The 72,089-nt window shown below is 34.8% G+C and overlaps 5 protein-coding genes across 13 annotated transcripts; 2 read left to right on the plus strand and 3 right to left on the minus strand.

Annotated features, from left to right (window-relative positions):
- The first annotated feature begins 6,262 nt into the window (after window positions 1–6,262).
- On the plus strand, window positions 6,263–7,555 carry LOC104895436 (transcription factor HEC3). The gene has a single exon (XM_010681943.4). The coding sequence runs from the start codon at window positions 6,461–6,463 to the stop codon at window positions 7,331–7,333; it is 873 nt and encodes a 290-aa protein (XP_010680245.2). The 5' UTR covers window positions 6,263–6,460; the 3' UTR covers window positions 7,334–7,555.
- Window positions 7,556–19,742: 12,187 nt separating this feature from the next.
- LOC104895437 (zinc finger CCCH domain-containing protein 55) lies at window positions 19,743–34,315 on the minus strand. 5 transcript variants are annotated; one of them, XM_048646037.2, is made up of 7 exons: window positions 33,912–34,315; window positions 33,695–33,793; window positions 24,851–25,223; window positions 23,728–23,868; window positions 23,447–23,622; window positions 20,235–22,854; window positions 19,743–20,077 (listed from the first exon to the last, which is right to left on the minus strand). In XM_048646037.2, the coding sequence occupies exons 3-7, from the start codon at window positions 24,860–24,862 to the stop codon at window positions 20,048–20,050; spliced, it is 2,979 nt and encodes a 992-aa protein (XP_048501994.1). In that variant the 5' UTR covers window positions 24,863–25,223; window positions 33,695–33,793; window positions 33,912–34,315; the 3' UTR covers window positions 19,743–20,047. The 5 variants fall into 5 exon arrangements, with proteins under 5 accessions (XP_048501994.1, XP_048501995.1, XP_010680246.2 ...); XM_048646038.2 differs by lacking the exon at window positions 24,851–25,223 and adding an exon at window positions 26,938–28,279 and having other exon boundaries at window positions 33,912–34,312; XM_010681944.4 differs by lacking the exon at window positions 24,851–25,223 and adding an exon at window positions 31,293–31,723 and having other exon boundaries at window positions 33,912–34,312.
- Window positions 34,316–36,252: 1,937 nt separating this feature from the next.
- Window positions 36,253–45,083, minus strand: LOC104895439 (DNA repair protein RAD4). 2 transcript variants are annotated; one of them, XM_010681947.4, is made up of 11 exons: window positions 44,622–45,069; window positions 44,441–44,533; window positions 43,232–43,324; window positions 43,044–43,145; window positions 42,403–42,452; window positions 39,536–40,276; window positions 38,588–38,933; window positions 38,292–38,486; window positions 38,042–38,194; window positions 37,584–37,793; window positions 36,253–36,879 (listed from the first exon to the last, which is right to left on the minus strand). In XM_010681947.4, exons 1-11 carry the CDS (start codon window positions 44,931–44,933, stop codon window positions 36,505–36,507), a joined length of 2,670 nt encoding a protein of 889 aa, XP_010680249.2. In that variant the 5' UTR covers window positions 44,934–45,069; the 3' UTR covers window positions 36,253–36,504. The 2 variants fall into 2 exon arrangements, with proteins under 2 accessions (XP_010680249.2, XP_048501993.1); XM_048646036.2 differs by lacking the exon at window positions 36,253–36,879 and adding an exon at window positions 37,893–38,005 and having other exon boundaries at window positions 37,652–37,793; window positions 38,097–38,194; window positions 44,622–45,083.
- Window positions 45,084–53,219: 8,136 nt separating this feature from the next.
- On the plus strand, window positions 53,220–56,648 carry LOC104895441 (probable pectinesterase/pectinesterase inhibitor 51). Its single transcript, XM_010681951.4, has 2 exons — window positions 53,220–54,280; window positions 55,836–56,648. Exons 1-2 carry the CDS (start codon window positions 53,326–53,328, stop codon window positions 56,507–56,509), a joined length of 1,629 nt encoding a protein of 542 aa, XP_010680253.1. The 5' UTR covers window positions 53,220–53,325; the 3' UTR covers window positions 56,510–56,648.
- Window positions 56,649–57,495: 847 nt separating this feature from the next.
- Window positions 57,496–64,896, minus strand: LOC104895440 (UDP-glucuronate:xylan alpha-glucuronosyltransferase 1). Of its 4 annotated transcripts, none has more exons than XM_048646032.2 (4): window positions 64,508–64,896; window positions 61,430–61,520; window positions 59,495–60,123; window positions 57,496–58,913 (listed from the first exon to the last, which is right to left on the minus strand). In XM_048646032.2, the coding sequence occupies exons 2-4, from the start codon at window positions 61,474–61,476 to the stop codon at window positions 57,880–57,882; spliced, it is 1,710 nt and encodes a 569-aa protein (XP_048501989.1). In that variant the 5' UTR covers window positions 61,477–61,520; window positions 64,508–64,896; the 3' UTR covers window positions 57,496–57,879. The 4 variants fall into 4 exon arrangements, with proteins under 4 accessions (XP_048501989.1, XP_010680251.1, XP_048501991.1 ...); XM_010681949.4 differs by having other exon boundaries at window positions 61,302–61,520; window positions 64,508–64,895; XM_048646034.2 differs by lacking the exon at window positions 64,508–64,896 and adding an exon at window positions 63,444–63,484 and having other exon boundaries at window positions 61,302–61,520.
- Between the last annotated feature and the right edge of the window lie 7,193 nt (window positions 64,897–72,089).

The following is a 72,089-nucleotide window of genomic DNA, read 5'->3' on the forward strand; positions in this document are numbered from 1 at the left end:
CTTCTTCATTTTACTTTTTAAATAAATATATACACTTTTATCAAAGAACTACCTTTTATTTACCCAAATTTAATAAATTGCTACATGATAACACATTTGGTGGGGCCCACAAGCTGACCTAATTACCCTTCCATCTCTCTTGATCCTGTATTTCCCTTCCTCTCCTTTGTTTTTTTTCCCCTTCTCCTATTACTATCTCCTCTTCACTTAAGTCCAACGTCTATTACAAGATCTGACTTTTCTCCTCTTTCCTTATCTTTTTCTTTGCTTTTCTATGTCATCACTCGGTCCTGTTTTTCCAATTCTCCCACTTGAACAATTTTGTATTTATGAAAGGACCAACTCAACTAAAATCTTAAACTGATGGTTGAATTCGTATAAAAAATAAGTCCTCTTTACAGTTTACACGATACCCTATTGGGCTTGAAGTGTGAATGCGTTACATACCTTGAAGTGTGGATGCAGCACAAGTCTCCTCCATACCTGACACTAAATATTCAACTTAGAAAGGAAGGGTAGTGAGATTTGAACTTGTGATCTTTATGTCACGCTACCTCTTATAGCATGTCAAATGATCACCTCAACCAAAAGTTTAAACTGATTGTTATAGTTTTATAAATAATTTTATATTCTATCAATATTAGACATCTTATAAGTTTTTAAAGCAACTCTGATCACCCATTAGAATCGCAGATAAGTACATGCATCCAAGTGCATGTAGAGCATGTTGCGCCCCTTTTCTAAACTACATTGTTTCACCATTTTTAGAGTTTATAATTTTAAAAAATTATTGTTATTTACTTCCTTAAATTTTGCAACTAAAGATTCCTTTTTCGAATTTAAATTTAGAAGGTATATGTTCATTTACCTTAAGTGTAGATGTTCATTTACCATATGTTCTTTTCATTATAACCTTTTCTCTTTTATAAATATAAATTTACACGTTCTTTATTTTAAGTCGTGTGTTCTTTTTTAAAGTAGAAAAGTTGTTGAGAAAAGTTCATGTTCTTATATATAAATGGTATGTTCTTTTTGGGTATACAATGAGCATTGTGCACCCTAAGGGTGTCTGAAGTTTGACCCTTCACATCCATCACAGTGTTAATGAGTTGGTCGAAAAAATTCTTCTCAACATGCATGACATCTAAGTTGTGACGGATAATCAAATCTTTCCAATATGGAAGCTCCCACAAAATATTCTGTTTCAACCAACCTTTTTTATCCTTCTTCAATCGGTTCAGCGCCTCGGGACCATCAGTTGCTTTAGGTAAGTCCTTCACGCACTGCCACAGTTCCTCTCCAGACATTATGTGAGGAGCTACGCCATTCTCAACCTATTCTTACAAAAAGCAGTCTTATTCCTTCGAAATGGGTGGTCAGAATGAAGAAATTGTCGATGACAATCGAACCATGTCACTTTACCCCCATGTTCAAGCCAGAATGCCTTGCTTTTATCCATGCAATAAGGACATGCCTTCTTTCCAGCAGTAGACCATCCGGACAACATACCATACGCAGGAAAGTCACTAATTGTCCAAAGCAGCGATGCTCGAAGGTTGAAATTTTGCTTCCTTGAAACATCATAGGTCGTAGCCCCAATATGCCACAACTGCTTCAACTCTTCAACTAGACTGCATAAACACATCCAAGTTTCCTTTGGGATTTTTAGGTCCCGGAACGAGCAAAGAAAGAAACATGAATGGTTTCTTCATGCACATGGATGGAGGCAAATTGTATGGTGTGAGGATAACTGGCCAGCATGAATATTGCCCTCCAAACTTACCATATGGAGAAAATCCATCGGTGCACAGCCCGAGTCTAACATTTCGAGCCTCGCGGCGAAATCGGGAAAGGTTCTATCAAAGTGTTTCCATGCTTCACTGTCACTTGGATGTGCTAAGGTACCCTGCATTCGAGGATTGTCGGCATGCCATGTCATTTTCTCAGAATATTCTTAGTTGCAAACAACCTCTGCAACCTCGGTGTGATTGGAAAGTACATTAACACTTTTGCAGGAATAAGTTTGCCCTTAGAAGTTTTCTTGTACCGATCACTACCGCATACACTACATTTATCTAAGTGAGCATCGCCCTTCCAAAACAACATACAACCTTTAGGACATGCATGTATCCTCTCATGAGGAAGCTCCAAACCCTTTAGAACTTTCTTTGTGTCGTAGAAAGTTCTTCCCATGTTGTTGTTCTGGGGTATCACCTCATTCAATAAACTAAGAAAACCATCAACACACCTGTGTGGTAGGTTATACTCACACTTTAAACTTATGATTCTAGAAGCCATCTCCAGCACGGACATCTTGCTCCCTTCATACAAGGGATTCTCGGCCGCCTTAAGAAGGTCAAAAAACTTCTTTGCTTCACCATTTGTTCTTCTTCAACTGAGTTTGAACCGCAAGCATGGCATGATCTTCAGTATTCCCTAAAGCATCCACAACCATATCCACATATGGATTTGACTGAGCAGAAGATGAGGAGGACCCCGTAGCACGTTCACCATGACATAACCACGTCAAAGTAATTCGGTTTAAAACCCTTACTGTACAAATGTACTTTGACCGTGTCCACATCCAAATAACGCAAGTTATTACACCTCATGCATGGACATTTTATCTTATCACCGTCATTTAAATGAGGATGTTGTAAACAAAACTCAATGAACTTATCAACTCCTTTCACATACTCAGTTCTAAGGGCACGCCCATCAAGTCTTTATACATCCAGCTACGTTCCTTCCTTTTCATAATTTAAAACTCTACATACAACTACAAGTATCAATTCACTATATTCACTACTTGTTAATGAAGTACGTAAGATATGTATGGACAAATATTAGACAATTTATGAATAATTAAGAATTACTAAACAAATCCAAAAGATTAACAACACTATAAATAAATAAATTCACAAATATATAGAGCACATATACTAAATATACACTAAGTCTATTATACTAAACAATCAATTCAATTCGATACAACTAAATATAGTGTAATAAATTAATCACTCAATTTATCTAAAGCATGTAACATTAATAACATTACTTCACTAATTATTATGAATAAATTAAACAAGTTGATGAACAACACCAATACTAAACATGTTCTTTTATCAACAACACTTAACATATTCAATTATCAACAACAACACTTAACATATTTAATTATCAACAACAACAACACTTAACATGTTCAATTATCAACAACAAATTCACTAAACAACAACAACAATACAATTAAAAACAACAACAAATTCACTAAACAACAACAATACAATTAAAAACAACAACAAATTCATAAACAACAACAACAATACAATTAAAAACAACAAACAATCATCACACACAACAACATATGAACAACAACTATACATCAAAAATACCAAAACCCTAATTAACAACAAGAAATTCAAGCAAAAAATCAACAAAATTAAAGTATAAATCCATACCTTAAACAACTGTAGAAGGGAGAGAAAAGGAGGCGGCCTCGGCGGCAGCTCGGCGGCCTCGGCGGCGGCAAATCAACCTATAAGAGAGATGCGGCGCCACGTGAAGAGAGAGCCACGCGAAGAGAGAGAGAAATCAGCGGCAGGGTACGATTGTCCGGCGCAAAGTCGCGAGTCGCGGCAAAGTCGCGAGTCGCGCGAAGAGAGAGAGAAAGCGGTGGCCGGCGAAAATGAAAGAGAGAGAGAAAGCAGTTTTCGTAGATTTGAAAAGTGCGGTCGAAAATTTCTGGGGAGGGGTCGATGAGTGTTTGGTATATCCGCCCAAATAGCGTCCGCCTATGGCCTTTACCGTCCGCCTGACGGACGCTATTTTGCGTCTGGCATAAAATCAGACGCTGACTGCACGTGGCGGACGCTATTTTGCGTCTGCGGAAAATTCGGACGCTAGATCGGACGCTATTTACCGTCTGACTGTATTTCGGACGCTATTTTCGCGGATATCGTCTGTTTTGTTAGACGGACGCGAAGGTCAGACGCTAAAGACGCGGATTGTTGTTGTGTAATCCACGCTTTGCATTAGTATGACTGTCCATTTGGATACATTGATATTATACTAATTAGAATAATTGCATGCGCATTTGGATACAATGATACTATGCTCCATTTGCAAAGAGTTTAGATTTTCTTACATAATAAGCATATATCCTTCAAATAAGAGACGAATATTTAGGACCCTTTAGTCTTGGATTATTTGCAATTGTTGTCGTCTCCTTTAGTCATGATGAAGAAGGATATATATATCCTACTAAGAGCCAAACAATTACAACCATAGTGTGAATTAAATATATATTTTGAGAATTGACGAGATGGTGCAAAAAACAAAAAATAAAAAACGACAAAAACCTAACGTCAAGTGTTTACAAAATCTTATTTTGCTCGAAGAAATGATTCATCGTCGAAATATACTATTGATATGGACACATTTCGGGTCGTTAAATGTATCGAAGTTCCCAAAAGATGAACAAAGGAAGAAAGGGGGAAGAATTCTAGAAGTTAGTAAGTGGGGCCAAAGAAAACGGATTAATTGATGGTATTCTTTATTAGGAAGTGATGTATTAGGGTTTTGGTAAACAAATTAAAATATAGTGATTTTGATTTTTACTATATAAAAAGTAGTCATTTGTTCAAAAATATATACTTATGTAAGAAATAGTCCCCGGTAACTTTTTTTTTTATCATTGAAGGTCAAATAATATCAATAGGGGGGATATCTGTTATCCCCTCCTCTCCTCTTTCTCCTTTTTTCACAAAAAATCCTTTTGAGGAACTGACATAAATATTTTCCCCCATAGTAAGCCCCGTTTTCTCTCCTTTTCGCAGTTTCTAGTTTTTTTCTTGTTTCTTTTTTGTTTTTTCGCAGTTTCCAATAAGTCTCATTTGTGGAGGGGCTTTAGTCTCCTTTATAGGTTTTTTTTTGTTATTAGCAGGGTTTCTATGTGTGTTAGCAGGGTTTGAACCAGCCTGATTGAAAGTTGATTTGTTGATAGGATTTTGTATAGGATTCTAACTGCATGCAGTCAGTAATTCGCGTACAATCGGTTGAATTAACTACAATTCTATATCAAAACTACATCAGATCTTTAGACCCCCTCGTAAAAGGTTGCATCAGACAACGATGCGAAAGAGGGTATATAAAAGGGTTATTTCTACTTAACGGTCGTAGTTTTGCCATATTAGAATTATGTTCCTTTTAATTTGATATGTACTTTTTAGTTTATGACTTCTATTGTAAATTTCGTAAGACATCGTATTAATGAATGAGTTTTCACTCGAAAAAAGAAAAGAAAAAAATGAAGTATATATCTTCGATCTATTCGTTGCAGAAGTATATAACTTTCCCCTAGTTCTTCTATTATGGGAGCTAGGCTGCTAATTATAGCTTAAAAGTTACTTATATTAAAGGTGATGGCTCGTCTACCACTGTAAACTGACTATAACTTCCATTTCCATTCTTTTTGTACGACTGCTGCTAGATAGCCTCTCTTAATAGTTCCATCTTCTCTAGCCTAATCATTTCTTCTTAGTACCACTACTAGTATTACACTATTACTTTACCTTTTGCAAAGTTATTGCTCTCTCTTAATATTCATATATTGTTCTACCATTTTCTTCTATACCTCACCAATGGGTTGGGATATCATAGACTGTCATAATACTAACACAAAAAAGGGCATCATTGTCTTTTGATAGTGCCATATGCTATGTTTGGTTAACTTTGGGGGAAAGCCTATGAATCTTAATTATAATGGATGGTATTTATTTATACAAGTACTCGTATATTTCCTCCGTTACAAAATAAGTGACATACTGTATACCAAGAGCTAGTATACTGTATATATATATACCAAGAGCTCTCACTTGTTCAATTAAATTATTTCATGTGAACAACCAATATATATACATATATAAGGATGAGGAGCTAGCTCATGTGGTAGAGCACTCCCCTCTGATCTCTAAGGTCAGGGGTTCGATCCTTACCCCCAGCATTATGTTGGGGTATTTTCTTAGCATGCTTTGCATGCATTACCAGCCAATGTGCTGGTAGTTCCTACAAGGCTAGTAGCCTTGGTAGGGGTTAGCCCTTGGGCTGACTTAATTTCCCAATCAAAAAAAAAAATTATATATATATATATATATATATATATATATATATAATAATATTATATATATATATATATATTATATATATATATATACTTGTACGTTTAGAGGTGTGAATTATAGTGAAAAAGAATAAGGTTTGATGACCATAAAAGGTAATTGGAGTATACATACGTCAAACCCTAATCATATGTCCTTGAATAGAAATATCATAATTGGTTGAAATTTATGCATTGTGGGAGTAAAGTCACCTTTTTAAGTACTTCATTAAATAGGGTTTGCATTCTTCCTCTCTCTTTCTCCACAAAGATTCACCACACAAAAGCTTCATTACTCATGTCATGGACATGATCAACCACATAAATAATAATAATAATCACCATACTCCTAATACTAATAAGTTCCCTATAAGCAACTATAACTCCACCACCTTCAATTGTGAGAAAGATCATCTTAGCATTACCATGGACATGGAAGATCATCATCATCATCAACAACAACATCATCATCATCATCAACAACAAAACCACCATGTTCTTATGCCTTTAGTTGATCCAATATGGCCAACATACCATGATAACCTTCCTACACTACCACATGAGCCATCTCCACCATCCATTATTATCCAACATCCTAATAATACATCACCATCATCATCATCATATATGATGAAACCTTCATTACAAGAGCAAGTAATAGATGAAGATGATGAAGAAGTAGAGGAAGAAGAGGAGTTAGGAGCTATGAAAGAAATGATGTATCGGATCGCGGTTATGCAACCCGTGGATATTGACCCGGCAACCATCCGTAAGCCTAAAAGAAGGAATGTCCGGATCAGCAATGACCCGCAAAGCGTCGCGGCTCGTCATAGGAGGGAGAGAATATCCGAAAAAATTCGGATTCTCCAACTTTTAGTACCCGGGGGTACTAAAATGGATACTGCCTCTATGCTTGATGAGGCTATACGTTATGTTAAGTTTCTTAAGAGGCAAATCCGTAGACTTCAATATGGATCATCCTCTAATAATAATCATAGCCACCACAACAACCACCACCCGCCACCTTTACCGGCCTTACCGCAATCCGATTGGCCGCCTCCACCGCCCTCGGCCTCGCTTGTGAGCTCTAGGAATGACTCCAAAGATGTACAACATCATCATGAGGGGATGATATTTCAACATGGAGGTAATATATCTTATTATGAGACTAGCTAATTAATTAGTTATACTTCCTCCGTTCTGAATTACTTGCAATACTTGACAAAAGATGTGAGAGCTTTTCTGTCAAAGTGTTGTAATTAACATGAAACGGAGGAAGTATCTATATTCCTTAGGAAGTTAAGGTGGTTGTAATTTGTAAAATCATTAACATTATTGGAAGACAACTATAATGCTATAAGAGGACTAGCATTACAATTAAATCAGGGAACTGTTTTATTGCCATGAATGTGTATAATATATGTACTATTGCATCTGTGAATATATATATGTATGTACTAATTAATAATTAAGCTAAGCTTTACATAGATGCATGATCTTAATAATTGATTTAGTATTACGTTTGTACAATCCATGTGATATGAAAATTAACATAGATTAAGAAAGGTTGTTAGGATATGATTGACTAAGGTGTTCAAAAATATAAAATATTATAAATCATGATATATATAGTTAGTTTCAAGATAGGATACATGTATAAATTGGTCCGTCTACCTTTTTTTATGTCATTCTGTTGTATTATTTGTATATGATCAAATAAATATTATTATTACATGCATGCAAGCCGCAAAATCTTTGCAAGTTGCCGGAAAATTTGTAAAGTAAATGACTATATATTACATATATATACATATATATATGTATGTACCATAGTAGTATAATATTTGTTTCCATAGTATAAAATAAATAATGATGACAAGTATATATATATTTCATGAGCATGCAAAAATGCACGCATGCTCTGATCTGTGGAGTTGAAAGAGGGGAAGAGATGCATGTAAAAAAATAGAAAAATGGCTGGTTGTGAAAAGATTACGTGTGGGAGGATTGTAGTGCAACAATTTGTACATCAGCTTGAAATTATTACAAAAGGGTGCATGAATGATCACACCTTGTGTGGCCTACTTGTTTCAGTATTCTTCAACTATAAATTTTTTAGCAAATTAATATATACCTTGTTTTTTTTAATTAACAAAGGAACATTACAAATGATTTTCAGCACATTATAAACCCTTGCATAGCTCCTTAATTAATTCCATTCATGAGTAATATTTGTATGGATCATGAAGCAATGAGGAGGGTGGATTGGAATGATGGTACTATTTTGGACGTAGTTGGTACAAAGTTTTGTGATTGAGTTTGAAACCGTCCAAGCTTAGAGCCTTAGCTTTTTGAATGATGATTGAAGTTAAGAGAACTTTCCAATTTCTCAAATCTTGAGATTGGTGGGGGGGGATTCATTTGTAGTTTTGTGATGGTATGTTATATTGGGTATCATGATGATTCTATTATTCTAAAGATGTATTTGGTAGTTTTTTATTTATTTTTGTGATTATGATCGAGTTGTATGGGGTTTTTTTTGGGGAGAAGCTTTAGTAGATTAGTTAAAGGACAAAGTTTATGTTAAAAATGTAAGGAGACACTTTTGCGGGTAATGATATTTCCTACGTTGTTCAACTCTAAAGGGAATATATTTAGCTAGGTGATGAGCAACACAATGGTCATCCCTAAACACACGAAACCATCTAAGAGAATTGAAATCTTTACCTAGATCACATCATCTTCTAAAATGGTATCAAGTTAAGGTCAGAAACATAAATAGCTCCTCTCTAGACAAATGATTAACAATAGTCTGGTAGTTGGTCTCGAAAATATATAAAATCCTTCATCTTGTGGGCACTAGCTAGCTCCATAGCCTAACTGAGGGCTTTCCCTTCAGCAACTTCTACATGCCACCACATGTGCACTCTTCGGGTAGCAGCAAACAAGACAAAACCAAAGGTTGTCTTGAGCCACAACTCGAGCCCTACCCAACCATCGTATGCAACAGATGTATCATCATTGAGTTTAACACAACCTTCAACAGGCAAATTCCAACTCTTCAGACTCTTAAATCATGTTGTGCTCACACTTCCATGTATTCGTTTCGCGTACAGGCCATAATCAGTAGCTGCCCTGCTAGCATACTCCACAACCTAGATATTTAAAGGCGAATTAGCTGTCAAAGATGACCTCATTACGTTTGTACCACAAGTGACATGCCAGATAATTCATCCCAACTAGTGTTGAGTCATTCATTGACTCCCACTTGTCCCAAACATCTTACAGATTTCCCGCATTGATTGATGATACAAATTCAGAGAACCTAGATAAGTGCACGCCTAAGTCCCACGCTTCACGAACTAACACACATTGGAACAAGCATGATAAAGAGATTCGGGAGCAGACTAACATAACCGGCAAGTATCATCTTCAACGATGTGGCGAGACTCCAGTTGAAGCTAGCGCGTCTAGGGGATGTAAGCACGCCAGAGAAAAAGACGGAATTTGGGAGAAATATCAAAACTCCAAAGTTTAATCCAAGCCTTGTAAAACAAGTCCAAGTAACTTGACTTACCCACCATATACGATGTTTTAACAAAGTATAAATTATTTTCTGTAAAAGCCCGGCACATCGAGTCCTCTGGCAACATTTCACTCAACAAAAGAACAAGAATGATCCAAGCATCTCGTTCAATAAAAGATATAGTGACCAAATCCACATCCTACTCCATAGATCCAAATTCAATCAAATCACGCACACGCTCTAACCTTTGAATTTTGGCACCTATAATGAAACAACTACCCTCATTGCAAACCCACAAGTCCTCCTAAATGTCAATACTAAAGTCGTTATCCACTCTCCACATGATGCCTTCCTTCACCACAAGCTTCAAACCCCATATATATATATATATAGCCATTCTGTGGTTGCACCACATAATCATAAATGGGTGGTTTGATGGCATTCTGGGGTAATTCAGATGGTGTGAAGCACCTGGGATGTATTAGAAGTCGTGCCACACCCCATAGAAGGGTTTTTGGCGAAAATCATGACCGAGCCCGCAGGAGCCCTAAAACGGTAAAAATTAAAGACTATAAGTCACAGTTTTTGACGTCCCCAGGACCCGTGCACCGAATGTCGTGTGATGTCTCGAGGGGACATAGGATAGTATATTAAGGACTTCCACAACTTTGAAAGGACATAAAAACAACTTTTACCATCGTTTCGGGGTCATTCCGTGGCTACACCAAAAAATCATAAATGGGTGGTTTGATGGCATTCTAGGGAAATTCAAATGGTGTGAAGCGTCCGGGATGCATTATAAGTCGTGCCACACCCCATAGGAAGGTTTTTAGCGAAAAATAGGACCGGGCCCGGAGCAGCCCCAAAACAGTCAAAATTGAAGGCTATAATTCACTGTTTTAGACGTCCCCGAGACCCGTGCACCGAATGCCGCGGGATGCCTCGAGGGGACAAGGATGGTATATTAAGGACTTCTACGACTTTGAACGGGAATATGAACAGCTTTTACGACCGTTTCGGGGTTATTCCGTGGCTGCACGACAAAATAATAAATTGGTCGTTTGGTGGCATTCTAGGGAAATTCAGATGGTGCTAAGCACCCGAGATGTATTATAAGTTGTTTCATACACCATATGAAGGTTTTCGGCGATAAATATGATCGGTCCTGAAAGAGCTCTAAAACGGCCAAATTGAAGGCTAAGTCACGGTTTTAGACGTCCTCGGGACCCGTGCACCGAATGTTGTAGGATGCCTCGAGGGGACATGGATGGTATATTAAGGACTTTCACGACTTTGAACGGACATAGGAACAACTTTTACGACCGTTTCGGGGTCATTTGGTGGCTGCACCACAAAATTATAAATGGGTGGTTTGATGGCATTCTGAGGGAATTCACATGGTACGAATCACTCGTGATGTATCATAATTCGTGCCGCACCCCATATGAAGGTTTTTGGCGAAAATTATTATTGTGCCCGGAGGAGCCCTAAAACGGTCAAAATTGAAGGCTATAAGTCACAGTTTTAGACGTCCCCGAAATGCGTGCACCGAATGACGTGGGATGTCTTGAGAGGACATGGGATGGTATATTAAGGACTCCCACAACTTTGGACGGGAATAAGAACAACTTTCACGACCGTTTCAGGGGTATTCCTTGGCGCACCACAAAATCATAAATAGGTGGTTTGATGGCAATATGGGAAAATTCAGATGGTGTGAAGCACCCAAAATGCATTATAAGTCGTGCCACACCTCATACGAAGGTTTTCGGCGAAAAATATGACCGGTCCCGGCGGTGTCCTAAAACGGTCAAAATTGAATGCTATAAGTCACAGTTTTACACGTCCAGGGCACCTGTGCACCAAATGCTGTGGGATGCCTCGAGGGGACATGGAATGGTATATTAAGGTCTTCCACGACTTTTAACGGGAATAAGAATAACTTTTACAATCGTTTCGGGGTCATTTAGTGGTCACACCACAAAATCATAATTAGGTGGTTTGATGGCATTCTGGGTCAATTCAGATGGTGCAAAGCACCCGATATGCATTATAGGTCGTGCCACACCTCATATGAAGGTTTTCGGCAAAAAATATGACCGGGACCGGAGGAGCCCTAAAACAGTCAAAATTGATGGCTATAAGTCACGGTTTTAAACGTCACCAGGACCCGTGTACCGAATGTTGTGTGATTCCTCGAGGGGACATCGGATGGCATATTAAGGACTTGCCCGACTTTGAACGGGCATAGGAACAACTTTTACGATCGTTTCGAGGTCATTTGGTGGGTGCACCACAAAATCTTAAATGGGTGGTTTGATGACATTCTGAGGGAATTCAGATGGTGTGAAGCATCCAAATGTATCATAAGTTGTGCTGCACCCCATACGAAGATTTTGGGAGAAAAATATGATCGGGACCCGGAGGAGCCTAAAACGGTCAAAATTGAAGGCTATATAAGTCACAATTTTAGACGTCCCGGGGATCTGTGCACCAAACGCCGTGGGATGCCTCGAGGGGAAATGAGATGGTATATTAAGGACTTCTAGTCTTCCACGACTTTGAACGGGTATAAGAACAACTTTTACAATCTTTTCCAGATCATTTAGTGGTCGCACCACAAAACATAAATAGGTGGTTTGATGGCATTTAATTCGTCTCAATGCGGAATTTTAAAATACAATTTTTAAATTTTCTTACTATTACGTAGTCCCTCCGTCCCATAATATGGTGCTCACTTCTCATTTTTCACAAGAATTAAGGAAAATGGAAAGAGTTTTAGGATTTCACAAAAATATATATTTAAGTAAATGTTTATTGGTTATTTTTGTCTTGGAACTAGTTTTTTTCTTCTTTTTCTTTTAAAATAAAATTAAAGAGCAATAAATATACCTTGGAATGGTGTAAAACAATAAATAGGGGCACATATTTTAAAAGAAAGTAGGGGTATTTTGGAAAGTTTTATGTAGAAATGAAGGGTAATTTAGTCCAAACAAATTGATAAAAAAGAAATAGGCATAACGTTTTGGGACACCCAAAAAAGAATGCAAGCACTATATTATGGGACGAAGGAAGTAATTAAAAAATTTGATGGTCAAAATAGTACATTAAAGACAGTCAAAACTCCAAATTAAACCATAACATATTTTTTTTTCGAAATGGAGAAAAACTCATACCACAATTGTATTCTCCTTGTTTAATTCTTGCTGCGTTTCTTTTTACTTGCAACGTTTTGATTTTTACACTATTCACCAACTCTACTTAGTTTATAATTGGTGATTTATAGTTAAGGAAAAATATATTCATGTGGGATCTTGTTAGATTCGTCTGAATGAATATATTCTGAATATATACTTTTTATAATGTTTATTTATTGGTAATTAAACTTATTGATGGTTGGAATTATGCATTGGCAAGCGTAAAAGTCAAACTGTTGCAAGTAAAAAGAAACAGAGGAAGTAGTAAGTATTATATTTGTCCATGCAAATATTGCGACAGGAAAAAAAATAGTTCAAGCTCCATATGAATATTAAACTTGTATGCTTCATACCTTGTCTCATCCAAAAAATATACTACCTCCATTTTATATTATCTGTAACGATTAGACATTTTCTACTCGTACACTCTATATCAAATCGTTGCAAATAATATGAAACGGAGCCAGTAATTTGTTATTTTTGAGGAGAATCCAAGTTCCAGTGTTTACTTGTATCCAGGGCCGGTTTTGAGGGTAGGCAAGGAGTGCCACCGCCCAGGGCCCACGATCGTGTGGGGCCCAAAAAAAGAAATTAACTATGACCAGTTAAATAAAAATTGATTCACTTTTTGAATATTTAGTGAAATTTGTGCTATTTTTGTGCAATTTTTAATAATATTATGTGCTTATTTTTTATTGGTATCATTAACAAAATATAGATTATAGTTTTAGGTACGAAGGTTTTAATTATATGACTTATAAAATATTAGGATCGACTCATATAGGGGCCTTTATTTTTAGGTCCGCCTAGGGCCCAAAAATTATCAGGAACGGCCCTGCTTGTATCTTTGATATTCTTCTAATTAATCAATGTACCCGGGGCTCGAGTGCGCAATAGTTTCTTTCTAAAATTGTGTAAGAGAGCTAGTATGGAGTTGGAGTAGAATTAAATGGCAAAAATGCTAATATTAGCTTAAAAACTACATAGTCAACCAAGGAGGTGGCTCAGTAAGTTACATAATTTTTGACTTTATTCCTTTTCTCAAAATGATTGTCCATCTTTATAGTCAAAATCGTAGAGTAACTTTTTACGTACATCTCCATGAAAATAATACTCCTTCCCTTTCTAGTTATATGATACTAGCATTTTTGGCACACGATGCGTGCGTGTATAGGTTTTAGCATTTATTTTGAGCACACGTAGGTATTTAAAAAGATGATATCATTAACTTATGCTTAATTACAATTTTATGCGCAACATAATATGGAATGAAAATTATCATTTTTAAATTGACATGTTTTACATGTAAAACCGTAAATTTTGAACTACCGTGTTCTTTAAAACAAAATTTTAGTGAACTTAATATGTTTAAAGGGTAGAATGCTAATGTTTTATAACTATTATCACTCCCTTACCATTCCTTATATGATCGAAATTGTAAATAGTAGGCAATAAACAATATTTTATGAGTGTATAAGTTTGATATTCTGTAAAATAATGTGCGGTGCAATGATGTTATTATTATCAATATTTGGAAACCATTTTTTATTTGAAGATTCTCATTTTATCAATCATCTTGAAATTTTTTTTGTGTAAAGCTTTTCAATCAAATTCATTTTTTTTACTTGTGTCTTAATTAAGTAATTATTTGTTTTAATCTTAGCTTGTTTAATATGAAAATAGCTTATATCTTCTTTCTTTCCTAATATTTTCTTTTTTTAAGGGTATTTTTGTATTTTCAAAAAAGGACACCATGCCTCCTCCCTTCACTTATATAATAGAGATTTTAGCTAGAAAAAATTGTATCTCGACATAAAGCATTCTACAATATCAATGTACTGCCCCTCAAAAAAAAAAAATATCAATGTACTAAATGTCATTTTATCTGAAAATGAGGGATAGCTTGATTAATTAGAGCTTTCCTCTCGATTATAAGAGATTATTTAAATCATTTCAAGTAAAAGATATATTCAATTAGACTCTATAATAATTCCGTCTGAACGACTCATTTTTCACCTCTACTTATTTATATGCATATATTCAATGAGCTAGTAAGAATTAGGAAGTGGATGAAAAGGTAGTTATTCCAGATTAGTTACAGATATTGTTAAGAGGAAAATCCATATGTAAGTCCCACATTTATATATAAAGGAGGTGGGTGAGTCATAACATATAAGTATAAAAGGATGCTACTAAGAAATTATGTAAATACAACAAAAGGTGTAGTTATTCAAAAAAAATAACATTGATGTGCCTAAGCTTATCCTCCAAACACTCCTTAATTACTTTTATGTAAACATGTAAGGTAGGTTGGTCCTTATAACCTAAGCAAAATGATCTTACTTCCCCAATGTAGATATTGATAGTTGATATATACATACATCTTTTTTTTTTAATTAATTGCAACATATAAGTTCGACTCATTTCTTAAGAAAATTAAAAGATGACGAGGTAGGACAAAAGTACCAGTGAATTAACGGAAGTTTTCGTTAGATATAGGAAAGACAATTCAGACCATTTGACTAATTTTAGTTACCAAAAGCAGGGGCGGATCTACTAAGTAACAAGGGGTAGCATATGCTACCCCTAAAAAAAATTAAAGAAAAAAATTGGCTGGGAGAAAAAAAAAATTACAAACAGAATATATACAAAATCTAGTAAGGTTTTATTGATGTATTGTGCTTGGCGCGGTGGTAAGTGCATTATCTTGAAGACAAGGAAGTCTCATGTTTGAGTACAGGTATAATATTTTGTTGCTTTTAGTTTTCTCTTTTCTTTTTTTTTTTCTTTTTTCTCTTTCTTTCTTCCTCTTTCTTTTTTCCTTTTTCTTTTTTCCTTTTCTTTAATTTCTCCTATGTCCTAAATCTTTACATCTTCTACAATTATACTTGTAAATTTAAATAATATAATACTTCATATAATAACAAATTTTATTTTAATTATAGTTGTCTTTCATTATATTATAAATACATTACACTCCCCTAATTTCGAATAAAAAGGTTCAACCTTTTATAAATCCCATATTATAAAGAGAATCTTTTTTGATAAAGTATCTATGTATTTTTCCATTTTCTATGTTATGTTCTGAATATATTTTCATTTCAAATTGTAGCTTTGAGTTTTATTATTCTATATTGTACCCCTTTGTTAAATCAACGGTAAGTTTTTTATTAGTTTCTTATTTTTAGTTCTTCAGACTTACATTATACAGGAGAGAAAATTCTTCGGCTTTAAAAGGGTTGGATACGATAAAGTAGTAGGGTACGTAGAGTTTTTACGGGAAGAACTCTCTCATAATATAAGTCTAACGAATATAGTATTATGAACCATATAATAATATAGTGTCGTACAAAAGGGTAATAAGTGGAGTTGTAGGTTAACGTGAATTATATTCTACTATTATGAATTGTTATTTGGTTAGTTATATCATGCTACCCCTGATTGAAAATCTTGGCTCCGCCACTGACCAAAAGGAGAGTTATTGTAATCAATATGCAACTACTTAAAGTAGTACATGTTGCAATTAGGATATAAGAACATATATAAATGAGAGCATAGAACCAAAAGGCTCTAAGTAGATCATAAAAAATGGATGCTCAAGATGATTCTTATGTCATTAATGGCATTTTTGTAATTAACTTGAAACTCATAAAACTAGTTCCATCTTCTATTAAAATAAAGCAAAAATTGTTGAAAGTAGATGAAATGGATCGAAAAGCCAGTAAATGAAATCGTTGAAAAGTAAATGATCGTGAACCAGTTTGTGAAGTTGCAAAATTACAAAGAATGTCATTAATGACAAGGGAAGGACTTAGACAATTTAATTTTTTATGACCCAAGGGTCTAATTGGTTCTATATCCTCATTTTAGGCTTGGTTATATATATATATGGAGAAAAAGAATTAGTTTATTGCTACGATTGATTTAGGAAATATCTTTATTTATTGATAATTATAGCCTTAATATAGAAAAGATAATAATTAATATCAATAGTTTAGTACTATTGCTACTCAATATATAGTTTAGGAAATGTAAAAACTAGTATTAAAGGCCTTCTTTTGTTTGTATTTTTTTAATTTCTTTTAATGTTAGTGCTGCCTCTCCACTCTCTTTGTTGATTTAAAGATGAAATCACACTAAATATATATGTATCCTCAAGGAAATACTTGAGAAGTTGCACTAGTCTCATATGACGATTTTGTGATAAGAGAATGAGATCTACTAAGGATCTGTTCTCCCCATCTTATTTTCACTTCAGTTCAGCTCAGTTCAGTTCAGTTCAATTTAGTTCAGTTCAATGCAGTTCAGCTCTGGACAATACTTTTACTCTCACATATCACTATTCATTTCATTTCAGTTCAATTCAGTTTCAGTTCAATTTAGTTCAGTTTAGTTGTTTTTATGCCGAAGAGAACAAGCCTTAAGAGTACATGAAAACGTAAAAATCTAGTTTTAGACTTATCCAAACCCTATTTTCAAGTAATCTTAATAAATTACACTACAAAAAGAAATCAATTAACCTAACTTGAAAAGAAAGCAACCAATAACACAATCTCCAAGCAAAGTTAATTAAAAAAAAACCTCTACCACTGATATAAAAATGGTTATGAAACTAACTTATTTACCAAACAAAAAAAATTCCCTTTCAAAACACCAAAAGCCATATACATGTAGATGTAAGTGAGTAAAAATCCATGGAGTTGTTTTTTTTGGGAACTGAAGACATGTATTTGTCTCCCTTAAACTGGAAGTTTGTTTCTTGAAGTTTGCACATATTACATCATCCACGAATACAATGGGCCACTGTAATTATTTAACTTTTTTATTTCTATAAAAAACAAAAATTTAAAAAAAAAAAAACTTGAAAGAACAATTTGTTTGGGAAGTGGTTATACCCTACTAAAACATGTAGCATAACACTTTTGGAGGTAGGATGAGAAAAGTCGTTCTCATTTCACCGGACTCATATAAAGCCAGGGCCCAGGGGCCAGGGGCATGTATTATGTATACTATTTTTTCGATTTGTTTTAGTTGTATCATATTGACTTTTATATTTTTCGAAGCATTAGTTTGATTATTAAGGTGGTGATATATTTAAGTATTTTTTAGTTTTCGTTATACCTTTTTGTCTTTCTTTTTAATTTCACTTTTGTTACAATGTGTAATGTAGAAATATGCACCTAGATTAAGGAGTTGTATCATATATAGATAAGTAATTACGACTTCCTGTTTTTTTTGGTTGATATGCTTCTTTGAACGCTAATATATCTAATTGCATATGAGTAAAAATTATGAAGATTTGAAATTTGAAATCCTCGTGTTAAAACGAATCTAACAAGACTTCACACGTGACAATGATTATGTGTTGTAGTTTCAGTCGTTACATCTTAGTAAACTTATAGTTGTTAGTGTGCTAGCCTGCTACGAGTTGTCACTAACAAGGAAAAAGTCGATGTTGAAACCAAGACTTGTACAGGACTAAGACTCCATAATGGCAGCCATGGTCGGAGAAGAAATGACATGAATGAACATATCAAGCACAGGTTTTGGTTAGACATGTTGGTGCCATACCGTATCACATGAAAGGATTGGGAGGCATGCTTATGATTATGATTCATGACATAAAGGGTTGGGCCGGTAAGGCATGAATCATTTATTGATTGGGAGGATTTCTTCTAGGATTACTCGGGCTCTGCTAGGGATTATTCATCCCCACCTGACCACCTACATATGCCTATACTATGTTCCACTTACTCAATCCTTAACATCATAATGCTTTTCAATTTAACAGGATGTACAAGCATATATCCAATCTATTAATACATGTGTAGATATGAGTAGCTTTTGAAGCCTGAAAAAGGTGTCCAATGAAGCCCTAGAAGCTAAGGAAGCTCTGGAAGAAGTTCACTGACAACACCAAAGGGAATGAATATCGAATTAGAATCCAAGGTGCTAAATAATTTTTTGCTTTATGATTATTGGTCTAAATACCAATCCCTGCTAGACTACTAGCATGCAAAGCACACCAGTTCAAAGACTGGGTAAAAGACTAAACTGTCTAAAAGTAATGTCCCAACATATTGTTGAGATGAGGATTCGAATACAGGATGATGCCCTGGATTTGGAGGTGGTACTGTACTAAGCTACCACTTCTCCCTCAAGGTGCTACATAAATTGTTTCAATGGAAGTCTCTTCTAGCTTACGCCACCCCCGCGAAGTAGCTCGCTCAATGTTTCTTTTATTTTATACTGAAGGAACATCTTTATGAGATGAACGTAATCCATATATCTCCTTTCTTTGGTTAGGAAATTTCCTAGTAACGCCCTATAATTTTCTAGTAACGCCCTATATATTGTTACATTGGCCTCACACGTGTTTGCAAACCATATTCGCAAACCACGTAACAAGTGGTGCAACTTAAAAAAATGAGGACCTCACACATGTTCGCAAACCATTAATTCTTTTTCTTTAACATTTTCTAGGACACCAATGCAGTCATCCAGTGGACCATAGACCACTAAATTATCTAAGAAAAAATAACAAAAACATGCTATGTTATGAATTGGGTCTCGTAAAATAAAATGCCTGTTTTAATATAGATTAGAAATTAAATTAAATAAAAATGCCCAGACATCATTTGCTAAAAAAGTTCCAAAACTTCGTCTATACTGAACTGTAGGATAAAATTGCAAAGTCCTGGACTTTGTACAGCAGAGATACCCAGCTGAAATCTTAGGAGCTTCATCAAACCAAATCGTACACTACCTGCACCTGGAGTATATAACTTGACATGCAAAAAGCCGATCGTATTTAATCTTGACTTAACAGTATGGGAACCAAATTCAGAGACAATCTAGCATCTCAATGCAATAATCATGAACTCCATTGCTTGAAACACGTTTTGAATTAGCTTTCGGGCTTACAAAACATTCTTGAGCTGTTTGTGGGTCATAACCAGTACAAAATAGATAGAATGGTGCTAAGTTGATTCATTGAGCTATCTCGTAAATTACAAGCTAGCTAACTTATCTAAGAAGCAAAAATTACATGCAGAAAAAGGTTGCCTCTAATGCATAAAATGAATGTACAAAAATCTCAAAAGAACCAGCTACAACTAGTATGGTACAGGATAATCATATTCCAACACGATTTTCCGCTTTTGCAGTTTAGCCCTTTAGATGTTTTCCTACATATGCCTGCAAGAACAAAATAGATAAGTACACATGAATTTCTTTTGCTTTTGGGGAGCCATGAGAGAGATTATGCAAGTATCTACTGAGGCAACCATTTCGTACATGGAAAATTCAAACTTTTACAAGGTTTAGAGGTGTGAATTTGAAAGTTGGAACTCACCTGTACAAGTTTTTCGATTTTTGGCTTCGAACATGACAAGTACAGGTCAATTTTCTCCTTTGTTTGAGGAATCTGAGGCCCAAGCGTCTCTGTAACTTTGTCAACCACTTTTTTGACTATCGTCTTGTAGGCCTCTTTGCTTACTTGGCCATCTTTCCAATAGGGTTTCAAAAGCTCCTTAACAAACTCTGCTAAAGCAAATTTGAATGGACGAATTCCTTTTATATCTTTCAATTTTTTACCATCATGATCTCCATCATCTGCTCCCACGTCCTCGGAAGGCCCGTTTTCCGGCACCTTGATTCTTTCCTCAAATGCTTTTTTTCCATTTTCCTCATCCTTGAATGATACAAGAGGCTCTTGTTGATTCACATTGTCACCCTCGTGATGTATTTCACTATTACCAAGATGATGCAGTTCATTATTAATGCTTTTTTGTTCAGCAGTCGGCAACAAGTGGTTACCCAAGTTGGGAATCTTTGGCTCAATGCTGTTACATACAGGATCATATTGCTTCAAAACTTCAGGAGCTTGATTAGACTGGATCACAGCAGAAGGTACTGGAGGAACAGGAGCTGCCAAGTCAGGGAGGTTAGACATACCAAGGGAAGCAGCGGCAGAAGAAAACTGTGAAAGCTGCTGCCTGCTTTCAAGTAGCTGGGTCAGAGAAGCAGTGAGATGGGATAGTTGTGCCAGTTGCTCATTGCTTACTGTGCCATGGGAAGTAACAGATCCTGGAGCAAGTGTAGATGAAGCTAAACTGGCTTCATGAGACCCATCAGAAACTTTGTGATCGAGAAAAGATGATGGATTCTGTGATACTTGCATTGTCTCACCTCGAGAAGGATGTGGAGGGAGTGAAAGCTGAGTTTGTCCAAGAGAAGAATTTGTATTTGAGATAGGGTAAGCACTGACATTCAGATCAGGTTGGACAATGCCGCCTTGCCCTAAACTGGCCACGTAAGACCCCTCACCAACTTTGCTATCTAGAAAGGATGATGGATTATGTGACACTTGCATTGTCTCTCCTGGAGAAGGACGTGAAGAGAATGAAAGCTGACTATTTCCAGGAGGAAGATTTACATGTGATATAGGGTGAACACTGCCACTGGGATCAGACTGGAGAAGGCCATGCTCTGGTGGAACATTTACCGCTTGATTCTGGATGATAAATGCACCATCATGATCTCTGATCGTCTCTCTCTTTTCTCCAGAATATGATGTAGGTTTGCTATTATTAAAAATGGGATGCAGCTCAGCAGAAGTATCATGAAATGCTTTCTGTTCCTGCAATCCAGTATGGTAATTCTTCTCAAATGAAGCTTCACCAGCAGCATCTGGATGAACATCAGCAAAAGAAATGTTGGAAATAGATGGAGTTTGTGAAGTTAAAGATTTCACAGCTTGCTGTTTGGTAACCCTAGGAGAAATCTCCATATCACCAGATAAATTTTCTACCCCTCCCGATGCAAAATGACCCAAGCTAGGAACATTATCTTCCATCTTATACTGAAGCAACAACTGCTTTTTATCCTGGAATTGAGGTTTCTCAGTAGGTAATGTATCCCATGTTTGATTTATGTCAAGCCTAACATGGCTCGAAGAATCATCCTTATGTCCACCTCTAGTCATGTCTTCAGTCAATTCCGCACTCTCATTTTTATCCTCACCCCAACCATGGACTACAGTGACATTTGGCACTATAAGAGTGTCACTCCAACTTGGACCATCCCAAACTTGGTCACCCTCATATTTACGGTCTGCACGCTTCCCATCACTTTGAGCCCTCGCTGTATTCACTTCGTTATTCTCTTTTTTGTCCTCTTTCCAACCTTGTACTGCTGGAACAGTTGAGACAGTAGTTGCATCACTCCATCTTGGACCATCCCGAACCTGGCCACTCTCAAACTTACGGTCAGGACCGCGCCTATCCTCTCGAGACCTCCTCTCTGGACTAAAACTTTCTTGAACCTGATGAGAAAACCTGCAACGAGTTCCATTCCGACAATTTCCAGCAGCGAAAAACTTACATGGAGTTTCAAGTCTCTTGGGGGGCTCAGATTCATGATTCCGATCAGGATAAGTGTCCTTCCTTCTATGTTCATGATCAGAATATGTATCCCTGTTCCTACGATCATGATCATGATCATAATATGTATCCCTACTTCGGTGTTCGTGATCCCTGTTCCTGTAGACATCTTCAACAGATCCTTTCTCAAATACGTCACCAGCATTGTCGTGATGCATATACCTGCATGAATCACCTCTTCTACACCTGCCCTTTAAAAAATCATTACAGATATGAGCAGATTTGTCAGTCCTTATAGCATTGTCCTTAGCGTCATCAGAAGAATATCTTGAACCTCCACTCCTTCGACGTCTTTCCCAATCATCTGGCGGGTCACATTCTAGAGGACGCCTATTGTCATACAGTTGAGCATCTTGGTGAAGAAAATGACAACTACTCCCTCTTCTACATCTTCCACCAGCAAAATCCTTGCATATTTGTGGTGACATTCCAGATCTGCTTCTACTCCTATCGTTAACAGCAGGTTCCCTTCTAAAGTTATGAGCTGGACTCTGGCTCCTACTACGACTCCTGCTCCTGCTCTTACTAATCCTAAACATCATTTGGAAGTTAGGGAGAACAAGAAAAGGCAAAAGAAATCTGAAAGTAGCAAGTGCAAGAAGCTGAGCATAGTAGAGTATCATGATCAACGATGGCAAGTGTATACTCATGCCTAGAGTACATATTACAACTACTCTAAATTAAGTGTTAAACAAAAAGGAAGCTCGTCGTAGAAGTGTATTATGAATCAATGATGGTTAAGTATGTCCTACATGTCTGGACTCTAGAGTCCATAAATAAATCTTGTTTTGCTAGTGCAACTTTCAACAGTTATATTAACCAACTTAAAATGGAAAACCAACTCTACAATGAACTAAACTGTAAACACAAGAAAGATGCAAAAGCAGGGCCCTTTTAAATCAGAAGGGAATAGGGGGCTCAAGAGAAAATTCTACGTCCAAGAATACCCTACAAAAACCCATAATGGAAACTCGAGACCAAAGGAGACATATAAATAAAGAACTGTGTTTTGGCAAGCTGTTGTGCTGCCTCCTAATCAATCAATTTCTCATAATTAAGTCCAGAGGAAGCTAAAAAAATGCAGAGGGAAGTGGCAGTGTGGCACTGGTTTTACAAGTCATACCTGTGCGACCGGCTCCAACCATTCCTCGGGGATCGACTTGAATGCCGAGGTCTCCATTCATCTAGTCCTGGAGATATTCTTGGGCAGTTTCCTTCTCTGTCCCATGCCACTGGGCTTTCTCTGCTACGACTATCATGTCTACGTGAACCTCTGACAGGTGAAACAGGCTCTCTAGGCTGTCAATGGGAATCATCATCTATAAAAAGTCAAACCAATAATACCAAATATAACCAATGGACAAAGACCATTCAGCTACTTCATCAAAAAAATCAACTACCTACCCTCCGTGGCTGAGCCCTATCATAGAAGTTTTCAGGTAAGGCTTCAGAATCTTTATGATCCCACTTCGAATGCCGTCTCTTGCTACTTCCACTCATTTCTTCAGCTAAACTACCAGCACCTTCAAATACGAAATGTGAGATCTGCATAAAATATATATTAGTAAAAAGGGTAAGTCAAATGAGCACAAAAGAGTTTAAACGTTATAACCCTTTCTTTATAAAGGATCTGCCAGATTAAGATTACACATAATTTGGACAGCAGATCTTATCCTCATTCCTTTCTCTGTCTATAGATGTACTAATTGTGCTTTTCTAGTCATTGCTATTGGAAGCCAGCAAACCCGATTATGAGATGATGTAAAGTAGCCTCTGAGCTTAAAGTATGAATGCAATGAGTAATGAATATCATATACTCCCTCCGTCCCAAAATATAGTTCCCATTTCCATTTTGGGTGTCCCAAAATATAGTTCCCATTTCCATATTTAGTTCCACATTTTTCCGTAATTTGTCTAGAAAAACCGTGTCCCATCATTTATTTGCTTCTTGAATTTTGTTTTTTCCTTAGTTTATTCAACCAAAATGTTACAATTAATGCTCTTTCACCAATTATCTCCATTCTCTCTCCTAAAATCATCTTTTTCCATACAACTTTTATTTAAATAAACAAAAAATCTTTACTATCCCAACTTGCATAAATTACCGTGAAAAAAGGGAAATGGGAACTATATTTTGGGACGGAGGGAGTAAAACTCATGGAATTTCCTGAGCTACACAAAGCTGGGCTCAGAGACACATGGAGTTCAAGCATTATCACTAAAAATAATCTTCCCCATAGGAAGGCAGATTGCTTTACCCTCACGTGTAAAGCATTCAGAAAAGAATCTCAAATCGTAAGCAAGTTTTTGTCAAGCAATCAGCAGTAGTTCAAACAAAAATACGATTTTGAGTCGTACTCCACTTCCGTCTGTCACAGACACAACCCCCCCCCCCCCCCCCTCTTCCAAAAAAAAGAGGAAGCAAGAAAAAGTCACATGACAACATCATCCTTTGTTTGTGAAACTGCCTACACTACCTCTGGTGTGTAATTACAAACAGCAGGATTATTAGGTGGAATCCACTAACCTCGGCCGGCATCCCTCAAGGCCTCAAGGGGCACCTAAAAACAAGCTTTCCTCAACCATAAAGCAACTAATTTCTCCCGCCACCCCCCAAATCAAGAAAAGAAACTGAATCTCCAAAATTGCAGGCCCAACCCCTGGAGAAGCTAAACATGTAAAACCAAACGAGAGCGAAGTTGCATAGTGTTGTGGCTCCTTTAGAAATAAGAGACTTCCATGCTAACCATATTCAGGACAAAATCTCCCCATCAAGGCATTAACACTTATGCCAAAACATCTCCTTGGTCTAAACCCCTCATAAGTGCACTAAGAGCTCCACATGCATAAAGGGGTAAAGCTGCCAAATGGAGAAACTTGCTCCAACGTTATTGTGCCACCTAAGAATGAAGAAATTATGCAATCAAGATCCACTGTTGCCACCATAGAGCAAGCAGATATCCAATAGAACAGCCAATTGAAATATGTTAAGCACTAGATCATGGTGGCAAGGGTGAGGAACTAAGAAAAGCCCTACTTGACAATTGACAAAAATCCAACATAACAATTGACAACAATCCTAAAGAATCACCCATCGATACCCTTGAACCACTATCCTCACATGAATTGAACCCTCCCCCCCCCCCCACCCAAAAAGATCATACAGGGTCCCTAGAATCTTCCGCATAGAAATAAAAGCAAGAAAAAAAAAGTGAAAAAAAACACAAAAAGGCTCTTCCCTTTCCTATACATCCTCCAGAATCTAATACACTCACAACTTATTAGCTTAATACAGCGAGAGCAAGAAACATAAGTCCCCTAACAAAAAAATTTTTGCATACGTGCTTAGTAATCTTTGCACAATCAATGTCCCATCTATAGCACAGCCCATATTTGCTCTCAACAACACGATACCAGAAGTGGTTCCATATTACACCATCAGCCATTTACCCACTAAAACCACATTCTTGGACACCAACCTCCCAAGCCTAACACTTCCGACTCTTGACAGACAACATTATAGACATCAGCAACACTACACATAACAAAATCTCTTATCAACACTCCCTTCCGTTTGTATCAGAAGCAATGATTTCAACAAAGATTTTCTTCAACAATCCACAGGTAGTAGAATGAAGTACTTCATAAACATCACTGTAGAAGCATAATCCTGCAACCTGGGGAGAAATAGACTTTCTTCCAAGTTCCACCCATTCATTCTACAAAAAAACTATGATATCAGACTATCAGTATCTTCCATAAGACTACAACAAAGAGTTCTTTAAAAAAGGACCACAATATAGTCAAGAATCAAGAGCCTAACCGCGTCACTCTCAAACACCACAAAAAAGGAAAGAACACTGTACACAATGACTACTAGTTTAAATGCCAAAAATAGCATTGGAAGTAATACAATGTTAGAAAAAATACTCCGAAGAAAGGAGAGTTTATAATGAAAGAAAGGTAAAATAATTTATACAAAATAAGATCATTCAAAAAAAGAAAATTTCAATTACATGAAAAAGTATTATGCAAAAGTGACTAATATTACATCTATAATGAAACAACATCAATCTTTCAAAGTATACTCCCTTGGTTCTACAAAAACTTTCCCTCTCTCCATGATAGTATCTTTCATATAGATTTCTTTATTACGTTTTAGGTTAACTTTCCTCTCAAGTCACCTCCGTTATCCCATCAAAGACATATTTCGTTTACTAAATTATACCCATGTTTCTTGCAACATTCTCTCTCTTATACAAAAGTCAAATAAAAGACATCAATTTCCACTAGATCTTTACTCTTAGAGAATTTTGAATCTACAGTAACAAGAAAGGTCTTCTCGAAACAGCGGCGGTAATACGACAATTATAGAAAATTATTACTAAATGAAATACAACCACCAATATTAGACAGCCCCATGATCGTTAATTTATATAGGACATGGGATACCACACGTTATTGGAGAAAATAACTATGACAACTACATGTTGCAATATTGATGTTATCCCTATAAGTGTTTGACGCATACAAAAACTTTCTTCCAAGTGAAGCAACATTGCCTTGTTTCTTTCTTACAAAATCTGAATTTTCTTTCCAATAGAATATTAATACCTTGTATTGCTAGATATCCTTCTCCTTGACAATTTCACTAGCTCCCGCCTCCCATTTCGATAAACCTTTGCGACGGGTGGATGTTCCTGTTCAAGGATCGCCTCCCGCTTCGATAAACCTTTGCAACGGGTGGATGTTCCTATTTGAGGATCACCTCCCCTTATTTTGAGGAGCTTACACTTGTTTGGTTAATAATTTTGAAAGTGGATTTTCCTTGGTATGCTCAAAAACACTTCTCAAGTTCTCACCAAACATAAGTGTGCTTATAAACAATATAAGCCTAGTTCCCTATTCGGTTCATTCTTATTCACAATGGTGCTACATGCAAGCTAGCGAATTTCACGACCCATTCATGTCCCTAATTGGCAAGTCATGGTTCAAGAGGAACCTATTGCCAAAACAAGTGTGCTCAGCTTCGATAACATGGATCAAATCTTCATCGTTTAATCTCCTCCACCTCTTTGCAATTGTTGCCTCAGGACAATATAGTAGACTACCAATATAGTAGGCTACTTATCATACATTCTAGCTATCTTTGAAAAAATAGCTACCATCATACTCCTTCTACATGAAGGTAAGTGATGTGGCCTTGCAATTTCATAACACGTTGATATTTTGATTGGGATTATGATCCAATCACATGAAACTAGAACTTTGTAGTTGTTGCTTCCTCAATCACCATTCCAACTTTCATCATGTTAAGAGATTGTAATTAGTTTCACCATGCTTCTATAGCCATTGTGCACAATTATATTATAATTAGTCATTCTAGTTATATCCAAGCAATGCTTCATGTTACCACATAATTAGGGTGTCCCATGCTCATAAACATGACTCCTTTAATACACAAAAGTATTCATTGTTGCTTTAGGAGAATTAAACGAATTCATCCTGGATTTTAGGTACTTCTTTCAAAAAGTTATTCATCATACTCCCAATCCATGGAGGTTGGTGATGTGGCCTTCTTTCAATGCCATATCAATCAACACATCGATCATTTGATCCGAGTTACATTTTGTTCAACAATAAATAGAGCTTGTTTCTAATTACAGTTTTTTTTGCAATTAGTGCTTCTTACACTATGGGTCCCATCACAATTCACAACTAATGCACTTCATGGTGATTAAGAATTTCCATCAAGTTTACATTAGTTAGTACTTGACTTCACTCTGCTTCTCGAATCATTTCGTAGAACTCTATTCATCCTCTCGTCTGATTAATGACGTCATTGCCCACAATAATTTCCATGTCACACAAACTTAGGGGGTGTGTCCTTTGCTCACGGCCATGATTTCTTTGGCAAGAGAATTCTTCTTGCATTAGTGACGTCATCATCCTTCATCTTTAAGATATATAGCACGGACATTTAGAGATTTACATTTAAATTGTAATAACTTAAACGATTATCTTCCAAATATAGCACGAACATTTAGATATTTACTCTCTCTATTTCTTTTTAAGTGCTACATTGTTTGGGGCACAAATTTTAAGACTTTTTCCATCTTTTATTCCTTTAAGTAAAAATTATAAAATTTTGATATTATGAATCACAATACCACACATGACTATATTTTTACTTATAAGAAAATCAAAAAAATAGGTCAAAGTTGGTAGCTTGATTCTCGAAAATATGAAAATAGCAATTATAAAGAAACGAAGGGAATACATCACAAAATGCGTCAAATTCAGCACATGTACCTATTTCTTTGAACATTCCAATTCTTTGAAATAGTGGATTACTTTAGGGGGGAAGAAGGAAAATAATTAACCACGATTAGTACTAAATCACTTGTTCTGCTAAATAGAAAAGATAACTTTTATCCCGAAGAAAAAATACTTCAATTATCAAAAAAAAAGTATTATAATTATAAAATATAACTATGTCCCTAATTTATTTTTCTATAATTTTAAATTTAAAAAATACAGCAAAGGAGGATACAAATATTAAGTTGAAAGAATTTACTAAATATATAGATTAAATTTTTTTTAGAAATAACAGCAAGATCAAGAAAGTTAAGAAACTAGAAAATTTGAAAAAAAAAAGGTAGATAAAGATATGTGTGAAAGTATATCAAGTGGTTCATTTCTAGACTATAACCACAGGTGAAATTTCTTTCAAACACCTAAGCAATAAGCCATAACAATTATAAATCAAATTTATGGCTATTGACCAAATCATGATTCATGGCAACGACTTAACCACCAGTAATTTAAAACCTAAACATGTTTTAGCAAGCACACTTGGATTTAGAAAGGGTGCACTAGACACTATTTGTTGCGAGACTCGTCCTTGAGCTCCATTCATCCCATGCATGATCTTTATAGATCATGAGCTCGTGAATCAAGTATCTTGATCATGAAGATCACACATGTCCTTTCCTTAGTCTCTCCTTAATATAGGGAAACCCATTCAAGTGTCCTCCGATATCACCTTATATGCTTTTACCAGCAACAAGATCATAGATAAAAAAAATCCACCACAGTTGTGAACCTCCAGACATACTAACAAGTTTACATCCACCCTCACAGCAAATCTTATCCCAATTCCAACCAACCAAAAAGTCTTGTAACATGGAACTAATAGATTAGTCATCTTCTCCCTAAAATAACTAGCACAAGAATCAAAGACTTCCACCTTTATGTCTTGAAAAATAGCCATATTAAAAGAAGGTCTGATTCCCTCCTCCCGACAGACCTACTAAATCCCATTTGTCCTATTCCATAACCTATTCCCATTCACACTTGGAATCCTCATGAGCATCAATAAAGACATTGAATCTTAAATCTAGGATACTAGAATAAAGATTCTTTGTTTTGTCGCTCTGACATTACCATTTTAAGAGTGAACTTTTAAAAACACCCTCAAAAGAATGAAAAGACTAAAAAGTAACAAGCTGGATTCCTACTCCGTAGCTCATCCATACTCTCACTTAAAATCTTCATTAGCATCTATTAAACCCTCCGTCCTTAAATCTTCAACCCCTATCATCATAATCCAAAAATAAAGATTCTTTAATTCTTCTCCTCAAGCTTATTACTATTTGAGATTTAACCTTTAGAAACACCCTCATAAGACTAAAAGTAAAGATACGGATTCTTATCATCTTAAGCCACCAAAAGATGCAAGAGCCACAAGGGCACAAGGCTCACAAACCCTTTACGTCAACTTAAGCTCCCACAAACCGACGAAAAGATGAAAGAGGAGGACATTTTTGGCATTCATTCAAGCTCCCATTAGCCATTAAGGACCCATTAGACATGGATTTGCAGATTATGCCATGGAAAAATAGCATCAACCACATGCATATGGAGGTCCTTAATGTTCAAAAAAATGCATAATCACCTCCAAAGGAATGGCCTTCTTACTCTTGGAAGGATCCTACCACCTCAACTAATCATAATGTACTTCACATCATGGATCATTTCCAAGATAAACATGTCCTACCTCAGGACCATACAAACCCTCACCCCTTGCAATTATCAGACTCTTAGTTTTCTCTTTAGCCTACCAACGGTATATGATGTGTAGAATAAAATTGAATTGAATAGTGTGAACACTGACTAGTGAGAATTTTTGTGCATGCTGAAGTGTTAAATGATTAATTTCGGCAATTCGACATAGAAAATTCACGTTAAAGCCATCATGAAAAAAGAACATTAAACCAAGCATAAAAAATAGACATCTAACCAGCATGGAAAATGAATGAATGCACCGCAAGAGATGCTACAAAGATATTAACACAAAGAACAGGAATAAAATATTTGCACACTCAAGCAAGGACTGAATCATTGTGGTTCTAAGCGGTGGGAACCGAGTTTAAGAGTAATCAAATTGGATTTTTTGTAAGCATGAAGATGACAACATACTTTTGTTTGCAATTTATCTTGTATTGTCTATGATAGCATCATTCATTAGTTGAGGACATCACAAGGTGCTCCGTGAAACACCTTTTGCATATTAATCAAAAATATCTATATCCTTATGTTTGTGTCTACACTAACCAATTAATCAAATTGTCTTTATTGGATGACACCAAATTGTCTCCAAGATTTGGACGTCCTTCTCGTTCTCCTTTTAATCATCCTATTCTCTAAACTAATGTGTTGTTTGATCAGTGACAAAAGGAACTGCACCAAATCTCCATTAATCTTTTTGTTAGCTATGTTAGAAGGAACATTATAAGGCATTGATACTATAGGTTTCAGTCGTCTTTATTAATTACATCCCACTTAGTACAAGAATACAAGCCAATTTTACTGCAGCACATATAAAAAGCAAGTCAACCTCAAAACAAATAGAAAACATCATTTCCAAATAGTCCCAAGGTCCAATATAGCCTCAAATAATCGCTTACTTTCCACAACAACCCAAAAACGCTTTGATATAAGTCGCCAACATTTATCCTACACCTCTTTAATCAACCACCATACATCCTCAATCTTCAATCTACTGCTTGACACACCCAAAATTTCCAGATTTCAACTTCACCAAGTTTAGCAGCATTATCCTAAGGTTTTGAAGCTTAAAGCACAACGACAGCTGCAAACCATTTGCATTGCGGCGAAAGTGGTTGCGAAACCATTATTGGCTTATCCAGTAGCAACCGCATCCAAGATAGAAAGCCATGGGTTAGTCTTAACTTCTTAGACTCAATCATTCCCCATTACTTAGATAAACCCATATTATGAAGTTAAAACTTTGCAAAGCTTCTTGTCCCCAATCAAATTCTACCACTCAAGCTGAGCATAATCTTCTCTGACTCCTCTATGTTTAGCTCTTGACCACCTGCATAACACCAATAATTCTTTCCAAGTTAACACTCACTTAAATATGTAGCGATCCTCAAGAGTCTTTAGAGTCCTAATCCTAGATATAACACAAGTTTGCTTATGTGAGTGTTGAACAGCAAAAAAAGTTCCAACTAATCAATACCAAAGGTTATGGCATGGAATCTTGAAGTTCGCAAGCCAAGGTTACCACAATTTGGGTTAAAAAGGTCTTCCCTCCAACTTACTACTAGATTACTTCAGCATCTTAAAGAGGAGACAAATAAATCAATGCATAATATAATTAAGCATAGAAATTCTCACAAAAAAAAAAAATTAACAAGGAGCACTAAATCCTTAAAAGAAACTCGTTAGCAAACCTAAGAAGCTACATAGTTAATGTCACATATGCACACATTGTGAACCTCTAATTCCTCCAAGGTTATTTCAAAAAAAAGTGTCCACTAATAGCACAATTTTCAACATTACACAAATTTATACAAATTATAATGTGAGAAAGATTCATAGCGTGAGAAAGATTCATAGCACCAAGAAGTTAGTAGACAGGATTATTTTACAAAAAGAAATGAGTCTAAAGTGAAATCTATAAAAATTAGATTTCAAGATTTAAATTTCCGAAATCACATTTGGTTCTTGGTATACATGAAATGTAAAATCGCCACACAAGAACCTCATTTACCATGTAAAAGAGAAGAGCTTTTTTAAGATCAAGAAAAAAGTTCCACTAAAAAGCGAAAAGGTTACAAACTGGCATGCTAGAAGAGTTCCTAAATAGTTGAACGGAACAGAATAGCATTCAATCATGTACCACATCTAGAAAGACTCCCATAGAATAGTATCATAAATAAGCTAGCTAGAAAACTCTTTCCCACAAAATTCTTCAATTACATAGTAAACTTGGACCATGAGGGGAAAAAGAAGAAGATACCTAAGCTAGGTGGTTTAAGAAATGTCCAAAGTCACCTAAGGCAATGCGTATTAAAGGGAAAAAATTAGAAGTCCATTGTTTGTTTCAGTCAAATTGACCTAACCTACTACTTCAAGTGCAAGAAAAGAATCATGATATGATTAACTTATAGAATATACTCCACAAAAAAGAACTCTATACTTCTCCATTCTTTTACAATCATTGCAGTTCTCATTGAGGAGGTTTGGTATTAATCACTATGTATCCATTTTTAGTAACTTTTACCTCACATATCAACTATTTCACATGATATCAGGGACTAGTTGTCTCTACTTTTCCGTTGCTTAATAGTTATGCACTATCCATATCTAGTGATATTTATAAAAGAAAAAAAAAAGGAAGTATTTTTTTAGGTTATCCCTGCCTAGGCTACAACCTCCACATATTGGAGCCAGAAAACTAACTTATGCAAGTGCATCTCAACCATTTACATGCTCTTAATCACTCGAAGCAAGAGTATACTTCATGGGGCAACTCCTAAACACTTTTCTACCAAGGAGCTTTTCTTATTTCTTAGACAAGTAAAATCCTATAAAGCAAAACTCAGTCCTCCTTACCCACCCCAAAAAGATCTAAAGCGACGATATAAAAGTGCGCTTTGGCTACTTAACAATAAGAAAATACGAGTATTCTATGAAAACATTGACGCATAACTTCAGCCAAGCAAGGCCATTGATCCAAACTTTCACAAAAGCCCTTTCAAGGCAACTAAAATATCCATATTACATGATTGAAATCATACTCAGCTGTGCTAAACTACCATGTATGAAGCATAAATTGTTGCTCCACAGAGCTGCAAATTTTGTACCATATTAGCCACCTACGCATCGCATTGAACATGAAAATTCCAACAATTCCACACCTTTAACAAACTAATGAACTATCTCCCCTAAACTCAACACAGAAAAAGCCTAAATCTTCCGAATACTACAACTCGTTACGCTTAACAAGCCAGTATTAAAAAATGTAAAAGAGAAGAGTGATAATCACTTCAAAACTAACCTTCAAAATCCAGAAACTGCAGCAATTTCAGTAGCAACACCTCAAAATCGACCAATTACAGATGCAATTTGAATTCTTTCAGGAAGCACATTATGTTAACTGCATTAGTAAAAGTAACAAAACACTAAATCAATGAACTATAAATTCTTGCTCAAAACATTTTTAACATACAAAATTCAAATCTTAGAACTTATACTAAAAATACTCGTAAACAAACCTTTAAAATCTTCGAAGATCCGAGTTTTCGGTATCGTCGAAATGAATTAAATCTCCCCGCAATACTTTTCTCTCAAATTGTTTAATCTGTTCTTCAAATTAGCAGAAAATAATTCGATGGTGAATTTCTGAAATTGTGTGTGAAAATTCGCGAACTTTCTAGATGAAGGAGAATTAGATGAAGAGAGGTGTAAAGTGCAATTGAGGGTTAGGGTTTAAAGACTTTGTATTGTTTTTTTGTTTTTGTTTTTGTTTTTGTTTTTGGGAAGAAGCTTTTTTCTTTGTTTATGTATCTTGACTTTCTTACTTTCTTCTACTATCTTTTGTTAAATTTGGTATGGTGGAGGAAGATAATTAAAACTAGGGTAATATATAAATATAATACCACCCTCATTTGGAATTGGGGTTCGCTATTTGACTCAACGGATTAAGGGCCTGTTCTCCCCAGCTTATTTTCAGTTCAGTTCAATTCAATTCAGTTCAGTTCAATTCAGTTCAGTTCAGTTCAGCTCAATTCAATTCAGTTCAGATCAGTTCAGTTCAGACCAGTTCAGTTCAGTTCAGCTCTTGACAATACTTTTACTCTCACATATCACTATTCATTTCAGTTCAGTTCAATTCAGTTCAGTTCAATTCAATTCAGTTCAATTCAGTTCAATTCAGTTCAGTTCAGTTCAGCTGTTTTATGCCGAAGAGAACAGGCCCTAAATGGTGAGTTTTTCTATCTTTTTAAATAAAGTTTTTAGGATTTAATTTTTACTCTTGAGCATTTATTTGGGATTTAGGTTGGGTTTGGGTATTCGAATTACAATGGATCTTTGGATTGGGACTCTGTGTAAGGCAGTCTAAAATTCATTTTGTGATAGCACCTTCATTTTTTCTACGCTATATCACCGGATTTCTTTGGTTTCTAGTTTCTACGTTAGATCTTCATAGACCTAGAAATTTTAATGCATAATGCTCCTGCTGTTAACTAAACTAGTTTTTATATGCACGCGATGCGTGCGAACATACGTACAAAATTATTTTTTTAGGAGATGAAAAAAAATAAATTAATTATTAATTATTTCTAATAAATTAGGAATATTTGAATTCTTGATGGTTTTCTTTTTGTAATATTTTTTTTATTTTTAAATTAATTAGGTAGTTTTCTTTTTATTTTTCATTAAAGGAAGTAGTTATAATAGAGATGTTATGAGGGTAAAATGGGGTTTCTAATATTTTGGTGTCCTACCCCTCTTCCCATATAGAATAGAGATATTATTAACTTTATCAACTCTTTGTAATATAGTGAAACTAATTAAGTTATATATAGTTTTACTTACTCTAGCAAAAAATACAAGTTTATAGATCCACTAAATTACAAAAAGCTAAAGAAATTAATCACGCATATTTAACATCGAAATTGTACATTACAAAATGTAAATTTAAGGATACTATGTGAAATAATAAAAACGTCGGGACTACACAAAAATCAAGAAACACAATGTGATTACAATTTGCTAAATCTGTATTTTTTAGATCTTAAGTATCACTATATGTGATGGTTAGCTTATTGTCTTACTAGTCTTACATGCACGCAATGCGTGCGATAACGTGTGATAACAAATGAAGTAGAAAATAAAATTAATTAGGTAGAAAAACTGTCTCTATATTTTGTTTTCTCAAAAAACTAATGTTCAATTTAAATGTCCTACTTTCCCTTCTTTTTTTTCATTCAAATGAAACAGTTAGTTAGCCTCTATTTTTTTTCTTTTATTCCTTTTTCTATTTTTTGGTGTCCCCCATGTGTTGCCTTATATAATAGAGATTATTAATGATATATTTTCTTCATGTCAAAGAAAAAATTAATGAGTGCTGGATACAATTTTTTGTGAAAAATGCTAGATCAAGAAGTGACAATCTTGTCCCCTCGGAAAAAAAAAGTGACAAATTTGTGCTACTTTTGATACCTCAAAAGAAAGTTGGTCTACTTTTGAAATCATAAAATGTGACATATAATGAATGAATGAGATAACAAAGAAAATTCTCCATTAAGGATGAGGAGCTAGCTCATGTGGTAGAGCTCTCCCCTCTGATCCTTGAGGTCAGGGGTTCGATCCTTACCCCCAGCATTATATTGGGGATATTTCCTTAGCATGCTTGCATGCTTTACCAGCCAATGTGCTGGTATTCCTACAAGCTAGTAGCCTTGGTAGGGATTAGCCCTTGGCTGACTTAATTTCCTAATCAAAAAAAAAAAAAAAAAAAAAAAATTCTCCATTATATTATGTACACGCTTTGCATGAACTCATCAATCATCATTGACTCGTAAGTCGTAACTAGTAGTGCAGCAGTGTAGCTATCTCAATAGAATACATCCATCAAATTTATACGCTGGTTACAAATAAAACCATGATAGCTTCAAAATTCCCTAGGATCCTGACCATTTTGATAATTACAAAATTCCCATGGTCCTCTCCCCCATTAGAGAGAGAGAACACTGGCTTCAAAAGCTGTTATCCGACCGCCCAACCTGACTAACCATTGACCACGGCCACCAAGTGATCGGGCATATTTATAACAATAAGTTACTGCAAAGTGAAAACCTAGAGCTATAGCTCTTCTACCTGAATTGATACTCCACAACGACATCGTTTTGTTCGTGTCACACTGCCCTCATCATAACTCTCCTCATCCGTCAAAAAGATATGCTCGTGACTTTGCGTGTCGAACCTGTTAGTTGCGCTTACAGTTTCTTGGTGAGGTGCAGTACTTTGATTGACATTTTCGGTGCCAGTACATGAAACTTTATTCTGAGACTTCGAGGGTTCAGCAACAGTTTCTGATTCTAAATTGTTCATGTAAGTATTGTTCAACCTTTGCCGTATAACCATAGATGAAAGAAGTTGGTACCACCGAGAAAGTGCCTGCCTCTCCTCCCACTTCCTTTCTTCTTCCTCTCTTCTATGCTCCTCTTCTGCATATGCCTGGCAACCGTATATATTTCAATGATCAATGTGTTGAAAACAATCCGTGCTCCTAACTTTATATGCCAAAATGGCTGGCTAAAAACAAAATCTCAGAATGCGCTTTTTGATCAAACCTTCTAGAATGAAGTCAAAACATATTCCAATTTTCATGCTCTCCAATTACATATCACAAATCCTCTTCTGAACAACGGAGTAACTCAAAGGCAATTACACTTCTAGTAGGCACTAGGAAAGTAGATATAAATGTGATAACTTAGCAAAGAAAAATATTAAGGCCTAGGTACTTAAGCAGGCATGATCTTCATTTTACGAGATGCAAAAAGGTATGAAAAAGAAAAACGGTAGGGTGACTAACAAATATTAGTTTCCTTCTTCTCATCCTTTCCTAAGACATAATTATGTTTGCCACTCCTTCATGCTGCAGATAGTTAAACAAGACCATTCATACACAACTACTTCATGCCTTCCTCCCACTACATATTCAAAACTGTCCTGGGCAGGAACCCCCCCCCCCCTACCACAGAGATTTGGATGTCACTACATGCAGCAACAGGTGAATTTTTGAAGTAATTTGCAGGCAATTTGTATGTATTGCTACACGGTCTTATATATTTCAGAACTTTGGCAAAGCAGGGAGTTGACGCATGATATAGCAATTAACCAATCCCAACTGAGAAAATTGAGGGCAGTGTTACAGTTACCTCTAGAACTGCTTCTCGGAATTCAGTGCAGATCACAATGCCTTCATATACAGGAACTGAGCGTCCATTTCGAAATTCAAATCCAACCATAGCAGGAGCAAAATTGATCCCAAGTCTCTTTACAACAGGAACCAACCTCGGGAATCGCAGATGAACAGTGCCAGGAGGGAGGCACTTCTCAGACCAAACATCCACTTGACCACGCTCATTCTTGATGTAAAGGATAGCGTGTTAATGTTCCAATATCAAAATAGAAACAAGACTACGAGAAAGAAAAGGAACAACAAAACCGAAGACCTGGCCGCTTACATAACCAATGGAAGGGAAACCAGGTGACTAGTCAAGCCAACTCGTTAAATCAAGCAGCTTTGCAAACATCAGAAATCAAGGACTGGAAACTAAAATCTGAGCAATATAGTATCCTGCACAGCAAAATCTTTACTGTTAAGCAATCCTACCTTAGGCACAATTCCATCCACAGCAGGGGGTAAACACAAGGGTTCCGTTTGCCACCTTCCAAAAAGAGACACGACTCCATCTGATCCACCCTCACTTAAATCCTCCCCTTCGATAGCCTGTCCTCTACGATTCCTAGAGCTACTCTTTACCACCTTTGGAAAATGCAAATGCAGTTCCACTGAACAAGTCAGACATTAACACACCTTGGACACGTTTGAAATTGCAAACATAAAAAAAATGAGACCCTACCTTTGAGGGAAGCTCATTTTCCTTGACTTGCATCCCCTCACGAAGCCATCTTTCTTTTGTGTGGAGTGTTTGCACACAAGTTCGAGGATAAACTGCGTGACCAGAACAGAAACCAAGTATGGGACCTTTTGGATACAGAATCTGATACTTTGTGAGCCATTTTTCAATAGCATACAGTGGATGGTTTCTATAAGCCTGCAAATTGCACCTCACCAGTCAAATGTATCTTGCAAATTGCAATCTATTTCCCTTGTTAAAATTGAAAAGGCAAATGATATCATTCAAATCCCACGTACCTGTTGATTGGTAGGAAGAGGTTCAGTTAACGCCCTTGTTGCCAACTCCATGTCCTCGAGAGTGCTCCGACAATCAAAGGACGGACTTCGGGTAGAAGATTTTTGACGATCTTTACCGACATTTACACAACTCTCTGAAAAGCTACTCTTTCCCAATGTACGCCCCTGATTTAGCTCGTTAGATTTTCCTTCCTCAATCATATTTGTGGACTTAATATCCTGATTAAGTAAAGGGACCATTCCACCAGTTGCACGGGATTCCAACTCCTTCAATGGAGCTAAAACAGCATCCCACCATTCTGAATCAATTCTTTTTGGTGATATCTTGTACCACTTTGCACAGTACCTGCACTATGAAAATTTGTGTTAAAAATTCTAAGTGCAAATCGTAACTGCAATCAATTTTGAAGGAAATCTTCGCTTGAAACACCAATTTCACATGTTCTATATGTACTCAATAGTCAATATGTTTTAATGATAAAAATGTGCCACCGCTTGATTATCATGAGGAACAGAAACCAATAACTACATATCCTGTAAAAAAAAAAAAATGAGATCAAACAGAAAGCAAACAACTAGAATAGACAAAATGCATTGATTTCCATTCTAAATATCAGCCACTTTTAATGATCCACCAGCCACCGGTGCACTTCAACAAAATACTTTTCATTAACAAGCATAGGTAGCAACTAGTGATGGAATCTGCCCCCACTCCATCAAAACAAGCACTCAACTAAAGGTTGAAAACTCAGAAAGCATAAAAATCAATAACTATCTGCACTACTAAATATGCACTATTTGGTAAGCTTCATCCAGAAAAACTTGTATAAAGTTAAGGCACGGAAGCAAATATTATGAAGAATTGAAGACAAAAATCCCAGTTGCATATATCAGAAATCAGTCAAAACTCAATTCAAACCGGAAATTATTTTCATAGATATAGACAACCTGCGGGTGACATCTTTAACTCCAAGTCCAGCAAAGGCAACAACATATCTCAAAGACTTCTTACATGCAGCAGCTGCAGCCTCTACCTTCAGCTCACCGTCCACTATAGCATTAACAGCATCAACATGGACCCACTTCCCTGTCATGTTTTCACCACTGCAATAAACCTCTGCCCAGTATAATGGAGCTCCTACTTTTCTTGATCCAATTGCAGTGGATATAACATGAGAGGATGAAGGGGATTCTTCATTAATTCTCTTTATCTTTTTCAAGGGTGAAAGCGAATGCAAGGGACTACTAGGTGAGCCACTTGAAGATGCTTCAGGTTTCCTTTTAGGGGCTTCCAGAGCTGTGGCAGACATAGCGATTTGCAATTGCATCTCAAATTCCAAGTCTCCTTTCCTCCTCTGACACTTGTCATCATCAGAAGCATTTCGTGTCTCAGAAACTGGTTGATCTGACTTTTTCAACTGATTATAAGCAAGCGAATCTTTGTCTTCAGTTATCGCTGGCAATTGTCCCCGCTTGGTGCCAGAAACTGAGGTACCAGAAGTATCATAGATATTCTTTCCATTGGAAGCAGATAATTTCATAGAACTTATCCAATCTGTGTTTATTTTACTAACCATTAGTGTTGAAGAGTCAAAGATATCTTTCCTCTCCCTGCTGCTCTCAAAATGAGATGCTTCATCTCCATCAGCTTCTGGTTTCAAGGATGCTACATCCAAAACTGACACAAACCTGAAACAACAGAACTATTGTTGAGAAAGCATATCATATCTCCTGAGGTGCCATGATCCCTATGAGCTTATGTGCAAGCTGCATGACATCAAATGATTCAAATCTTAGCTTTCTTTCTTTGTCTTATTTCTTGGTTGAGGGGTTTGGTTGGACAACCAATACAATGATAACAAAGATACCTAAGGAGCATAGCCAACAAGAAGCACAGGTGCAGTTGATTTGTCTTAAACGATGAAATGTGCAAACCCGAAATCATAAGAAACCAGTGCCAAGATCTCCACAACTGAGCCATCTTTTTGTCAACTCTATTCCTTAGGGCTGAAGACGCACACTAACTCAAAATTATTATGAAAAAGTGTTATGACTTACAAAGGTCTATTATCTGCATCTAGTTAATTATGAGTTAAGCTCTATGTTCAGGCAAATAAAGTTGCAGTTTTTTATGCCACCGGTTATTAATGCTGCTCCTAAGACTTAAGAGCTTTTTTATAGAAGACCAGCTCTCAAGGACGTAATGATTCATACAGGCAGTGTTCATATATTTATATGAATTGCAATTTGGGCAATTGAGCATAAATTAAGGCTTCACTCTAAAGCTGATGCCCGGATACAGGTGTCATGATCCAATAGTTGGACACCCTTTTTTCTCAACTCTGAAGATACAGGGACCATAGTTTGCCAATACAGTTTCAGTCACAGCCGTGGAAACGGTTGCAGGTTGCAGTTTCTCAGGAATAGAACGGATACGTACAATGCAAATAGCATCAGGTTTCTCCCGCGAATTTGGTATTACATTCCTTTTTAGACGTTTTCCTAGTTTTTTGACATGCTTTTATGATTATACTCCAAAATCATGATTGTAATGTAAATTTGTAATAATTGGTAAAATCTTATACATTTCTTAGTTTATAATGTTCACAGTGGGGAGCAATAGGTAGTGGAAATCTCCGATTAAAAAACCGAAAAAACCTGAAAAGTAGAGTATCGATACGGGAAATGTGGGCGAAATTGCCTTGTCAAGGACTCGCGGCTGGTTCGGTCGAAATATTGGCTCACCACAATCGACCATGTTGAAGTGGTCAAATTTGGTAGCCATTGTTGAAAACTGTCCCAATCAGAGAGAATTGAATCAATTCTGGATGAAACCATGACAAGGACACACTTCGGAGGTGTCCAAGATAATGTATGAAAACTGGGAAACGACTTCAAAAAAATGTACATAATGTTAAGTTCTTGCTAATTTGTTTTACTATTTACAGAAGTTCTCAAGCAGAAGTGAATCATGTAATTGTTAATGACGCAAATATATGAAATACAAATATAAAGGAATTGAGAAAAAGTCCTAGATTTCAAATACAAAACACTCAAATAATTGAAATATAAAGCCCCCTTCTTTTTTGAATCTTTAAGTAGTCCAACTTCTTAAAGCTATTGCTCATCACTAACCATCATCCCGCACTTCCCTTCGCCTGTGAAAAACCCAACTCTTCTCTTTGCGACCACCCCCCACCCACCATCAGCAAGAATACTGCTGGCATCGTACTTCCTATGGGATTATAAGCCCTATAGCCTAAAGGTTTGCTCTTCCTTCTAGTCAATTGATGATTTTCAAATCTAGAATTGGCCAACTGTGCTCTCAGCCAACCATCATCGTACTACCGCAGACCACATGGCGCATCTGACCCGGAAACTTCATAATGGTAATTTTCACAAGTACGGCAGGCTATACTCCTAGTCTGAGCATCTCAGGTAAATAAAGCACAAACATGAAAAATGTTCCCCACCACACTCCCTAACCAAGGGTGTATGTCGTTAGTCTATTCCCTAATAGATATGATGTCATTAAGGCCTTACGGACAGTATAATGATATAATCATACCATTCAGTTCCATCATATTCAGAAATTTGTCAACAATAACAGAACTTTTTCCCAAAAACAAAAGGCTCAGCAAATATAATGGGACTAATTCTCCATTGTCTCTAAGGTGCAAAAAGTAATCGCATTGATTGCAAATGAGCAAGTAAGGGGTGGTAACTAAAGTGGTAGCGAGATGACCGCAAGCATAAACTAAACACTTGCAAAAATAAGCAAATTAATGCATTACACATAGCATATTGAACATCACCTTGTTGTAAAATTCAAAGCTCTGAATAGTGCAACAGACAGCGCAGCAACCTGTGATAGAAGTATAGAAACACAAGTTAAAAGATATGCAACAAGGTAAACGAAAAGAAGAAAATACAATACAACGAACATTATTCTTTCAACCAAACTTAAGACTAAAATACTAAACCGAGAGAGCATGAACTAAAATTACTATTTGAGATTTTTGTCAAATAAGACCAAATAAAAGAGTGTTTTGCAGCAGAAGACCTAATAAATTTTATATTTTGCATGGAAATCAAGTATGTTGTTGAAGTAAACAACAAAAAAGAAAAGTCAACACCACAGAGTTATATTGTGGTCTTAAGTAACAAACATTTATACTTATTTGGTCTTTCTATGCAATAAAAAAATGTCAGGTATTTAACTACAAAACATCCTTTCTATTTGGCCAATTCTGACAAATAATCCTCTACTATTATAACGCAATCTACAACCAAGAAGATTTGACTTATACTTGTAGGGTAAACAGCATGTATAAAAATTTTGAAATCTGAATGGAAAAGAGAAGGATTTGGCAAAGAAAATCTATGTCACTAACTAAAGCATAAACATAATAACCTAATTTAGTCAACCAAGGGTCATTAAATATGACTAAAGAACCTCTTCAGGACTCCCTCCTTGAACTTCAAGAGCAGATGCTAAAGCTGAATTAAACGGTTTGTCTGCACTGCTAGGGCTTCTTACATGGAAATGCTGATGGAACTGCAAAATGTTATCAAGACAATGAATAAAAGCAATCAACATGAGATGCGTGACGAATAGTTGAAAGGATAAAACTTAGCATATACCCAAGAGGCGAGAGGAGAAAGGGCATTAGCAGTAAGTTTGGTAGCTTCTGATATCTTCAGTAAATGTGGTGGTAAAAGTGAGAATAACGCAGCCTGCCACAATACTCCAGTTCAGACAACAAGTATAAAGGCCAAAAAAAACGCATTAAAGGAGACAAACAACAAAGAAACCAACAGACAACTCAAATAACTTTAAGATTAATGTATGGAAACTATTTTGATGCATATGGAACAAAAGAAAGCCTTTTCCACAAGATAGACTGCTCCTAGGAACTCATTGTGGACTTATTCTACTAATGGCGGACTCTAGTAGTAAATATGTGTCAACCAAAAACATCCATTCTAGTGTTTTTTCTCGTAGAGATGTAAGTGATTAGACAAAGTCCAAAAACTAGTTCAACCCAGTCCAAACTCCAAAGTAATTGCATTGGACTACATTTAAAAAGTTGGGCCAACTCAATTAACTCTCTCTCTGTCCCTCCCTCCCCCCCCCCCCAATTGAAGGGAAGCACCTCGGGTGCTTAGTGGCCTTTTTGGTGCATGTTTTTGCGCCTCTTTAAAATCACCTCGCCCATCACAGAAAAAGGTCTTGAACCCAATCATATCTACCTTTTCAATAAAACAACAATTGATGAACAAACAACAATCGATTAATAAATAACAACTTATTATCTAAAAGTGCATGCCCTAATAAGTGTAAGAAATAATGTGGGACAAATAGAGTATTCTCTTAACAAAATCCACTTCAAGAGAAATAAAATATTCTACATTTCTATCACATTTTGTTCTATAGATACAACATCCCTACTTTATCTGTTCCAATATCAATATGTTCTCAAAATAACAATTTTTTTAAAATTTCACTATTCATTGTTATTGTTGTTCGTGCTGAGGGCGTAGCATATACCTCTAAGTCTCTAAGACTCTAACCATAAACTAAGGTCCCGCTCGGCATTACTATCAATTGTCAGCTTTTGATTTTATGAATATAAAAGCATATGATGTAAGAACTATAACAAACTTAAAATTAGTCATACTCATACTTATACTAAAATATGTCAATCTTGAAAAATGACAACTACTTTTTCTAGTTTCCATATTTTTGTTCTTGGTTTTCAAAAAAACTGAAAACTCGAAACAGAAAACAATAACGAACGAGCCCCAAACTCTAGCTAAACTTTAGAAACAAACCACACTCAAAACACTAACCTGAATAAGAGGATCATCACACGCAGCATCAACTAACCGCCCTCTTGCAATCAAACAGAGCAAATGAGCTTTATGCACAATCTCCGCAAATTCCTGAAAATTTTCAAAAACATCACTCCACACAACCCCAAAAACAAAACCAAAAATACCATTTAATTCTAAAGGGGAGAATGATTTTAACCTTATCTTCTGCAGTAGCTCTTCGAATACGCTTCTTCTTAGATAAATCTGGCAATGTGTCAAATTCTATAGTAACCCCTTTATTTTGAGCAACGTTGTCAACATTAATGTTGTTGTTGTTGTTAGAAATGGAAGAAGATGGAATACAACCATCTTCCCAAATAACGTCATCGTCGTGATTTAAAGCGTCGTCTTCGTCGTTATTACTTGTAATTTGGCGGAATTTGAGAGGTTGATTGTCTCTTATGATATTTACACTTTGGAATTTGGTTTTGCCTTTGTTTTTCTTCCGATTTGTAGTCGAATTTTCCATTTCTGCTACAAAAATTGGAAAAAAAAAAGAAAGTTTTAAAAACCCTAGTTTTGTTCTTGTTGGTTGATGTCGGTTGGTTTGTGATTTAAGGGTTTGGCGCAATTTTTTCTGTTTGGGGAGTGGTGATTGGAGTCTGAACAGTTTATTAAAATGTACAAAATTTATATTTGCTCTTTTTTTTTTTACTTAGGGCTTGTTCTCCCCAGCTTATTTTCAGTTCAGTTCAGTTCAATTCAGTTCAGTTCAGTTCAATTCAGTTCAGTTCAGTTCAATTCAGTTCAGTTCAGATCAGTTCAGTTCAGAGCAGTTCAGTTCAGTTCAGTTCAGCTCTTGACAATACTTTTACTCTCACATATCACTATTCATTTCAGTTCAGTTCAATTCAGTTCAGTTCAGTTCAGTTCAGATCAGATCAGTTCAGTTCAGTTCAGTTCAATTCAGTTCAGTTCAATTCAGTTCAGTTCAGTTCAATTCAGTTCAGTTCAGTTCAGTTCAGCTGTTTTTTGCCGAAGAGAACAGGCCCTTACAATACTTTTTTTTTTAATAAATTAGTTATTAAGTCCGGGCAATACCTCGGATAAGAAAAAAAATCATTTATTAATATAATACTATATAATAATAATACTAAATACAACGTATATTATGCAATTTCTTAATTTTTTTTATTGTACATGGATTATATGAACTAAAACTCCCTAAGGAGAGCGTCGCACGTCTTTTAATATATTTGTATAGATATCATTGAAAGTCATATGAGTTTGATATCGGTCATATTTGGTAAATGGTTTTTTCATTAGCTTTTGGATTTTGACATTTTAATTTGGTCAAACAGTCAATAAAGTGTATGGTTATTGGCTTTTTGGTTGGCTGAAAAGCTGGCTTTTAAGCCAAAATGAAAAAGCTGTCTGGAGTAGCTTTTTGGATTAGCTTTTGGCTTGTTGGTCCACAAATTCTCTAATAAACAGCCAATAGTCACAATTAATTTTGCCAAGCACGTTTGCAAACAGCTGGCTTAAACAGCCAACTTAAAAAGTCAATACATATAGCTAATGCTTCCAACCAGTCAAACAAGCCAACTAAACCAGCTAATTCAACAGCTGATTGTCAAACAACCCTACGGAGTCATGATTTGATATTTAACCCGTACGACTTAATATTAGTAATATTTTGTTTATGAAAATGTAAGTTGATGTACAAAGTTTGTTCATCTCCATACAAATTGACAAATTCATTTTATATGAATCTGATTTACCTAATTCTATATCTAATCAATTCAAAATTGATTTTTCTAGAATTTTGGACAGGACAAATATAAGAGTTTGAGAAAACATTTCCTTGATTTTATAAGAATTCAGATTTAGGGTTTGTCTTATTTATCTTTCTTTTTTTCTTAACTTTTCTCTACTTTTCATATTTTCTTAGAGCTTTTCTTAGTTATTCTTAACTCTTCTAATTCATTCTTAACTTTCCTTATTTTTTTAAAAAAAAATCTTCATAATCTGAACTTTTCTTATTTTTTATTTTTTAAAAAAATTTTCAACTATTATTTTGGAGATAAGCAAAAATAAGATGAAGGAAACATGTCCTTAATCATCAAATTGTAATGAAGTTATAGTATCTCAGTTGATGAGTAAGATTTTTGGTCATTTTTTATTGAAGTCTAACTCCTACCAGACTCTGTTGGTTTATTATATAGTTTTATATCTGAATCTAGTATGACTTTAGCTAAAACTTGAAGTAAAGGTCATCCCTAATATTTTGTTAAATATTTTTCCTCTCATCGAGTAGTAATTGACTCTATGATAAAAGATGTCACTAATGACATTGAGGTAATAATGGGATTAAGACCCACTAAAGGACTATTCTATGATGTGAAACTCCTCATCTTTTCTTCATAGGTCTAAAGACCTGACTTGTTTGGCTACACTGGATTGATCTGAAAAAGTGTACAATAATTTAAATAACAAATTTGAAAAAACATAAAGGTACGTAACATAAAACAATTACTTAATTTTCCACACTCTATGAAAAAGCTCTCACACTACTGCCTCTATTTTGGAGGAAACTAAGACTTGAGTTAAGGAATAAAGAGTTACTCTCTTATAGATTTTTGTTATTATTTTTCCCATTTTTAATATTGACACTATTCACAATTAGAGAAAAGATTCTAAATTTTACTCAATATATAAGGAAAAGTATAGCCATGCGGAATATTGTTGGTTCGTGTCAATTAGTACTTTCTTAATTTCAATCATCGATTTTTACGAATATGTAATTAAATATATTTGAGGTCAAATAAGTGCATTATTATACGCATATAAAACGGGTAAAGTTCGAAAACTACAAAAGGAATACAAGTTATTATCCCCATATTTATTTTGTGGGAAGAGGAATAGGATATGCATTTGAGGTTGGAGTATCGAGTGAGTAGGTATCATATGGGGTAATTATTATAGCTCAGGATTCAAGTATGAAGTAAATTGACAACTTTGCCATTTGTCAAACAGGCTCGTTCCCGACATTTTGGAGGCCCTAAGGCGAACTAAAAAATATGGGTCCTCCCCGATCTCTACTACTATTTCCATATATATGGATTTAAAGAAACTAATGGTTAAAGTTATGCTAAATATGACTTCTTTTTTTTCTAATAGCTCATGAAATAATTACCTTACATTTTTTATAACATACCCACTGGATTGATGGTTATCTTTTTATGACATGTCTTCCTAAATTAAGTCATATCTGCTTCTTAAATTTATCACGTCATCCTCATCATCTAGTTGTCAGTTAGAGTCTGGGTGGGATTACAAAATTGTGTAAGTGCTTTGGCCTTTGGATTACTTCTTTAATATAAATCTGGGTTTGAATTGAAAAAAAGCAAAGGCAATAACATAACCCTTCCCTCTTTAACGGTTCCACTTTTACATTTACTTTAACAAATGCACTATTTTATTAACATCTAATATCTTTAACTATTTTACTTTATCGATTCATATAATTTATGTAACATAGAATATTTTGAAATTAATATACATATAGTCGAAGTGGGTAAAAATGAACAATGTAAACATAAAAAGTGAACAACTATATAAAGTCGAGGGGGTATGAAATATCAAAAGGGACATATATAATTTATATGAGAAGAAAAGAAAACCCATCTACTAAATATTAGGTAGCTATTTTAAAATCATTGAAAATAAAAGAAAACCAAAAAATAAAAATAGAAAATTGAAGCTATTTCAAAATTATTAAAAACAAAAGAAAACCCAAAAAGAAAAAGAAAAAAAAAGCTGAAAAAAAATTTAAAATGTCATAGGTGGGACCGTGGGAGTCGATCTTGGGATGGAGAGTTACAGTGGAGTAACTAATCATTATAACATTCAGTAAACCAAGGAGGCAACATTATGTAGATGTGACGCGTGCAAATTATTTTTATCCCTTAACAACCGAATGGAAATCAGCAATATGGGCCTTTTTCCCCTGGGCCCTGGGCGGGCGCCCCTCCTGCCCAGGCTCAAGGACGGGCCTGTTGTCAAAACAAAGAAAAGAAAGGTTAGCAAGAGTAGTTCTACAATTTGTTATAAGAAAAAACTTGTTTATTATTGAATAGATTATTTATCAATAATAAAAACTTGTTGAGGGTTTTAATAATGAAATCATACTCAATATAATATTTATTTTTTAAATATTTTTATTAGTAGTGGTTTGTCTACTAATTGGATAAATATAATAATGTCCTTCTCATCTTTCACTAGCATACCCTCCATTTTTAAAAGTTCACTCACTTATCTTCTCACAAGAACCAAAGAAATAAAAGGAGGAGATAGTGAGAAAATGGAAAAGTAGGGGTTAGAGAGAGAGAAAAAGTAAAGAAATGTAAGTAATTAATTAGAATGTAAACATGAAATAGTGGCATCATGTCTTAAAATATTGAAGAAATCAAAGAAATGTTTAAATTTGCAAAACGTACCAAATAAGAAAGTGTGATCGAGTAAATTTTTGTGAGATGTATGCAGGGTGTATAGAAATTTGTTAAAGTGTTGAAATTTGAAACGTAAGACCTAAAACCCGTAGTCCAATTCCAACTACCTTTGAAAAACCAACTAAGCTGAAGAGAAGAGTATCATAATTATCCTTGTAACTTTATTTACACCTCTAAAAAACCTTAAGCCGAAGAGGAAAGATAATTAGTCTACCTGCCGGGTAATATACCCACCACTAATAGAGAGTAACTAGTTATTAAGCCCGGGCTATGCCCCCAGTAAGAAACACATTCATTTATTAATATAATACTTTATGATAATAACACTAAATACAACTTAGCTTATTGGTTAGAACTTTATTATATATGTACTTGAGTTCTCGGGATCAAACCCTATACTATGCAATTTCTTAATTTTTTTTATTGTACATAGATTACATAAACTAAAACTCCTTAGAGCATCTACAATGGTCTAGTTTTATTTGGTCTAGCAAATAGTAAAACTAGTTTTAATTGGTTTTACCATTGGGGAAGTTGGTCCTTGTAGCTGGTTGGTCCAGAATTCCAAACCAACATCACCTCAGATGGCGTGCTTGGAGTGAGGCAGAAGATGACAAGTGGCAAAAAAACTGGGCCCAATTTGTTTTTTTTTAAAAAAGAAAACGCTGAGTTGGATTAAAGGGGAGGCGTGAGATGATGCCACGCGGTAGCTTCAGAAATCAAAGGCCGAGATGACGCCACGCGATGGGCAGGCCCAGTCCTGATCTTTTTGGGGCCCTAGGCAAAATGGTAGATTGGGGCCCCTTTGAAAAATACAAATCATAATAAAACAAAATATAAAATTTAGGCTCATTAGGAACATTTTCATTAGTGTTATTTATGTCATCATGTATATTTTCATTTGGTTGATTTAAATTTTCATGAACTACATTTCTAAGAACAAATCTGTCAATAGTACCTTGCTGTGATTTTATTAACTCTAGCAAAATTTTTTTTTCCTTTGTTCACTTCCTGATAAATGTTTTTTAGGCAACATTGTAATTTGCAAATAAAATAAATAAACCACAGAAATTAACAATCAGTTTGACAGAATTGAGAATACTAAAACCATACTACAGACAAGAGAAAGGAACAACACTACCATGAAACCACCAAAAGGCGGCAGCCGCGACACGGCAGGCCGGCAGCGGGGCAACAGCACGAACAGAGGCCAAAGCAGCCGCAGGACAGCAAGCAGGTGCCAGGACAATAGGCCGCAAGCGGCAGCAACAATCGAAGACTGCGATGGGATCCAGGCTCCGGCAGGCGACAAGCCGGCAACGCAGCAACCACCGACGACGAAGCGTCATTATCGAATCAGAAAATCAGAACTGAAACTCAGCCAAATCAGAATCGAAAAAATTCCCCAAAACCTTACTCATATTCTTAATTTCATAAAATCTTAATAATTTCACTTGATTGAGACTAAATTATATGAGTATTGCATTATAGAGATCCAATTCTTCCCTATTTAAATTGTAAAAAAAAATTCACGTTGCCATATTTAAGGGAAATTAACAGCTAATTTCTTGGAAAAAATGAAAAATTTCAATGAGTCTAATGGAGATTAGAGAAAATTTTGGAAATTAAAAGAAGAATTTAATAGATCTTGGAAAGAGAGAGAGAAGGAGTGAAGAAGTAGAACAGAAGAAAGTCGAAGAGTTTGTTTCAGAATGTTGAATGCCTGAAGAAACGTACGCGTGATTTGGGTCATTAATTATAGTTTTTTTTTTAATTTTTAGGATTGGGCCTCTCTTAGCCTTGGGCCCTTGTCCCTCCGGGCCTGGCGGTGGGATTGAAGGAGACAACAACTGCTTTGCTGTCTGTGGGTCTGATACGCGTCATACCCCACTGAGCAGCAAATCAGCTGCTGCCACGCGTGGTTTTGCTACCTGATTTATTTCTTCCTCTCTTTCAACGGTACTTTTATACAACGATTATTTTGTAACGTTAATAAAAAAAACAGCTTAAAATATAAAAAAAAAAATCACAATAATGGCTATAAAATATTTTTATCTATAAAATGAGCCCAAATTACCATATATTTGACCACACCTCTTCCTAATATAACTAGTGAGTGTCTTGGGCGATGCTCCGGGTTGTTTTTTTTCTTAAATTTTTGTCTTGTGAGGGAAAAATTGACCGCAATAGTCTATTATCATTACCATTCATGTGTTAAGTATCTAACTACTTGTATAGTCTTTTAATGATATATAATTACAAGACCTTGTTATATTTTATTTAGAAATATTAATCAATGATGTTATGTTGGATCAATGGTTAAGCTCTCGTTTTCCCTTTCAAAGGTCATGTGTTCGATACCTTCTAACCACACAATATTATTTTTTTATTTGAGAGGTCGTTTGACATGATAATAGAGCATATGCATTAGAGTCTTAGAGGAGAGTGCCACATGGCACATAGACGTTCTTATGAACGCCTTTTAATATATTAGTATAGATTAGCTAATTAGCTTGTAACGTAATTTAATTTATCGTAATTAATTTAACGTAAGCTAATTAGCTCGTAATTAATTTAACGTAATCTAATTAGCTTTTATTAATTTAAATCATCTATTTCATATAAAAAAAATTAAACATTGAATATGGTGAGGTTTGGTAAAAGTAGGAGAGAGAGTATATGGTGGGGTTTGGTAAAAGTAAGAAAGAGAAATAGAAAAACCAAGTAAGACCAACCAAGCTATTGTGACAAAAAAAAGATGAGTTGGTGGGAGTTTTAGTGGGATGTGAGGTGTAAGAAGGAGGGAAGGAGAGAGAATGACAAAACATAAAAACCAAGTAAGACCAACTCACCCCATTGTAGATGCTCTTAGGGAGAGCGTCACGTGACACTGTTGTTTTCGCATGCCTTTTAATATATTTGTATAGATAGTTTGTGATGATAATGGAATCCAACTCAAATAATTAATAATTTTAAATGTTTCTATTAGTAGTGACTAGATTACCCACCGAATAAGGGTGCGTTCTGTTCAACTTAAAAAATTAAGTTTCAGGTCCAATAAGTTCAGATAAGTTCTGAAAAGTTCAGATAAGTTGCAATAAGGTCTAATAAGGGCAATAAGTTCCAATAAGGTTTAATAAGGTCCAATAAGTTCCAATCAGGTGCAATAAGTTTCAATCAGGTGTAATAAGTTCCAATCAGGTCTAATAAGGTCCAATCAGGTCTAATAAGGTCCAAATAGTCAATGTTTAATAAACATCTGTATTGTTGTCCATTATTTTGTTATTCATAATTTCATATCACTATTAGCTGATTATGTTATTATTAGAATTTTAATTAAAGTACCACAATAATGATTATATAGTATTATACTTGTATTAGTGTCTATTATTTTATTATTTATTTGTATTATGTCTATTATTTTATAATTCATATTACTATTAGCTAATTATGTTATTATTAGAATTTTTTTATTAAAGTACCACAATGTATAGTGTTATACTTGTATTATTGTCTATTATTTGATTATTCATATTGCTATTAAATAATATTATAATCATGGTCAAATAATTAAGGTTAACAATAATAATAATAATAACTATAATTACAATATTTTCCAATTCGTCTTTAAATAACTAGAGATAACATGTTTTCGTTACTAATAACAATGAAAGATATAAATTTTTGATTTTCTACTAGTGTTTTATATAATCAAAACAAGACTAGTAGATATATTAGTGGTGAAAGTTATGTATAGGCAAATATATAAATAGTAAATTTTTTTCTTAAATCAATTATCATAAGAGATAATTAATAATCATTATTTTTTAAAGGACGAATTATAATAATTATTACTCCATAAAAAATTTTGAGGGGTAGTATTTACGTTAGTGGTAATATTTATGTTATTCATGGTCAATGTTTTTGTCTAATAAGGTCGAATAAGTTTCAATCAGGTTCAATAAGGTCTAATAAGTTTCAATCAGGGCCAATAAAGTCTAATAAGTTTCAATAAGGTCAATAAGTTCCAATAAGGTCCAATAAGTTCCAATCAGGTTCAATCAGGTCCAATAAGTTGAATCAGGTTCAATCAGGTTTAATAAGTTCCAATAAATTCAGTTCAGGTTCAATAAGTTCAGTTCAGATAAGGTCCAATAAATTCAGGATCAATAAGTTGAATAGAACGCACCCTAAATGTAGCCATGTCCGCCGAAAATAACACAAACATAATTACCCATGGTAGCCTGATCCAACACCAGCCCAAAACTCCATAACATCCCAACACTATTATACTATTACGAGTAACTCATTAGTTTATCTTTTATACACTCCTAATCCCCTACAATATGTTCTTCACTCCACTCTACTTGATCACTTCACTGCATGCACTGAAACTGTGAAAGTACCATAATGCCCTCCACACTCCTCTTCCTTCTTTCTCTCTCCACTTTCCTCCTCCCCACCCTCTCTTCCACTTCCACTTCCATCCTCCATAACATCTGCAAATCCACCCAATTCCCTCAAACATGCCATTCTTCCCTCCTCAACTCCAGCCCAAATCCAAGCCCAAGCCCAAGCCCAATCCCAAGCCCAACCCACTTCATCAAAACCACCCTCTATATCTCCTCCCACCAAATCCAAAAAGCCCAATCCATGGCCCACACCATCCTCCACACCTTCCCAAACCACCACAACCGTTCCATGGCTGCTCGCACGTGCCTCCACTACTTTTCTCTCTCCTCCTACCGTACACGAACTTCCATTAATGCCCTCAAATCACGTGACACCCTCCTGGACGCACGTGCATGGGCTAGCGCCTCGTTAACTTACCAATACGACTGCTGGTCTGAGCTCTCATACGTTAATGGCACGCGCGTGGTCGACACTACCATGATGTTCTTGAGCTCAACTCTCATGCAGACTACTAGCAACGCGCTTAGCATGATGCACGCGCTTGTTAACTATGGGGATGATACGACGTCGTGGCGTACGCCTTTAACGGAGCGAAACGGGTTCTGGGAGAATATGAGACGGTCCGGTTCAGATCTCCGGTTCGAACCGGGGAGAGTGAGGTTGAAGGAGAGTGTAAATGTGACGGTTTGTAAAAAAGGAAAGGCGCGTGGGTGTTACGCGACAGTGCAGGAGGCGGTAAATGAAGCACCAGCATGGTTGAAGGCGAAGGCAAAGGGGGTGAAGGAGAGATATGTAATTTACATAAAGGAAGGAGTGTATGAAGAGATTGTGAGGGTGCCTTTAGAAAAGAGGAATTTGGTGTTTTTGGGTGATGGTAAGGGTAAAACAGTCATTACAGGTTCTGTTAATACAGGTATTTTGGGGATCACTACTTATAATACTGCAACTGTTGGTAAGTCTACTTACTTTAGAAAATGAGTTGTTTATGTTACTCCTCTGTCTCAAAATATAAGACATTCACGTTTTACGAAAATTTGCTTTGATCACAATTATCTCTCTCAAATACGATAAGTAAAAATTATAAAAATTATACCGTTGGATTCGTCTTGAAAAATACTATAATACTATTATTTTTTAAAATTTTCTATCAACATAAATTGAGAGTAATTAACGGTCAAAGTTCGACCTCGAATATCGTGCGTGCCTTATATTGTGAAACGGAGGAAGTATTATGATAGTTTATACTCCCTCTGTTGCCTAATAAATTTTCAGTTTATGCTTTTTATGTTTGATAATACACGTTTTGTATTATTATATCTTTAATTACGTATTAATAAAAAGTATATAAATTTGATTTTTGTTATGTATTCAATGACACGAATCATACTATCATGAAAAAGTGGCCTTTGGTAATGGATTGTCTATTATTTACTTTCTCCGTTCTTTATCTATCGTAACAATGACTACTTATGGTAGCTTCATATCTATTGCAACAATGACTATTTATAATAGTTTCAAATCTATTGCAACAATGCTATTTTTGCTTAAGAAAGTAACTTTAGTTGACAATATTACCCTTGATTTACCTTACTAAAACTATCATTAATTACCCACCAACTAATTAGTTGACAATATTACCCTTATCTTACCTTGTTATTTTTTATTTCCTTAATAACCGCGTCTAACCCTATCGTTGCAATAGATAAAGAACGAAAGAAGTACATAGCAGGAATAGAAAGTAATTATAAACGTAAAATGAAGAGGATCCAAGAGTCAAAATGAGCTAGAAAAACCAAGCCTATAGTTATAGGTGGCAAATGCACATTTGGGAACATGAGCCCCAACAAAAGCCAAAAGGTAAGGTTAAAATGTTGTAACAAGTTAAAGTATAATACACTTTAAAGCAATTTGTTACCTCCTTTTTATGTCGGCCAAAACCTGCACTGCTTAGATTAGAACATTGGATTCTTAGGAATGAATTGACCTCACTTGTTTTTGCTCATCATATAACCTCTACAGGCAAAATATACTAGAATGACAATGGTTACAACAATACTAATTAATGATAACTTAACTACTACTAACTTGATAATATGTGGAGCGAGGATGATCATCATAATCATAATACTCCCTCTGTTCTTTAATAGTCGTTCGATTTTGACTTTTGCACTATTCACATACCATATATTATTGGATTTATCTCAATATTCAATTTCAGAATATGATTTTTCTTTTTATTAGTTTTAACTACTAGGACAAGGATATTAGCGATTGAAGTTGTGCATTGACGAATGTGATTGTCAAATTTGAAACACTATAAGAGAACATATAGAGAAATAATTTAGAGACTGTATGAACGAGTTTCTACTAGCATGTCCACTATTAACCATTGCTAGCATTTGACTAAACTAGTAAAATGTTGTTTTTGTGTTTTTGAGATATGGATATTGTTTTCAGCTGCTAGTAATATACTCCATGTGTTTTTGGAATATCTTACTTTCATCTAGGGGTTATAGGTGATGGGTTCATGGCTAGCGGCATAACATTCCAGAACACGGCAGGCCCAAACGCACACCAGGCAGTAGCCTTCCGATCAGACAGCGACTTCTCATTTGTCGAAAATTGTGAGTTCTTAGGCAACCAAGACACTCTTTACGCACACTCCCTCCGCCAGCTCTATAAATCATGCCAGATAGAGGGCAATGTAGACTTTATCTTTGGCAATGCAGCTGCCCTCTTTGAAGATTGCACCATCCTTGTCAAACCTCGCCAAGTGGACCCCATCAAGGGCGAGAACAATGCCATCACAGCCCAGGGGAGGACAGACCCTGCTGAGGCTACGGGGTTTGTCTTCCTTGGGTGCCTCATTAATGGAACCAACGAGTACATGAAGCTATGGCAAGGTAATCCTAAGGTCCATAAGAACTACCTTGGGAGACCATGGAAGATGTACTCAAGGACAATGTTCATAGAGTGTACGATGGAGGATCTTATTACGCCTGAGGGATGGATGCCTTTCCGAGAAGATTTTGCATTGTCTACTCTTTACTATGGAGAGTTTGGAAATAAGGGACCGGGAAGTGATGTGTCTAAGCGAGTTAAATGGAGTAGCAGGATTCCTGAAGTGCACCTAAGTGCTTATTCTGCTCAGAATTTCATACAAGCTGAGGAGTGGAAATGAACTAGTAATTAGTACTCCTATGAAACATGATGTATGACCAAGTGCTTGATGATGCTTATGTATCCAGTATCTATTACGCATGCCATGTACAAATCAGTTCATATGGAATCTATTACAGTGATTATTATTGATTTGCTAAGCTGAAATTTCATATTTGAGTGCTGCTTTCAGATTTCAAGATTATAGTCTTATAGTCTTGTGAATTGTGCAAAATGACTGCAAGAGCAGAGTTTCAATTCCTTGCTCGGCTTCTTTTTGAGGTATGCGAAGTCAGATGCATTTTATTTCTCATATTTGCGTGTTAATAGCAGATGATTTGAAACATTGTCATCATCAATTCGACTGAATTTCTAAGCAAGTGAAGCCTGAAGGCATGCATCACAAGGTTCATTCACTAAGAGCTTTTCTTAAAGGTACACCTCATCTTTTCTGACTCTCCTCTTCTCTTACTGTTTGTTGAACATTTTCATCCTTAGCTGAAAGTGAGACTTTTGTGAAATAGCAAAAATTCATCTAGGAATGTGGAATTGGTGTTAAATGAGATTAAGTATGTTGTTAGAGAGACCATAAGATCAATATCTTACTGGAATTTGATTTGTTGAGAATGACTGCTACACAGAATATAGAGCACTCAAGATTTGACAGCTTAAATCTGCCTCCATTTCCATGTGGTATAGGTAACCCATTCCCTCTGATCTTTCTTGGTCATGTTTTGGGTAAGGTTCTTACATATGTTAGGTCAAAACTCAAAGACATTCGTCACTTTCATCCAATTTGCATTTGGTGGTTGCCTTGAATTTTTTTTTTTTTTTTTTTGCTAAACATGGCATTTCATTCATTACCTAATAATGTTAAACATATTACAATCCGAAAGTAGTTGTTCCGAGCAATAACTAGGGGGGGTGGGGGTTGTCTTGAATTATTGACAATGAGACATGTATTTCGAAGAATATTCGCCAGAAGGGGGGGGGGGGACACGAAACCCGCCTACTAAATCTTCAATATATGCAAATGAGAGTCTAACTACATACATCCCAAACAGGGTTCTACCTAAAACAGTAAAACCAATTGGTTATCATCCATCTGATTTTAACATGGGACAACTAGTCTTAGGACTAACAACTTACATGTGTTTTCGTTTAACATCCCTAACTAACCCCAGTAGAAGAAAAAAGAACAGCTGATATGCTTCTGAAAATTTTGTTCTATTATATACTATTATGGGATGGGACGAAAGAAGAGTCAGATTACTGTATAAATGCTATAGCTAAACCAAAACCAGAAGATGAATTCAAGTATACAAAACCGCAAAATATATATTCAAAAATTAAAGAAAAAGAGATAAAACTAAAAGTGCCCAAAATTCTGATTCACTGTAAGGAAGAAAGAGGAGTAACTTTAATGATAGGTGGTGCAAGAGCATAAGACTCATCATCAGTCCAGTTTGTTTCACCCCAATGCTTCAACATACCCTTCCAATTGCACAGTTTATCAATACACTTCTTCATCCTCTTATCCTTAACCGTGATCTTCCAATGCCCATCACTGTAATTTCCTTTCTCAGCCTGTCTCCGGTCCCACTCAATCTGAGCCTTCTGTTTTGTCCTCAACAGACAGAACCCCTGAAGCTTCTCAGGCATTGCATCGTGCACTTTCCACCACCTTGCGTGTGCAACATCACTTGCGAACTCCTGTAAGAAATCTGTGTTCCAGTTACAGTCATAGTCCTTATGGCATAACCACGGTTTAATCCCTAGGTAGTGTAACACATAAAGTATGGGGGGTTCTGCTCCGAATAGCCTAGTCTTCATTTTCTTCTTATCTTCCTGGTCTCCTACCCAAAAATGCTTCAGAAAATTCATATGCCTTGGAATTCTATGCCACCATGTGAAGATTTCATTAAGGTACCCTTGATCTCCTCCATTATATGATTCTATTTCATTTATATGATCCATAAGGAGGTTGAAAGTGCAATTTGAGGGTTCGATAACCATGACTCCGGAGTTAAAGAGAGTGGCGTCGTTTCCTGTGGCTGATATTTCTGGCATGCTAAAGAGGAAATCCATGTTTCTTAGGATGAGGAGATCAGCATCGATGAAAATGATCTTGTCGTAGTCTGTTAGTTGCCATAACCGGAACTTGCTGTAGTTCCACTCATTGTAGGCATCCTTTTCGGCTTTTGGGTTCCTTATCCTCTGGATGGTCCGTATCTTCCACCCTGCTGCCTCAAGCCCACTCCTATAGTAGGCACTGATCGACTCATCCACTAGGATAACTAGGTCCCTAGTGGATCCTACCATTCGGATACTCTGAGCAGCTGCTATGGCCCCGCAGACATAGACATCCGCTGAATGTAGAATTGTTGCATATGCTTCCCGCCTTGGATTTCCCTTGTATAACCTCTCTATATAAAAACGTAGCATAAAAAAGTATGTTAGCAAAACAACACTATATCAGTTCTGTTGTAAATAGGTTCTTGTTGATATTCATGTTCTTTATGTTAATCTAGACTCAAATCATACCAACCAAGGTGAGATTTCAAAGTTATTTCATAGGAAATGATTCTTTGTACAAAAAAAACCACAAGCACAAGATGGCATGTAGGAAATTTCATAATTGTTATCCTAAGTCACACATAGTCAACTTCACCAAGGTCGAGTTTCATATGATTGGGGTTAAGTAATCTTACGAGACCTGCTGAAAGATTATTCTACAACAAAAATAAGTACTTTCTCCATTCTTTTTTAATTGCAACACGGGGGTGAGGTGCACAAGGTTATAGGAAGCGTGTTATATGAGAAAGAGAAATGAAATTGGTGGGACATTTCTGGAAATGGGAACTGTTGCAAGTAAATAGAACGGAGGAAGTATATATGTATGACCATTTTTAATAAGTCGTTGACTATATTATTCCATTTGTCATGCAATATGTTAGCTAAGCAATGAATGACACAAGACAAAACTAATAGAGATGTGGGATCTTACCTTTGTCCTTGAGAGGAAGAGCAAGTTGACAAGAACCAACAGGCAGCTGAAGTTTTTCTCTTAACACAATCAAGTTTGGCTTATATAACCATGCATTTCCTTCATGTTTTACTAACTCCTTACAAGAGAACAAGTTTGGTATTGGGAAGCAGTTGGTAATGAAAAGCAAGTGTACAGGGTAAATCCCTTTCGCTGAGGTTGCAAGCTGTGCTGCTGCAAGCTGCAAGTGCAACCGAGCAACATCCCTCGACCAATTCTTCTCATCAACCTGACAAGGTAGCTTGACGACAATCAAGTCAAGCCGTTTCCTTGGTGATTCGATCTTTGGCAATGAGGGACAGTATGGTACTTCTTCTTCTTCTTCCTCATCAATCCATTCGGGATACAATGATTCCCATGTAATATTTTCTTCAGCATAGTCTAACTTCAGGACAGTATGCTCAAGTTCAGGAATTATCTGGTTCCATGACTTTATTTCATCTTTGTTGAAGTTTAAGAGGCCAATTTCATGGTACTCTTTTTCATTGAGTTTGTCAAGGACTTTTGAGATATCATCCCAATTGATTTGTAAATTTGATATGTATCTAGGATCAGTATTGCCCCATATCCATCTTCTCATTATGGTAGGCCTGCATTATTTAGTTCAGGATTAGTTTTTCTGATCAAATTCTCTGATCTTAGATGAGTCTAAAGACAGTATATGCATCATTGTCTAGTAAGTTTTTTTGTGGTAAGTTTTAATGTGAACAATGTACTACCACTATTCCAAAGTAATAAGCCACTTTTGATTCATCATCATATTGGTTTGTGGATGCCATCTAACTTAGTTGGTAAAATCTTGCAGGTATGATACCCAAAACATCGTGATTGAATCCTATCTGCATCAATGCGCTTACTAATTCATTTACGGAAAAAACATCATATTGATTTAATGATTTTAGTGGTTAGATTGACTAACTTTGACCATCATCATGAAATAAGCTGATTAACTTTGACCTTCAGCTTTTTCTTTTGTTGGAAGTGAACTTTAGCCATCTTTTAACCACAAGTTTCTCCAAAAATGTATATTAATTAGCTACAATATGAAACTTTTATCTTACAGTGGAATTTTATCAAGTATAACTTCATAATCTTTAAATGAAAAGTCAATTTTAATTATTGTTAAAAAAAAAAGGCAAATATGACTTATTATAGTGGGACGATAAAAGTGATTATTTTTCTCTTTTACTACCTTGCAACTCATCCCTAAATGAAATACAACAATTTTATTTCGAGTTGTCCTTAAAAAAATCACACGGTTGTCATGAAAACAAGTAAAAGACTATGTAGATGTTACAAGAAATTCGCGATATTTCACCCAATTTATTAAATACGATTCCTAATTAAATGTATTCTTATATGGATGTCAACTAGTTTAGTTGGTAAAAGTTTTAAAAAGTCGCATCCAAAATTTAAAATCGAATCCCGTTTAATCAATTATATTTGTGGCCGTCTTTACACCCAAAAAATGCGACCTTATATTTGCAACGGAGTGAGACTCAGGGGGGATCTAGGGGGTGGCCTACCCGAGCCTCGGGCCACCCCATGATTCAAAATAATTATAAGTAACCTATTTGGGATAGTAATGCAAATAGGTAGGGTGGAACAGGTGGTTTTCAAAGAAATTAATCAATAAGTTCGGCCCACCCTATATAGGAATCCTAAATCCGTCATTAGAGTGAGTGATGCGTTTCAATCTTAATTTTTTTAAAAAACTATTAGAAAAAAAAAATTAAGAAACATAAAGACGAAAGAAATGTGGATATACCGAGAGATAGAGCGTGAAGAAAAGTGGTGATGAGTACAGAAGGATGGAGAGTGAAGTAATAAGGTGATGAAAGTAGCAGAGACAATAATGAGTAGCACAAGTTTTAATAGTGGTAACTTGTTCCTCACACTCTTAGAATTGTCTTGGATGGATGTGTTTGATTGTTTCTCTCCATCTTTTACCTTGCTTCGTTGCAACTTCCTTTTGTAAATGTCTTCACTGTTAAGCAAAATAAAGTAACTAATTAAGGAAAAACAAATGATAATACCAAAAATTAACAAAAAAAAATATTCGCAGTCAATTTATGTTAAGCCTTAACAAGCAATTGTTGTGTAGATCAGATGTGAAAAATTATACTCTCTCCGTCGTATAATATAATGTTTGGTTTTATTTTTTAAAAGTTTTAAAAGGGTTGATTGCAAGATAATAACAAGATTGTTTTAAGCTAAAATTGGTCTCAAAAGACAGTATGATTACACATTTTGATAAGATGACTTAACTTTAACTTTTTTCTCACCTTTTGAATTTTTTTTTTCAAAAAAATGCTTAACTTTCTAAGGAATTTTTACACTTGTGTAATTACATTTTTAACTAATATGATACTATTTAATTAACATTATTTATGTGGTTCTTTGAAAATTTAGTTGTCGTTTTATGCGCGAAGCATTACACGTTGAAACAATGGTGCGAAGCTGCGAATAACCTCATATATGCATTAGTGAGGACCTCACTGTAGCCTTATTATTAATTAATTATCCAATATATGAATTATCATTAAACACGTTTGTGCTAACTAATAACGTACCCATATCATACTATCAACTGATGTAGGTGTGATTGTTAATGCTTTGATTGTTGATGTAGGTCTGGATCTCGCTAAGTTTAGCAGGGTGTCTATTGCTCACTGTTTTAGGAAACCGAATTGGACAATGGATTTCATAGCTTATAAGGGCCAAATGGTTCATAATTAACTGTATCAGTTTCCTCCATTTTATATTGATTTTTCTCTTATCATTTGTAAGGATGTTTTAGGTTGGCTCCCTGATTAGGGTTTCCTGTCCTAATTTTCTTTCCGTATCAACAACAAAAAAAAAAACTATCAACTGATGGTATCATGGTATGGTACAGTGCATCACACATAATAATTTGTATTAATTTTCATATACTAGAAAGGGTTATGCTATATGCAGCCCTAAGGGCTGCATATAAGACATACATACATTGCTTAAAATGGAATTTAGTTGTAAATTTATTACAAAAGTTTGCATTAATCTATGTAATAAATAATTAGTTAATGCTTGTTTTTTTCCATTTTTAACTTCTTATATGCAGCTCTTAGGACTCCATTTAACTTTATCCTACTAGAAAAGAAAAAAAAAACTTCTTATCAACTAGGATAAACATGTAAACTTTTTAACTATGACACAACTTTTAGTTTTGAGTGCATAAATGATGGTAAAACTTCACTTGTCATTATTGTTGAAAAGGTTCCAACTTATAAGAAGAATGTCATTTTCTGCGTTGTCTAGCTTAGCTTACTGTTTTTGCTTCCAACATAATCCTAATCCTAGGATGTATTTGCTTTATTATTGTCTTTACTTATTTAGTACTCTATATCTAATTCTTAATTGATAGGTGATAGCACAGTACTAATCTGTTTACTACGATAAAAGAAAGGCAAACAATCATTAGTCCACCGTCCACGTTACCTAACTACTAGATACTTAACATAATTTTGGAGTTGTTTTTGAAAGAATGTCTCTGTTTATTCAATCGGTCAAATATTTGGAAGAGGAAATGGCTTATCAATGTCTAGAATGATTAGGGTTAAAATTCATGAACATTTGTTTCGAAAGTGAGTGTCCAACCATCAAGTTAAAATTTTATAATCGGCTTATTAAAAGTCGTGTATAAGGAAGATAGAGAAGGATCTTAAGCAAAGATTAAGTAGAAGGTAGTTAGTGAATAGTGGAAGTTGGATTTTCACTAAAAAGATAATTACTATGTTTGTAATTGTTAGAAAAAAGCCGGGGAGAAGTTATGTTGGGGCTTAAGAGGGTCATGGCCCTTGCAGCCCCAACATAGCTTTGAAGAAAATCAATGGTAACCAATGGTTATATCTTGTTTGATAGGTAAATTGACCTCTCTCAACAACCATGTTTAGAATTCTCTGTTAAATTGCTCCCCTCCACAACCAAGCCTGACTTCGCCCCTGGAAAAAAGGCTTGCAAGAGGAGGAGAAATGCATAAATCATTTGTAGGAGGAACGCATAATGTGCCTCTTATGGCATTTTGTAAATAAATGATGACAATTTTTGTAAATAGTGAAGCAAGTTTTTATTATAAAAAGAAAAAATAAATAAAATTTTATGTTGTGTTTTCAAAAAATAGTAATATTGTATGATAAATGACATATATATGTTGTATATACGAAACCATTAAAATTGTGTAACAAATTAATAATTGATGTTTTATCAAAAATTATTTAAGTAGGACATTTGATAACCTGCCTTAGAACACATCATTTCTAAGATGAGAGGAATTCATCTTCAAAAGAATCTCAATTATTTTTAGATTTAAACTATGCTTTTAATATATGATAACGAAGGACCGTATACTTATGTTTATTATTAGAATGTGTAGCAACCATTATACGCTACCACATGTCACTCCACCTTATACATTGACGTGACGTCGATTTGTCTCCAACGTGACATTTAGCCCAATAAAATGACATCCTTTAGAAATTGATCAAAAAATTTGTGTTGACCTCTTACTTTTGTAATGTTAGATGATCTTATTTATCTTATCACTAAACTATAACCTGTTTTTTTTTATCCATATGAGCCACAGATGCAGTACAAAGTACAAAGAAAGGGATAGCAGATTCGAACCTCTAACCTATCATTCACAGTACTTCAATCTTAACCACTAGGCCAAAATATCCTTGAAACTAAATTATAACCCGTGCTTGCGACAAAACGTAACTCCAAACTATATATATCATTTTTATCTTATTAAATTACGTACTTGGTGCATCTCTCAGGTCCAATAACTATAGTTACCTATTACCCATAAAGTCGCCTAATGAAAACTTTAGACCTTCCACCAACAACAAAAAAAAAGCTCTAGCAAGACGCAATAATAATATGAAGGATAAAAGAAAGATAATTACAGTACAAAGTTATAGTAATCAAGAAGCTCACATTGATACGTAGGACCTTTGTCTAGTTTCATTTGGAGTGGAGAAATAACCCATGGTTTTTTTTTCTCTTTCTCTTCTTCTTCTCCTTTAATTCAGATCACAACCTTTTCAGTGAATTGTGTGACCAAACAAAATATTGTATGATAATGAAAGAAAAACTCATGAAGTTCTTGAAAACTTTGTCATATATATTCACATATATGATTATATATATGTATGAACTTTCGAGCACTTCAAAGAGAGAGAAGAGAGGGGAGAGATTGTGGTGGGTGTAAGAGAAAAAGAAAAAAGTTGGAAGATATGGTAGAACGTAGAAGTGAGGAAGATGGAGTCAATATAGAGAGGTGTTGCATAGAGTAACGTCTACTTGAATTTTTCCTCTTTGATATCTATGTATTTATTTTTCCTCCCCAAATCCAATCAATGTGTATATTAATCCCTCTGTTTTATACTCTCTCCGTTCTATAATATAACTAGTTATTAGGCCCGGGCGATGCCCCGGGTAAGAAAATTTTCATTTATTAATATTGTACTTTGATATAATAGCACTAAATACTACTTGGTTTAGTGGTTAAAACTTTAGTGTATGAACTTGAGGTCATGGGATCAAATTAAACCTATACTATGTAATTTCTAATTTTTTTTTATTGTACATGGATTACATGATCTAAAACTCCCTAGAGAGAGCACCACGTGGCATCGTTCCTCGTTTACGCACGCCTTTTAATATATTAGTATAGATACTGGTTTCTTTTTTACACAGTCTCCAAGACGTAACTTTGACTTTTAGTATCTTCAATTTTGTATTAATAAAAAATATAAAAAATTGAGAAGAATCTAACAAGATCCCACATGAATATGTTTTTTTATATATACAAATAAGAATATTCACTCAAAGATTTTAAAGTTTGACCCACCAAAAATGAAGTAGGCACTATATTATGGGGCGGAGGGAGTATTAATTATTACACTTCACTTTGGGAGGAGAATCAAGGACCCTGTGTAAAAAACATGAAAAAAGCATAGTGAAAGATGTCTTGATCTAGTGGTTAAAATTAAAGTGTTCTAAACGATAGATCATAGGTTCAAATCCCCTCCCCTTCTTTGTATTTTGTATCGAGAAAAATAAAATAGTTGGGAAGGTTTGGGTGGATTAATAAGATGAGTGGTGGTGTATATGAGGTACTCTCTGTTTTTGAATTGTGACATTGTGTTATGCACAAAATTCTAGGCGATGTTACTTTCAAGTTTTTTGAAGGGTGCTTTTAGGAACAAAAAATCTTATTTTTTTGGTGAGCCAATTGCTCCAAAGACGAAAAGTTTAAACAATGTAGCAATTTAAAAAACAACCATTTAAGAAAAATGTAGAAAAAAAGAAAGAGGGAGTAGTTAAGTGTAAAAAGTTGCCTGAAAAAAGATTACCTTATAAAAAATAAAAAACTAATATGAACCTGGTGCACACTAATTAGTGTGCACCCGATCCATATCATGTGAATTTAGGATAGTGTATGTTAAAATGATATAGTGTATGTTAAAATGATATAGTGTATCTATTTTTGATATAGTGTATGTTTCTGTAATGCGTTTAAGTAAATAAATTCCTATAGAATATAATGTACCTAGTTATGATATAGTGTTCCTATAGGATATAGTGTACCTAGTTATGATATAGTGTACCTCTGTATGATATAGTGTACGTAGTTATGATATAGTGTATCTATTATTGATATAGTGTATAAGTGAGTACTTCTTAACCGATCACGTGTCTTGGTCTGGTCCACACTATTTTTAGTGTGAACCGGGTCCATGCAAGACGGATTGTATAAAAAAAAGTTAAAGTGTAACAATTGAATAGAAACAACAAAAAAAAATGAAATTATATAAAATAATTTTATCGTTCTTTCTTATTCTCTTAATTTATATTAGTTTTTTTTTAAAATCTCTCAAGCTATTTAATTTAATTTTGGTATAATTAGCATCTGGTGCATCACACAAGATCATCTGGACAATTTGTCAAAAGATATATGATAATCTTTAGCTTTTGTGCTCGTTTGGTAGGTGGTGTGGTACCATTGAAATGGATCGAATGGTACGTGTTTGATCCACTCAATTAAGACAAATTCGAAATGGACCTAATACATTTTTGCTATACTAAAGTAATTAATCTGAACTTATTTGACCTTATTAGTTCTTAATAGACTATATATAAACTGATATCATTATTACACAAACTGAGATCATTTAATAATAATAATAATAATAATAATAATAATAATAATATAATAATAATAATAATAATAATAATAATATATGATTCAGACACAACAAATATTCCAATTTGAAAAAAAAAGGTGGATGAGATTCAAACTTGTGACCTTTTGATCATACTAGCTCCGACATCATTTTTAAGATTAACTAAATTAAAAAAATTTAATGATTGGAATTCCAAAATTGATCTTATGTTATAATAATTATACATACGACTCTCATTTATATGACTTTTAAAATCTCAAAACCAAAAACGGATCGAAAAATGAACGTGATAAGTAATGGGGGTCCGAGTAATTTGGAGAATTGCAAACCAAAAGTAATAATTCACCGTATTGTTGTTGGTGATGAAAGTGAAAGGAATGAAAGAGAATGGTAGCTAACTATAAGCAAGGTTTAAAACGACAAATTAAACAAACCAAGACAGTGATAATCATGTATAATCAAGAATTAATCTCCAAGTCTTAGCACTAAAGTCTGAACTCTGAACACTTCATTAGGTCGTCCTAGTTAATCAAAAAGATGACCTAGCTTATCAACTAAACACTTGGCATATTTATGATGGTAGACTTGCACCCATCACTAGCTTGCTATGCATACTGTTTAAGGATCGACTAAACCAAAAGCTTAAACTGATGGTTAGAGTCTTAGGAATAGTTTTATACTCTATCACGCCCCTCACGCAAATAGGTAATTGAGAAAGAAGGGGTGGATGAGATTTCAACCCGTGACATTTATATCATGTTGATTCTGATACCATGTCAAAGGACCAACTAAACCAAAAAATTTATTCACACACATATGGCTATAATTTAATTTTCTATTTTAACACTAAATTCACCCGCAAAAGACTATATATGGTAAATTGGTAATGGTGGACATCAATATTTTGATTGAAGTTTTCCTATATATTCAGCGTGGTAGATAGGAGTAAGTAGCTAACTGTCGAGTCTTTTTCTTCAAGGACAAACTACTACCATCTTGTTTATGAATTTATTCTATATGGCTTTCCATAAGAAAGGATTTCTCCGACCTATAGAAAGTAATTTAGTTACTTTAGATTTACTGAAACATATAGTAGCAAATATAGACATTTCCTAACATAGTTGTATTAGTTTTTTTTTTGTGTGTAGAGAAATACAAGAACGATTGATGTAGACGAGATTTGATCTCAAATTTTAGGCCCCACCTTTTAAAACTTTAATCAAGCTAAGCTAATTGACATTCACATATATTTGTATTACTTATCACACTATACATTTTCCCAATATATAATCGTATGATGCAATACTTCAGTTTTTTTTGGAAGAAGAAATTTGACAGCAAAACTTCCAAGTTTGATATGTATACTCATATTAGTCCTAAAATATAATGTATATATAATTAATCTTGATTTAGGGAATACCCTTCTGATTTTGGTCTTAATTCAAATCAATTCAACAAGAGATGTATAATACTCTAATCGGTTATGACACGCTGGTTCTTTAAACCCATAGCTGTTAATCTGCTTCTTCACAACAGCAAGATATTTGGTTGGTATATTTGTAGGTTTTATTTGTTATTTATCCTTTCTGCCTCTTAAATTTTGTCGCGAATATTTATTGATTTTTTCCTTCAATCTATTTTGTCAAAAGAAACATATAAACTTTTTGACAATTAACTTTACATAACAAGAAGACAGCCTCGTCGATTATCTTGTGTCTAGATTATTAAATACACACATTCCCTTCATAGTGAACCTTATATTAGGGGAAAAACTCATGCAAATAAACAAAATTACTAATACTACCTTAAAGTTATATGACTACAGGTAACTACATCACCTAGGTGTGTCACACTATTTATAAAAATACATAATTTATCATATGTTTATATATGAGTACGAGTAAAGCAGTAGGTGATAGCCTAGTGGTGTTAGCATCATCTCCGATCCCATAAATTTTAGAGTCGGGTCTCATTCCTTATAAGGAGAGATCCCGAAGTACGAGTATTAAAAAAATTAAAAAGTAAGGTATATAAGGTCGGGTAGGAGGATTATACATGAAGATGTGACACCGTACATAGGGTTGTATTAAAAGCTAAGCAAAACTAACCGAAAGCCAACTTTGTCCATCCTATGCTTGCTTCCTTTCATAAGTTTCATAGCCCAAAAACTCTCTCTCTCTCTTACAACTCCCATATTAATTCGTCCAAGTTTTATGATGTTACTTGTACATATTTAGTCAATTAATATTTTAAGTTCATGATATAATCCACAATGCAAATGCAAGTAATGCTATCCACGTGCTTCCATGAAATTAAATACAAGACGACCAAATTAAGCATACAAACCTATTAACCCAATTGTTTTAATTGATAGGTTTTAATAAATTCTTTTAATTGTGTTTCGTACTAATATATTAAAATGCATTCTTAATTAAGGAATAACGTTAGGCAACACGCTCTCGTTTTGAGTGTTTTACTATACGTAATCTACATATAACAAAAGAATAGTAAATGTATTGTATAAATTTGATCATATGACTTCATCACTTCAAGTTTATATACTGAACTCTTACCCATTAGACCAAATGATATTCGGTGATATCATTTTAAAGTAAAATATTAATAATAAAGAATATAATTATCCGAGGTATTAGTCCGGATTTATAAACTACTCCCTCCGTCCCATAATATAAGTCCTGATTCTATTTTTACGCGGGAATTAAGGTAAAGTGGAATCTTGTTTTATTTTGGATAAAAATATTCATTTTTATTGGGAAACACTTACATTATTATATCTTTGTAACAAAAAATAAAAACTGAACATTAATGTTGCATGGTTTAATGTGTAGAGTAGTTTAATAAGGTAGAAGATTCCAATTTGTCATTAATTATAGTGCATTGGAAGCTGAAATTATGAGGGCATTTTGTGAATAAAATTATTTTCATGAGGGTATTTTGGGCATAATTATTGATTGAAAATAGAAATAGGACTTATATTTTGGGACACCTTATAAGGAAACAGGACTTATATTATGGGACGGAGGGAGTAGTTTCTAGTTATTAAACGTGCTGATTGAAGTAATTGATTTCATCTGTGTAAAGATTTATTTTATTTCTGATGTAACAACTACCTGTAAAGGTGTAACAGTATTCAGTAACTAGCAACATCAAAGGAAACAAAGAAAAGTACTTTATAAGTAAACAAAATTAAAAGATAGGAGCAATAAGATTACAAGAACACATAAATAAGAATAAAAGGTACACTAGCTATTTTAGATTCATTACGTTTAATGGGCAAGCCCAACTAGTTTAACATAAGTGGCCCAAAAACATGTGAATTTCAGTTTTTAACTATAGAGAAACAACATAGACAAGTTGATAGAAGTTGGTGAATGGCCCAGTAAGGATGATATGTCTTTATAAGCCTATAAGGTCTTACCCCTTATTTGGTTGGGGCTTTTTAGGACTGAATATTTAGGGATTTTCGTGCATGAAAATTAATCGAGAAAGTTCTCAAGAAAGAGAAGTGCGGCACAAACAAGCAACTTACGTATCAAGTCTTTTCTAGCTAAAATTTTCTTCAGAAAAAATATTCTACATACTTGTTCCTTTCTTCAAAATATAAATTGAAAAATATTTACACATGGAAATATAATTTTTTTTGGGAGAATAGGAAAAAAATGCATATAAAATGCAAAAAAAATACATAAATGCAAAACTCTAGTTTAAATACCCTTTCTAAATCTACTCAAACTCTCATTAATAAATCATATGTTAAACCTAAAGGCTCTTGATCACTTTGTAACACCTTCAAATTTCTCTGTTTTTTAAAACATATTTTAATATAAACCTCTTAAGAAGCCTGAAAATATTACCTCCACGTAATAACAATGCAATAAATATTCTTTTTTTTAATAAATTGAGAATACTTTATCTAAATATGAGTAGTATCAAAATCTTAAGTGAGAAAGATAAAAAAAAAAACAGAAAAAGTATTTAGAGCAACTAATTGACACTAATGCTTGTTAACTATAGAAAAGATTATATAATTATATAAGGATAATTAGTCTTGTAGACTTGTAGTTTGTACATGTATCAATGTATAAACTTTTTGAAAATATATGGCAATCTGGTTAGAAGTGTTATTCTTCTAGTCTTTTCTTTACCTTACCAAAAAATCGAGATAATTACTTTGCGGAAAATACATCGAATAGATCAACTAAACGGTATTCCTGTAAAAAGATTTTCACTCCTTGTCTATTCGTTCGAGTATTTTATGAAAGGAAATTATGAAAAGTTTGATGAAATGAAATGACGTTTATGAGTATCCTTTTGCGGGAAAAGGTCCTACCCATAGTATTTGACTATTTGTGCCTCTAGTTTTATGCAAGCCTCTTGTTTTTCCTGCATTAAAAGCTATTCTGGTGCATAGTCCAGATATTATTAGTTGGAATCTTGTGTATAATAATATTTATACGATCCTAATTCTTATAATTGTTGGCCAATCACTCAGCAGTTCTTATAGTTTAAAACTGTTATGGATAAGGTCGAATATCTAAAATACAAAGACAAATTTGGTATTATACTCCTTACATTCTCAGTTTTAACACGTAGGATGTACCTTTATCAAAGTTAAGCTTAATTTAGTGATTGAAGTTATGTCTCTCGATTTTGATCGGAGTTTAATTTTAACTAGGGTACTTTGAGAGTAGAGATTTTTCGTATGTTTTATGTTATTTTTTTAATGTCTAGCTTGTTAATTCGGACCAGGTTGACCTGTAAGCAACTTATTTTACTAATCTAAAAAAAACGTGAAATATATATTTATTAAGGTGAGCAGAGCAACAGAAAGATAAAAAGAAAACTCATACGACGAAAAGAGAGATAGAAATATTAAGAATTGGTAATATTGAAACTAAAGTAAAACATTTAAAAATAAGAAGTGTTAAAATTAGAAGAAAATCAAGAAGTATTTCATGAATAATAAACTCATAGTATAAAAATAAAAATGATAATGCATAATTTTAATTTGATCTTCTACCGATAATTATAATTTATACTTTATCTTTTTATAGTCTATTGTCTAGTTACAAATTATAATTTTCAAGATTTTTTAAAATATATAATCCAATATGTCATTAATTAGTTCTATTAGCTGTGAAAAATATCTAAAAAAAACTTTAAAAGATAGGACAAACCTTCAACCTTTAACAATGACATGTTTTTTAACCTTTACAACACACTCAACAAATCAAAGAAATTCAAACCACAATTTATCCTTTCTATTAATTTTCATCCCTATCAAGCTATAAAGCACTTTCCTTTAAAAG

The sequence above is a fragment of the Beta vulgaris genome, chromosome 6 (assembly GCF_026745355.1).
Source record: "Beta vulgaris subsp. vulgaris cultivar EL10 chromosome 6, EL10.2, whole genome shotgun sequence".
Classification (NCBI taxonomy): Eukaryota; Viridiplantae; Streptophyta; class Magnoliopsida; order Caryophyllales; family Amaranthaceae; genus Beta; species Beta vulgaris.

Bases quoted from the DNA above. Each gene is read 5' to 3' on its own strand.
- LOC104895436 (XM_010681943.4), top strand. From the start codon at position 6,461: ATGGACATGATCAACCACATAAATAATAATAATAATCACCATACTCCT.
- LOC104895437 (XM_048646037.2), bottom strand. The intron at 22,855-23,446 runs GTATGACTTGTA...AATGATGTTTAG, and splicing joins GGTTGGAGCCGGTCGCACAG to GATTAGTAAGAGCAGGAGCA. The intron at 20,078-20,234 runs GTGAGTTCCAAC...TTGTTCTTGCAG, and splicing joins AAATCGAAAAACTTGTACAG to GCATATGTAGGAAAACATCT.
- LOC104895439 (XM_010681947.4), bottom strand. From the start codon at position 44,933: ATGGAAAATTCGACTACAAATCGGAAGAAAAACAAAGGCAAAACCAAA. The intron at 44,534-44,621 runs GTTAAAATCATT...GAAAATTTTCAG, and splicing joins GAGCTACTGCAGAAGATAAG to GAATTTGCGGAGATTGTGCA. The intron at 42,453-43,043 runs GTTCTTTAGTCA...CTTCTATCACAG, and splicing joins AAGGAGGGAGTCCTGAAGAG to GTTGCTGCGCTGTCTGTTGC.
- LOC104895441 (XM_010681951.4), top strand. From the start codon at position 53,326: ATGCCCTCCACACTCCTCTTCCTTCTTTCTCTCTCCACTTTCCTCCTC. The intron at 54,281-55,835 runs GTAAGTCTACTT...ACTTTCATCTAG, and splicing joins TTATAATACTGCAACTGTTG to GGGTTATAGGTGATGGGTTC.
- LOC104895440 (XM_010681949.4), bottom strand. From the start codon at position 64,560: ATGGGTTATTTCTCCACTCCAAATGAAACTAGACAAAGGTCCTACGTA. The intron at 61,521-64,507 runs GTGAGCTTCTTG...TTTGCTTAACAG, and splicing joins CAAAGGTCCTACGTATCAAT to TGAAGACATTTACAAAAGGA. The intron at 58,914-59,494 runs GTAAGATCCCAC...GTTTTTATATAG, and splicing joins TCTTCCTCTCAAGGACAAAG to AGAGGTTATACAAGGGAAAT.